Source organism: Strongylocentrotus purpuratus, unplaced genomic scaffold (assembly GCF_000002235.5).
Source record: "Strongylocentrotus purpuratus isolate Spur 01 unplaced genomic scaffold, Spur_5.0 spur5_scaffold_3, whole genome shotgun sequence".
Lineage (NCBI taxonomy): Eukaryota > Metazoa > Echinodermata > Echinoidea > Camarodonta > Strongylocentrotidae > Strongylocentrotus > Strongylocentrotus purpuratus.
The window spans coordinates 19,844,088-19,916,176 of record NW_022145609.1 but is presented as its reverse complement, the minus strand read 5'-3'; positions in this window follow the sequence as shown (position 1 = coordinate 19,916,176).

Here is a 72,089-nt window from a genome sequence, read left to right as displayed (position 1 = left end):
TTGAAATTCGAAAAACATAAATTCATGTAGAAGGGTAACTTTACAGATAATAAGAATACAATAAAATTAAGAAGGAAATAAGTTCAGAAAGCAAATTTATGTCGAATGAGGGGTCAATAAAAAAAAGCATTTAGCCTTGTTGAACGTTAACCCCTAAAAAGTACATATTTATTAACACGTTAAGAAGAAAAACAATGCAGGTGGAAACCAGTAAAAGGGAAAAAGAAAACATGATACAGAAGAAAAATAATGTACACATATTTACGTTATAGATCAATTTTAAATAATCGAATTTAATAAAAACAGTCGAAAGAAACGTATAAAACTTTACGGAAGGTTGGTTCTTTAGATGATTTGGAATAGTGCTCCATAGATGAGATATGAACTTTGTAAGGCGCCAATCCCTTTGAAAATCAACGCCCATGTTGCATAGCTATTATTCAGTCATACTTATAAAAAAAAATAGACAACATCAATTTCAATGAGATGAAGATTATATGACTACAATAGGTATATCTAATGATCTATTACGAAATTATTACAAATAAAACTAATGTTTATGCTTTGTAGTATCCCAAAATATACTCTCTCTTTCCCTCATATTTAACTAAATATTTATGTATTTTTAAAGCAATATGAAACGTATATGTGGTTGCCTTTGGGTGATGTTTTTTCTGGTCCTCAATACGGAGAATAGTTTAGTTTGAACAACCTCATAACCTTGCTATTGTCGCCAAACAATAATATTTACATGATTTATACAAAAGCAGTATCACATTTTGTATCATGTAATGTGTATATTATTCATATATACAAATAGCATACATGTACTTACGTATTATATAGCATATTATTGAATCTTGAATCTTGAAAGCATAGCATAGTACGATGTTCTGTTTAGTAAAAGCTAGGCAAATTAATCATTTTGTTTGTACATCGTCGACGCAATGAAGAAACCAGTTAATTTCCTTAAAAAGTCGTTATTCGGTGATATTTTCTTTGTTCAGATATAAGAGTGATTACGTGTAAAGAATGCATCGGAACACTTACGTAAAAAGCAGAAGGGAAACAATTGTACACAGATAGATACAAAGCATCGTCATCAAAGAAGAAATAGATAGCCGTAGAATGTTTCTTGAATTTAGTACTACTTTCCCGTTTCGCCTTTATCTGAATATAGAACAGAATACAAAATACTCTTTACTGTCTAGAGTAGCCTAATCACTTACAGGCAGTGCTTTATATTTGTTAAGGCTCCTCACACTTTAGAGTGTGTTTATATAATATATTGCCTGTCATATCTACATTTCCCTCGAAAGATTTAGCTTATTTACTGTACATTAGACTTTAAATAAGTTTTCTACCCGTACTGAATTGTTAATCTTCAGTTTCTATGAATCCAAATTGTTTTTTGTTATTATGCAAACATCATGTTTAACAGTTGGAGAGTGAAACTAAAGAAATCATACGAAAGGTCATACGAGAAAGCAATTATATTACGGGAACAATTCTTGCAATACGGTAAACTTCACTGCTGGCTTATAAGTATTTAAAAAAAACACACGTGAATTCGAGAATCTTTCTAAGTGTGAAATGAAATGTCCTGTAGAATTATTTTTATATGTGTGTGACTATTACCGATGCAACAATACGTCGGATATGAAAGTTTAAACAATGGATACAGAATTCTAAAGAAAATGAGCCCGATAAGAAAAATAATTGTTTTGGCACTTGGATGTTAAACAAAATCTATTTTACAGAAAATGCAGCCCGCTAATTGTCTCTTAAAATCATGCGCTGTAATGGCAAAGAAAAAGTGAAGAAGTATGTCTACATTTATGAAGTTCATGGCCTCGAATAGAACAAATGTTATAACCTGTTTATGAATGGGATCCCCCTTATTTATGTGTTAAATTTTGATGCTATTCAGATATCGCATGCACCCATAGTAGGTCCATGATGCAACTCGTACTAACCCTAACTAAAGAACTTTACAATAAACGAACCCTCGTACGATCAAACAATTTGCGATTGTGTAAAGAGTACAAGAGAACAAGATTACATCAGCAGTAGCAGGACGCTTTGTCACGCAATAAAAAGTGTCCATAATCAGCTTTTGGGTTATTATGGAGTGCAGGCTTGGGTAACTTCTCGAGAGGCACATTGGGGGTCGCTAAAAACAGACAGAGAATTTCTAAAGGGGATATTTTCAACTGATCTAACCTTAGCACCAATGTTTGCATTAACATGAAAAGCTGCAATTTTAGATGCCTAATGAAGCGATTATATCTCAGAGTAATCTCCACGGGCCATGGAATCCGTCGGAGGGAGCCATCAGGGGCCCGTTTCACAAAGCCTTTTTACAATGACAAATAACAAAAATCAGTGACATATCTGCTGATAACCAATCAGAAGGGAGGATTTCAGTAGCTTATAACAACAACTGTAATTTGGCACTGATGACAAGTTTTGTGAAACACCCCCAAGGATCAACAAAGGCCAGACACGTTGTAGAATGGACAAGGTCATCGGGGTTAGGATCAAGGTCAGGGAGCACAAAGCCGATATGTTCTAGTTCACAGCCACAATAGCCATCCCAGGGAACATGGTTAACGCGTGCAGGGTGATTGACTGGATCTGGGACTAGTGCTGAAACGCTGTTGGGTTGGCAGACGAGAGCGGGCATCTATCGATACTGTGCGATACGCTCAACAAATTCGGCGCCTTGAACCGGAACCGAAAGGTGGAAAACTCCACGGCCAGGTCATGAATGACAGGACGTGGTGGTATTGATAAACATGGTTCTTCTTCTGATCTAACGTGCACCTTCTTCTCGAAGAAAAATACATTGTCCGACTAAAAGAGAAGATCGTGACAGAAGTCGAGATGAAACATGAATGTAATGGGGGTAAAAAGTTTTACAAATTGAATTGAGTTTTGTTTAAAGCCTTTTTTTAAACAAATAATGTCGCACAAACACAACCTTCATTCGCTTACAAAACGACATATGCCTCTCGATATGTTATAACTTGCATTCAGCATGAAAAACGTATGTGGACAGTATCATACAGAATACATTTATATTACATCATTAGCATGGTTACATGTAGTTTCAGGGGTAGTAGGAGTAGAAACAAGCGCAGAAGCAGTAGTAGAAGAAGTGTCCGTAGTAGTAGTAGTAAAAGTAGTAGAAGTGGTAATAGTAGTAGTATAAATAAAGAGTAATTGTAGTAGTAATATAAACAGCAGTAGTAAAAATGGTAGTATGTGTAGTAGAAGTAGTAGTAGTAGTAGTAGTAGTAGTAGTAGTAGTAGTACTAGTAGTAGTATTAGTATAGTAGTAGTAGTGGTAGTAGTAGTATATTAAGTAGCAGTCGTATTACATTGTGTTAGCAAAACAAAAATGATATTTAGTACTTTAAATTTTGTTAATGTGGGTATTTTAGATACTGAAAATACTTATTTTATAAATAACTCGATGTATTTAAATAAAACAACAACAAAAAAAACCACCCCTCCAAAAAAATGAACAACAAATACCCCTTAAAAGAAAGTACAAAAGCAAAAGAAACCCCAGAACCTACTACTATTTAGGAGCGATGACTTAGTGGTAGAGGAGTTGTTGTCTCGTAACCGAGAGGTCCTGGGTTCGAGACCAAGTCAATGCGCTGTGCATTTGTTTAAGGTATTGATCCTTATTACTAAGTTCCTCGGAGAGGACATAAAGCCGTCGGTCCCCTGTTTGCTTACTTTCAAGCAAACACATGCTTTCTTAGCAGTCAGGTATTAAAAACAAACAAGCCAACCCAAATTAACCAACCTTTCTAACTTTGTCTAAGTCCTTGAATTCCAAATTACCAAAGTAGGCCTATACCTCAAATTGTCAGCAAAGCTATATACGAGCTAGATTCTTGACCCAGAACATGTGTTTAAAATATAAAGAGCAATGCTCTCCACACCCAACCAATTATGAGCTTCAGTGAATAAGGTCGTTTTAAATGGAAATGTGTAGCTATTTAACCCTCCGAGTACTAAAACCACCCGAAAACATTTCATTTACGTGTAGGAATATATATATCGTGGGCTTGTCACGTCATAAGGGGGAATATTCCCGACGGGCTACTAGTAGACACTTCTTTAACCTATTTACTAACAACCAACGTGCTAAACCCATCTTCGACACAACAATGGTTGTCTGTTTTTCGGCAGGCGCGGCGACTCTCGATAAACTATTTAAGATGACGATGGTGTGCTATCTTAGCTTAGATGATCACTTTTCAATGCGACTCCATAGACATGTTTGACTTCTTCAGACAAGCAAAAATAAGACCCTTTGATCGTTCCTCCCTCCTCAAAAATAGAGTCACCGAAATTGAGTTCATCTTTCTGGAATAAGAGGCAAATCGTGATTTACACTCTGAATCTAGACCATCAGTAACTGGACATTCAAAAATCCCGACAGCACATGAGATCGACATTGACACAGATGGATATCTCAGCGGATTATAAACAGTAACAACAAAAAATCTGGGTATCAAAAGTATCAAACATGAGGGTTTAATCATATGTCCTTCCAACTTAAAGGCAGTTTCATGCCAAGCTTGGAGAGAGTTTTCCCAAATTCAGATCACAATTTTTACTAAATATTGAGTAAAATAAATATTTAGAAACATAAAAACGCCGAAGTTTGGCCTATAATAATTGCACAAATGTTGGTAGGACACCCATCATTATTATTTTATTCAAAGTTGTATCTCACAAACAGTGTATATTAGATTTGATATCTCCCCTTTTAAAGATAGAGTAACATTTTCATGTCCTATAGTTTTTTCATGAGATTATAATATTTTTTTGTTCTTGTAATTGAGTCACGGCCACTTGACCGAATCCGAAATGGGTCTGATTCCGAATGAAATCATAAATATAATTTATAGATACTTTATCTGATTCGAAAGACAAGTTATAGATTAAGAATATAGATGAGACGTATAATTAATATATTTTGAAAATAATACAAGATGAAATTCATTTTGATAAAATTGAGGGGGAGCTGTTTTCCTGAAGAAACACATGTTGCACATGTCCTTAGCCATATGAATACACCGAAGAGCATTTGTTTTTTGTTTAAATCTTAGGTGAATAACCACTTCAAGTTTACATGTCATCCTGCTGCATCATTTGTCTGCGGATCATGTGGATTTGGCCAATTTTACAAACAACCACAAACAGAGGCTCCTGGTAAGAAGGGCAGAAAAGAGAACATTTATGGAAGATGTTATGAGTAAGAGTGAGCTCATGGCTGGAGTACCTGCGCACCAGACGTACTTGCTGAAGGTTGTAGCTTATGCCTCCATCCATCAGATCTCACGAATCAAGAGAATAATTACCATCATTTTGTTTTTCGTTTGTTTCATTCGTTCCCCCTCTTTTCAACCTCTCCCGAGGCCAACATTAAGCATGTTACTCAATCATCGCTTGATAAGAAATCAATCATGTAATGCTCGAAACGCAGCTTTGATTTCTTAAAGAATATTTGTAAGCCAACATGAAGCAAATAAGTCATTAAAATTGTATCTGAATCTTATTCCAATCATGCCGGAACACATCGGTTCCTTTCCCCTCTCGTCTTTTTGTACGTATTTGTATAATAACCATCTGCTAAGAGAGTGAGTTAAGTTTGTTTTCCCCTAAGATAGGCTTTCGATAAATCTCCAGTTTCGTACTTGGTTAATAAGACGGAATACAACACAATAGATGGGGTAGAAGAAAACTGATTCCTCTAAACGATGGATAATTGCGTCCTATGAATTGTTAATGACGTATACAGTGTACGAAGGTCTTCTTTTGTAAAGAAAATGTTCATTGCTTTTTGTTCATGATGACAATCTGACGTTATCTGAACTCGATTTGTTTGAAAATTTACGCCCAAACATCTCCTGTTCAAGCTGAATCAAGCTTATACAGTTGAAATGACAACATATTTTACTCTCTCAACCTTTAATTCAGCTAAATTGATTCCAAGATTATGAGATCCAAGACACTGAATCTCGACCTGAATCCCAAAATAACGACAGGCAGCTGGTTTCGATTGTGAAATGGTCAGTTCAACCTCCTTGAGATGAAAAGATGAAATATTATTATGGTTTCATGTTTAACCGCCTCAGGGACGATGCCATTCACTTATACAACCATTTGATTTCTTTAGAATTGAACGTTTCGAAAAACTATAGCTCTATCTTAAATATTTTAAAACAAAGAATTGCCAACCACGACAAAGAAATAAACTTCTTGTATTATGGTTCTAGATGGCTTAAGACTGAGCTTGAATTCCAACGCCCCCTCCCCCCCCCCCCCCAAAAAAAAACATTCGACCTCTCCCCTTATTGTTATATTATCTATTTTGATTATAAATGAATTTTAGTGAGGTAGATTTATAAACTGAATGCAAGGAGCACATATCAAAATCACATGGTTGGCAGGCCATCTTCTTGTTCTAGATACCATAATAAACTCGGCCCTGCAGGCGCAGGTCTAGAATAATATTTGTGGGGTCCTTGGGGTCCGTGAGGCCTTTGATGGCTTGGGGTTCTTGCATTAATTTTCTAAACGTACCTCGCTTAAATTCATTTAAAATCAATATCTTGTGTCTGTCTGTAAGGGGGGGGGGTGGCTCGAACCTCTCCCTCTAAAACCACCACCGCGGCCCTGGTATTAAACCAAGTAAACGAAACATAAAAGGGCACTGTGACTCTTTTGTAAATCGGCAGAATTTGTTAAAGTCAACAACCCTGATGACAACCAATAGACTATGATAGTCCCAATATTTCGAGTATATATCAAACACCTGCACTCTTACATATTTTCTCCCAAAGATAGAGTAGGCCAAGTCTGTTGATGAAAATTTGCCAATTCGAAAGTTCATGGAACCTTTCCATTCAAACAATTTTTGAATGAGGCGAGTTTTGTTCATGATATTGCTGCAAAAGAAAAGAAGGTTGACATTAACTGCCCTAAATCACCGGCAAGCTTGAGAATATTAAATGAATTATCAAATTTATTTATGAATGATTCATTCATCAACTTAATGTTAGAGCAGATCGTGAAAAAATCAAATGCTCTTCGGTTATTAAAGAAACCCCCTTTTGGGTGATGATTTTCCAACAGGCAACAAAGTACGGTGCCTTTAAAGCGGAAATTGGTGAGGAAAAATTGAGAACAGAACGTGGCGTGTAGGAGGGTGTAGAGAGTCAGTGCATTCACACCTCCGGGTTCCTGTTATACATGTGCAACTGTTATTTTACAGCACATCCTCTTCAAGCCGTCACAGGATATTGGAATGAACATAAGTCGGGCAACACCGTTTACACAATAAATTCGGCCTCTGATGAGATAAGTCAATATTTTATTTCCATGTGGTACGTTGAAAATCTATCAGGGATGTCTTCGGGGACCGTTGCAGTTGAAGGAGAAAAAAAAGGCAGGAGACCTTCGCAGTGCCCCCTTGACTGAAGACTGGAGAAAGCGCGGCAAAGGACAAGGGGAATGTCAAGACGTGCAATAATGATACATCAGTCAGTGCATATGTGATGCTCTTCATGTCACGCGTATATTTTAAATGTAGGCCAATTCACTTAACATGCTCATGAACCTCCTCACTATGTGTGAATGGACGGTGCGTTCAGGGACCTAAGTAAAGTACAAGAAGCCACACTCAAGGATTTAATTCGAAGACCATCAAAGAAGAAAACCTGGATAGAATTAGAACTATGTACTATATACATGTCGAACTCTTATTAAAATGTTGATCCGACCTAAGCATTTTCTTCAAAGAAGTTTCAATTTTACCTGATCAAGTGATTGGAGTTTTTGATAACTTCTAATGTAATAATTTGATCTTTGCTGTTGACGTAACAAATAGAACTTATGATCACATTCATTACTGTTTCGAACATTGTTTCAGCTTTGTCTTTACTTTTCTTTTTCTTTATCTTTTCTCTGTGTTTTTTCTTCTCTTTTTTGGAGTTGCTAACATTGCTTAATTTTCGTTCAGGTTTATTCTTGTATATTCATTTTTCTACTCAATTAAGTCCTCTCTTTGAAAAAAAAATAAAAAGCAAGGATTTCAAATTACTTGAGTTCACGCGAAATTGGCAAGTGAGAATCATGGAAAATACCTTTAACACCTTAATATACCTTAATATTACGATATCCGCTGACGTATCAAATATCAGTCTGGCACGAAATGATTATCGCTATGAACTTTTACTGGTACACTCAATTGAGAACGACAACAGACGGTTGATGCTAAGATGTTTAACCCACTGCTTATGGCCCGGTCCCACTGGCCGACGGACACAAAACGTATGCATAAAGGACACAGCGGACGAGCAAAATTTCGAGGGTGGTTCCATCCGTTTTCATCCGCTCCAGAAATGGACAAAATTTGCGAAAATTTGCGAAAACAGAACGGAAAATAACGGACGTGGGTAGTATGTAGCGGGGATGTTAAACGGATGTTCATCGGAAGCCTAGCGGATAAAAGCGGATGGAAGTGGATGACAGCTTTGAATACTTTATATACGAGATGTATACGCTTACATCCTTTCTATTTCCGTGCTACTAACGATGTATAGACGTTCCATGTACCTTATCTTTCCTCCCTCTTTCCGTTTTCAACTGCAGCGGATGTGAGTTGCGAGGATGCCCAGAGGATACAGAGAGGATGCAGCGGACGCTTAACGGATGATAACGGACATAGAACGTTTGTTGCTCGTATTTGTCGCGGATTTACATCGTACACGGCGGAAGTTCATCCGTTCTAAAAGTTTTGTGCAGCTCAAAACTTTTTGCGCGGATGAAATCACAGTGGACGGATGCCCGATGGATAGAGCGTATGAAACACGTATGCAATGAGTACACAACGGATGCATAGCGTTTTCCAACGGATGGCAAGATTTTTTTTACGTTTTACATCCTCTTTGCATCCGTAAGTGCAGTGGGACCGGGCCTTTACTGGAACCTGGTGGTCCCTGTGTTAAGTCTATGGGAATTAGATAATTCAGTAGCCAACGGGTTAAATAGAGTCAAAATTGAAATTATCTGCAAGTTGTATTTGTCCTGTTGTCCAGGTTTAGGACATTTTTTTATTACTAACCCGATGAAGTAATCAAGGGCAGAAAAGAGGGTGGATTACACATTCTAGCAAAATGAGTCTTGAATGTAAAGAAAATTAAAAAGTGATGTAGAGAAAATGTAAAACATGGTTAAACATATATTGAACAATCTGACACGCCCCTCTATAAAGTTCATCAAGTCCAAAACGGTGTTGATGTTTTACAAACATTGTCTCTCTTGATCGAATTATGATTCACCTAACACATGATCACAAGTTTCATCTCTAAACTCAATTTTTGTTATCTGGGAATCAGTGGGGAACTGGGTTATCTTTAATAAACCGACATAAAGTGTTAATTTAGCGGTTGACTGCCAGTAACAACATTTTGATGTGGGATTCCGGCTTACATTACAGGGGATGATCACCAACATATGGGGGGCACATCTTGCACCCCTATGTACATTCCCCTAAATGAGAGGAGATGGATATTAATGCCAGGACTACAGTTAACACCCTGTCATTACCTCCAAGTTGTACATTTTCTGCATTAAACGTGCACCTTCATAAATGAACATGAAACGCTTAAAGCAATAATGTTATTATAACAAAATGTATTTAAAAAATAAAAATAAAACTTAATGTGACTCTAATCAAGATCAGGGACCCGTTTCACAAAGCCCCTTTTCAATGACAAATGACGAAAATCAGTGACAAATCTGCTGATAACCATGCAGAAGCAAGTATTTCACTAGCTTATAACAAAAATTGTCATTTTTCACTGATGACAAGTTTTGTGCAATGGGTCCAGGCCTAATGAGGCCTACACTGATTCTGGTTTATCTGTTCTTTGTCATGTCACAACATACATCCATAACACAACGGAATGAAAGTTGTAGTAAATTAACAATGTAATACCAAACAAAATGACGTTGACCAGACAGAGTAAGTGAGACAGGAGGCGGTACAATGCAGCAAACATTGTTCAAATGTTATCATTGACAAGATAACAATGCATAGTCTATATATATATAAATCAGTCTGGCTATGATGAATGGCATTATATGGCTAGAGAACTCCCGAAAGCAATATTCCATAATGGTACCCGATAGTAAATCATCGTTCCAGAAGCTAACTTTATTATTAAGCCCCTCCCCACTCATTGACAAGAGGTCTGTGGGATTAACACGTCAGTGTGTTCACCTTTAAGGGTACTTGTCATCTTTGATATTCAGCCAAAACTCACAGCACATGCCGTTTGCATAATTTTTTGACATTTTCTGGCGGCACCATGCAGGCACGCAAACTGTTTTTGTATGTACGATTATTTTTCACATGGTTAATTTCTCTCTTTTTCTGTGTTCTTCCGACTCTCTATATGTCTGTCTGCCTGTATATCTGTCTGCATGTCTGTATGTCCATGGATATCTCCATGGTATGTCTGTCTGTTTGTGTGTATGTATGTATTTGTCTCTCTCTCTCTCTCTCCTTCCCTTCCTGGGTATAAATCTATCTATTTCTCTATTCCTTCATTTATAAATTTCTCCTCAGTGAAGAACAAATAATTTCGTAGTCTTATTATGTCCAATAGTTCATGTACGCACAATTTGTAAATCGCTTTTCAATGATTTGCAGATTTTTCCCCCTCCCCCCATAAAAAAAATAAATTAAAAAACAGATATGCATGCTTTTGTGTATATCTGACATAATCTTACAATGACAATGTATCTATTGTAAAGTCAAGTCAATTGTCTTTCATACAGCAAACTGAATACAAGATACAAAAAGAAGTTCATGTTTTGATATAAACACTCCTCATCATACCATAAGTTAAAGGGACTTGGTAACATTGTTTAGATGAGAGATAGTGGTGCTAAGGTACTGACTTCAATGCTAGATGTACAATTAAAGATAATCTGAAAATTTGAGTGAAAACGGACTGTTATTCATGGTACAAATTGGGAAAAACTGATCTGATCGATTCCTTAATTCTCCCAACTATATTATTACAATTTCATTACATTTTAGGTGAATGGAAAGCAATAAAATGGCTCTATATTCCATTCCAGACATTTAAATGTTGACAGATTTTTATAGCCTGTTTTTTTCATGGACAAAACGGTTGGGAAAATTCAAAAATGGTTGGGAAAATTTACTGTTAATCACTGTTAGAGGGTGTCATACATCGACGCCTTCGAAGAAACCATAGATATCTTCGTGGTTTGAGAATTTTTCAGGATTTTTGGCATGTCAGAGGGTTAGTACAGTAAAAGGAATATAGTAAGTAACATTTTATACACAAATTAAGCAAATTTTTTCATCAACCTTCAACAATGTTACCAAGTCACTTTAAGTTTGATTCAATTCAATTTTTTGTATAATGACCTGGAATGAACTAAAATCTTATTTTACATAGTTATCAAGAATTCAATATACTTACAAAATAATCCCTTTTAAAATAGAGTTTGACCGTGACATGTTAATCCTGCATTATCAATATGTGATAATTCATGGGGAACATATCTCTGAACTTTTTTATTTTGAACTGAAATGCTAACAGAAAGTATATCATGTCTAAAATTATACAATGAAAGAGTGTTCAAACAGTATATTTTTATTGGCAACGATAGCTCTGGTTTTAATAATAAGTTCACTTAAGTTTGCCCTTTCATTTAGGTGATAAACCCAATTGTTTGTCAAACGATCCCCGCGAACTGCCAAATGGATTAATTGCCCATTCTCACATTAGATAAACGACACAGGATGGGGGAGGGGGCTGCCAGTCATTTGAAAAATGTCATGTGGGTGGGGGTTGTGGTAGAAATAATGCCCTGTTGATGTAATCCTGAGAATGATGAGCTACAATATGTCAGCATGAATTGTTTTCAATGTAGCGCATGTACACTCGCCGTCACCATCAGAGCTAAACGAAAACGGGGACAAATTTGCGAGTCATTGCGATCGATCATTCCGTTTTTCCCGCCATCATCAGCAATCACGAACGCAATTCGAAAATGGCGAACATGGTTGACAAAACAATTATGTTAAAACAAATCGGTGGAAACAGCTGTTGCCCAACCTAGTCATATATCCAGCAGGACTGATGTGAAAGCACTTTCCTGAGATCTGAAATACCAGTTGTAGTGGAGTATCACTATTATTTCGATCGGCCTCAACCCTTCAGTTACCACACACCCAGTATGTAATTGATCGTGCATAATCGTGATCACTGTTTATCCCAATTTTGGTAATGACAATGCTAATTTATGTTAAGGTTAATGTTCAATAGCCGATTAAAAAGATGAGCATCAAAGGAATGTTTGGACATTCTCTGCGATATTTCAAGACGTAAATGCCGGAGATTCTTCAGGAATATTTTAGGTTTATTGCATAGATTCGCTTAACAGTGACCTTCATATTTAATGTTTATATATAGAGCTTGTCAAAAAACTTTTGAGAGGACAGGGTTATTTAGGGGTGACGCCATTGTAATTCCCTATGAACTGCCTTGTGAGTCACACGTCATAAAAGGGATATTTTAACTTGAAGGAGTATATGCCCATTCAAAGTGATTCTAGGACGACTTTTCCCTGGAATTCCGTCCCGGACTGCTACCCCCATACAACTACTCTACTAGGAAATTATATCCCAGATAAAAACCTCATGGACATTTTTTGGGTATGTATGCACGGACTTGCACGGACAAAATACCCCCTAAGGAAAACTACCATCGAACCGAGGACATTCACACCGGACAACAACTGGATAATTAGTGCATAAGACAATGGACCCTTATATATACATAATCATATATATGTATGTTTTACGCCCTCCTTCTTTTGCCGGTTGTGGATTGGGGGAGTAAAGGGGGAGGGGGGAGGGGGAGGGGGGGGGGGGCTACTTTGTAATTACCATAATGTGTCAGCTTTCTATAAGTACTTTCATATCGTTGGGCGAACTTTTCTCTTTTATTTAACTCATTTCCTGGTAATGTTCGACATGACTTCACAGGCTAACTTCCGTTCTGCATGTTTTGAACATATTTAATTTGATAATGCCTTTCTGGCAGATATTGGATAAAATAAAACCTTCGATGTCTTTAGGGATATAAAACTCTAATTCACAGACAAATCTAATATTGCCTGATAATGTACTAACATTTGTCCTAGAATAATAAACCAACACATTTTTTTATAAGATCCCACAATCATATATCTGCGCCAATAATGCTATCTTTCGCAAAACATATTTTTTTATATAGACCTTTTATGACAGTTAAGCATTCTAAAGTTTAAAAAAAAACTCCATGTAAATAATTACTGTCCTCTTTGGCACAATTCATACATTTTACCAAGGATATGCTAAATAATCTGTGTTTTCTAGGGATACCTGAATTTACTTATATATTTATATTCAAAATCCTACAACATAATTATACATGTAGAAATCAGGTGGTGATTTTGTAGGAGATAAAGGAGAATTTTTCTCCGCTATAGTTTGGAAAGTGTCTATAAATTGTGTGTATTAAAATATCAGCCCCCCCCCCCCCCCGAAGCATTCGTCTTCTCATTGAGCATGTTGAAGATGTATTCCTTTAGTTTGGTTTTAAAACGAAATTTGATTTATCTTGCTTCACTTTGATTTTCTGGAAGACATTTTTACTCTAACACTTGGTTAAATTTTAACTAGCAGTTGAGCTTATCATATTAAAGGTAAAGACCAGTTATGGTCATGCGATTGCATTGTGAAAGAAACGTTGTGGAATTGATCAGAAAAGGTTGATCATCTAGCATCTAGCATCTGCAAGGTTCTGGAATCATCAAAATGATAAGAAATTTGGCCCATTCTTCGTAAAGTTACAAGCATTATACACAGAAAGATGTATATGGGACTACCCTATATCTCTCACAGACGATGAGAGAAACAAATTTACCAAATATATGAATTAGTAGGCGGTTTCCCGGCAAATTTTTTATCATCATGTATTAGTCCAAACATATTCTTTCACATGATTGGTAATGAGAGCTTCCATTTCATTTTTTGAAATTGGGGCATTTCCAATACTGGTCTTTACCTTTAATCCGGTGTAAGAAATGTGTTTATCTGATAGTGAGGTTTAGTCTACCATTTAAATAGGGTTGAACGCCATTATATGGAGTATCATGTTTTGTACTTGTATAGTCATTATTATTATTATTATTATCAATATCATTGTTTTTATTTATATCATTTTTAGTATTGCTATTATTATTATCATCGTCATCATTATATGTGTTATTAATACAATGTTCATTATTGTTAGTATAATTATTATTGTTATTGTCATCATTGTCAGTTTGATCATTATCATTATCATTTTCATCATTATCATTATTTTAATCATTATTTTCATTTTTATTATAATTATTATTATTAACATTAATAATTTAGAATTACTACTATTTGACATCTCTAATTATACGGCTCGTTCATTTGAGGTCGATATATATAGAGAGAGACACAGAGAGAAATGCAAAAAATAATTGTTTACATTTCTTTACAATCGGAATGGATGTAAGGTGGGTGATTAGTGTGTGTGTTTTCTTTTCTTTCTTATTTAATTTTTTTTCTTTTTTGTTAATTTTTTAATTTATTTATTAATTAATTTATTTACTTATTTATTTAATTATTTATTTTATTTTATTTTATTTTTTATTTTTTGGGGGGAGGGGGTAATTGGAGGAGTCATAGCCCTCCCCCATCCCCTAACTCACTAGTGAAATTATTCGTCGTATACATGTTTGCTATGTTTTAATCGTTTTAGTTTTGGGTGGCTTATGTACACTGTTTCACTCTTGGAGATATCTCCTCCAAGTCTTCTTATTTTTAGTCTCCAGCGCTGTCTCTCTCTCTCTCTCTCTCTCTTTCTTTCTCTCTCTCTCTCTCTCTCTCTGTTGCTCACAAGTGAAACTATTTCAGGACCAACAAATGCGAGAAGCGAACCCTCACGTTCTCAGCGGTCATAGCCCCCGAACCAGGAGCTCTGGAGCTCTCATTAAACAAATTTTGTCAAATCGAACTTGACTTCAGTCTTCTTCTTCTTCGAACATCTCGGGGCACGTAAGCATGTTCCTCGCCTGAGGCAATGTTGACTTAAGGCCCAAATAATGACGGAGAAAACAGATCATGAAGATGGCAAGGTCGCCTTTCACACCTGATGCCAAAGCCACAGTTTTTTTTCCATGTTTCGCGATACGATCCCGAGCTCATCAATCACGCATCTAGAATATGAGGGGTAGGTGGGTATGGGGGTCTTTTCGTGGCGGTAACTAATGTTCAGTTGTTACACCAGTGGCGTAGTGAATGCCCAGACATTGATGGGTACATTGGCGCCATTTTGGAGGGGAGGGGAGGGGCAGTGTCTCACGCGGTGGACGAGATGCGATGAACGAGGCCACTGGGTATGGATATCTCCTTTCCTTTTCTCCCCCTCACCCTCTCTCTTTCTCTCACTCTCTCTTTCTCTTTCTTTCTTTCTCTGTCTCTCTTTCTCTTTCTCTAGGGTAGGAGGATGTGAGAGCCCCCTCGTGGCCCTCATGCCCCCTGTGCCCCCCTGAATACGCCGCTTGGTTACATGAGCAAAACCAGGGTGCTGATGTACCATAAGGTATAACCCTTTGAACGAAACCATTATGAACGTCTTCTCATTGCATACTTTTGTTTTAATGTTTCTGCTTTTTTGGTGTGTTATAACGGTTTAAATAAAATCGTGTTTATTATATCTGTATCCTGGTTTTGTCAGTGTGAATGTACGATCACATACTTTCCAGCTAAAAAATTCTCCTATATGTATGGTGCTACATGCATAACCGCAAAGTAATAGCAAAGGACACAATACACAAAAGTAGAAGAAGGGGGAAAAAACCGAAAAACAAGCCCCCCCCCCCCTGCAAAAAAAAGAAACAATGACAAAACATGGCTACTTCAATTTTAGCCATATTTTTCAATTTCCCATATATGGACACCAACTCACCCGACCAAGAAAGATCGTGTGTAAATTGATCCGCCATTTCTTTTTTTAATAGAAGTAATCTCTTGTGTTCCAGAAGCGCAGTACTTCGCGAATAATGTTGCAGTCTGACGCATAATATGACAGATAAATAAAAATTGCATTTGCGCCAAATTTCTACATCGAACTTTTTGCGAGTCTGCGCGATGTTATGCCTGCTATGAAATTGTCACATTACCAGATCATTAATGTGCCTTTCCCGCCCAAACTTAGCTGTCACGAAGTCACTGCACTATGCGATAGCTGAAGCGAAACTTTTTTTTATCAGGCCTCCTACTTTATAGCAATATTTCTCGTTTTAATTTCCATCACCTAAATCGTTTAGCACACTTACCCAGTAACCTATTTATTTAGGAGGGGGCTTCCACAAGTAGTCTTGCACTAATTGAATACGCCATATTTTTCTTGAACTTAATTTCAAATAAATGTATATAAAATTGTCTCTCTCAAATATAACTACCTAGACAATTGCATAAAGTAAAGAATGTAATCACATTCGCATTCCACTTAGAATTGTGACTAATTCGATCAGTTAAAATGTGAATAAACGTTTGATATTCTATCCGGGGTCTGGCAGAGAAGACTATGAGAGAAGAAGGGGAATTCCAATGTCAAAGGTCGTGCGAGGTTACAACATGGTTATCGCTCCAGTCATCTTGGTTCAGTCATCTTCGTTCATTAGTCCAGCTAGCAGATGTATTTAGTAGGTGGATACAGCATATGTGTTCGTGTTCTTATTTTTTGTATGTGGCGTCGCGCTTTCTATCGCACCCCTAATAGTCCAACGTGCATAGGTATGATCTAGTCCCTGATTTTGGACGAGCGAGAGTGTGGACGAGTCCTTTGAAAACTGAATGGGCATAGCAGTCTCGGTGATATATAAAGCTTCTTGGTAAAAGGGTCAATACACCTTTAAGTTTTTTTTTCTTCAAAACTTGATTAAGGATTAGCAACCTAGATAATAACTTCTTAAGAACGTCGAAAAATGTGCATTGTAAAATTGGCGGTGAGATACACCGTTTCCCAAGATTTTACATAAACCAGACTCTTACATGAATGATGAAAACAAAATAAAAAATGATTAATATGAAAATAGACACTTGATTAAAAAAATAGATAGTTGAAAAGATTAGTAATTATGTAACAAGGTAAAGGTAAAGGAGTACATAAATAAATAAGTAAATGAGTTAATAAGTAAATTAATAAATAAATGAATGAATAAATAAATAAATAATTAAGAAGCTAAATGGATGAATATGTTAACAAAGACCGAAATATTTATGGGAGGATAGTAAAAAATTATGAATTCGTAAGTCGATATGCTGGAAAAACTCTCGTGTACAATATAGTTGCAAAATGCCCAATTCTTTTACTAAAACAGTAGATCTTCTTTGGTGTGGTATCTTTTAGTTATCATTTCCATTTATAATTTTATCTTGTTGTTACTCATTTGAATAAAAAAAAGGGGAAAGAACGGGGTAGATAGTGTAGTTGCAGGTATACAAAGTTTTATCAGTGAATAATCTGCAAGGACTTCGTTAAGTTGTTAAAAATGTTTTTGCCATGAAATTACCAAATTTAGTTACGGAGAAAATCTATTTGGAGCTGCTAAATGAATAGAACGTGTTTGTAAATTATTATAGAAGATAAGAGTGCTATTTTAATTAAGGTATTAAAAGGATTTAAGTTTGAAAGTGATTTTAACAAAGTTATGGTTAAAATTGTATCATAATGTAAAAGTTATATTATTTTTATGTGCATTATGAAAGCACAAATTAGGCGTTGAGTTTTGGGGTGTGCGCGATGTTAGTTATAATAATAGTGATAATGATGATGATGATGGTGGTGATGATGATGGTGATGATGATGATGATGATGATGAAGATGAAAATAGTAATAATAATGATAATAATAATTATAAAATTGATAATAATAATGATAATGATAATAACTTAAATAATATTAATAGCAATATATAACATAAAAACAATCATAACAAACCAAAAATATTAATGATAATGATAATAACAAAAAAACAAGAATGCCCTATTTCATTTCATTTGATGGATATCTTGAAATAGGTATACAAAATTGTGTCCTAATTTCTTTCAAATCCCGGTCTTCGATCCCGCTGATGCTCTCAAAACAGGACTGGGACAATCGCTCTTGCTGGTAGATCCTACCAGGCATGATCCTACAAAGTCACAGCCAAGTCGATGACACCATGTGCTATCTTCATCATCTCATCCCTGATCAGAGTTGACTATCCTTAATGTTTTGTTTGTGCAAGGGACGAAGAAGGGGGAACACCAGGCCGACACAAAAAAAAATCTTGCAGCGGTATGGCTTTACGTTTAGACGCCGTCGCCCCGGGCGTGGGGAAAGTCAAGGAATCCGAGAGCGTGCAGAGGGGGGAACGCCAGGGAGGAACGGAAGATAAATTATTATACGTGGGCAAGTCATCATGATCATGATCATGAACTTGGTAATAGTTGAAAGTACATCGGGGTGACTCAAGTCTACAACATACATGTACATTTAACAACCCCTCTCTCCCCTCCTCTCTGTCTGGCTGTCTCTGTGTCTCTCTCTGTCTCTGTCTCCCTCTCCCCTCTCTCTCTCTCTCTTTCTGTCTTTCTGTCTCTATCTCTCTCTCTCACTCTTTCTCCCCGTCTCTCTCTCTCTCTCTCTCTATCTATTTCCTTATCTCCCTCTCTTTCTGTCTCTATATATCACTGTCTCTTCCCCCATCTCTCTCTCTATCATTCTGTCTCTCTCTCTCTCTCTCTCTCTCTCTCTCTCTCATTCTCTCTCTCATGCGTCTTCCATGCTCATGTTACAATGATATGTCTTTAATCACAATCATTAAACGCTGATGTGTTAACCGACGGCTAGAGAACTAGTCCTCCGTGCATTGGCCTACATTAGAGCAAATATATACGCGGAGAGAAGGAGAAATTAAGTCGATTAGAAATATACTGTAGTTAAAAAAAAAAAAAAAAAAAAAAAAAAAAAAACACGTCATCACTCTAAAATGTTTCCATATTAACAGTTAATAAGGTCTGTGAAGAAGGTACTGTACTCTGAAAAGTTTAGAGTCGGAAAAACACATTAATATCTTAGAGCCCTGGGCATTTCCAATGTCTAAATAATACATTTACTCTGAAGAACCTGCACAAACTAAGTGAAAGACGTATTAAACAACTTTTAAACCTTCGTCTAAATGTGATGGTTGTTTTTACGAAGCATTGCTTTTGCCGAAAAAAAGGGATTCTGTAAAAATATGCGGAGAAATGTTCCAAGAGCGTCTTTTATCTGCCACATTAATATAACATGATACCAAATCAAATTCACTATGATTCATCAAAAGTAATGTAAACGGCAAGTAAAATACTTTTTGTCCTTTAAAAGGCTAATTTCATATCAGACAGAATTCTACAAAGTCATGAAATTCATAATTTTTTTTAATTTTGGGGGGTCTGGTATACAATAATGATTCTCGAGAGTCAGAATTTTTTCAGAATAAGAAGAAAACCAAAAATTGAATGCGAAAGATATCGAATAAGCATGCTACGGAAAGCTTCATAATTGAGATATTTAAACTTAATAATTGGCGAACAGATTAGAGTAGAATTTGGGCATTTGATATTATTTGAAATAAGGGTTTACACATACACATCAGTCCGCATTGAGAACTGGGTCACGAAAATAAGTCTGCCTATGGCGGTAAGATCTAAAAAAATCGAACGCAAGACAGATTTTTAAATCTTGAGATTAAAGAATTAGAACACTAATTCTGCAGACTTTGTATTGTTGAGGTGAGGGAATCAAGTAGATTAATTAGGTTCTAGGCATAATGATTATTGAAGACGTGGAAATGGTTGCTACGTGTTCTTAGTTTTTTGGCTAAATTTGTAATGATGGTTGGAATTTGGAAAACACTCCAAAAAATCAGAAGTTAATAAGAGCATTAAAAAAGGGAATTCGCACGTATACCTTCCCTGTTTCATGTCAGCAGAATGCACAAATTGCTTTTAGGAGAAATAAAAACGAATGTAGGAATTCAGACTGATTCAAGGTGTAAAAATTACAGAGGTAAAAATGTCAGAGGTAAAAATATCAGAGGTAAACATATCAGAGGTAAAAAGGTAACAATGTCAGATGGAAAAATGTCAGAGATCAAAATGTCAGAGGTAAAAATGTCAGAGGTAAACATATCAGAGGTAAAAAGGTAAAAATGTCAGAGGGAAAATGTCAGAGGTTAAAATGTCATAGGAAAGAATGTTAAAAAGTAAAAAGGTCAAAATTTTGGGCCGAAAGGTAAATACAAGTTAAGAAAATAAGAACAAAAAGCAGCGCTGAAAAAATAACTGCAGAGAATCCTTCGTTATTATTTTTCGATGAGCCTAATGTACAACCATTACCAATATTTAACCTGTAACATGCTTTCGTTTTGATATTTTTACCTCTGACATTTTAATAAAAATACATGTATAATATTTAATTGTTATATAGCGCTTTATACTAATGTCTCTAAGCGCTTTACAAATATACCATAACCCCGGTCATTGGATTCAGTGCTTGCCCGCACACACTGTGTGCACAATCTCCACTCCCTGAGGAGTATTCCAGCCAGGCGTTACTTGACGCTCAAAAACTGTTTGACCAACAATGACGGTCGCATCCTACCAGGTACCCATTTAACACCTGGGTGGAGAGTAGCAAGTGCAGGTTAATATCTTGCCAAAGGATATTAGTGCCGTGTCGGGATTCGAACCATCGACCTTCGCATTTCCAATCAAGCGCCTTAAACCACTCGACCACGACACTCCCAATCCCACAACCACTCCCACATTTTAACCTCTGACATTCTTTCCATTGACATTTTTACCTCTGACATTATTACCTCTGAAATTTTTACCTCTGACATTTTTATCTCTGACATTTTTATCTCTGACATTTTTATCTCTGACATTTTTACCTCTGACATTTTTATCTCTGACATTATACCTCTATTTTTCCTCTGACATTTTTACCTCAGACATTTCCACCTCAGACATTTTAACCGCTGAAATTTTACCTTTGACACTATTACCTCTGACATTTTTACCTCTGACATTATTACCTCTTACAGTTTAACCTCTGAATTTTTACCTCTGACATTTTCAACTGGCACCGAAGTGACAACATGGTTATGACTCGCTGAAACCAATTTTGAGACAATTATGAGTCTTTGTTTTAATTATATATGGTATAAGATTTCTGGTACATGATGAGGTATTGTATTGTTGTTGATTGATTGAATTTATATATTTATTTATTCATTTCTTAATTTTGCTTTATTCATTTATACATATTTATTTACTTTTCAAATGTATGTAGCCTATGCATGTTTGTATTTATTTGTGTTTCATTTGTTAATTTTATTTATTTTGCATGTAGGCCTATTCATTTATTCATTTATTTGTTTCTTTAATTTGTATTTGTCTGTGAGAAACGTACATTGTGGACCCGATCAAAAAAACCTGGATCCGAAGTGACGATGAAGAAGTAAAAGAAGAAGGAGATGATGAAAAAGAAGAGGAGAAAAAATGAGACGAAGAAGAAGAAAGAGAGACAGAGACATAGACAGAGACAAAGACAGAGAGATTGAGAGGTAGATAAAGCAGGAAGGATTGAAATAAGTGAATAAGTGATGCCATAATCTCGTGATGTTAATTACTTCATCGAAAAAAACTGCTTATAGTAATCATGATCTCGTGGTCCCGTCTTCTACGGAACTTAAATTTAGGACAATATTACACACAGTGGTCTAAATTACTTGACCAGCAAGATGATAACGTTTTCCTATTTTGACGGACTAAGGGGCTGGACATAAGGGGGATCTTGTGTTTGATGCATCCAACTATTTTAGGTTTAGTAAAAACAATGATTGATCGAAAATATGCTCATCGATTTTATTTTTTGTAAATTTGCAGTCAATGGGTAAAAAACTTTTGAAGGACTTTTAAAGGCTTTTTACAGACACTGTCTTTAAACGGAAATAATGTGCGAATTTGCAAGGCTATACTAACCAGTGAAAAATAAATAAAAAAGTAAATAACATTTTTGTATAACAAATAGAATTTGTGAAATGACTGAATAAAAAAAATGAAAAACAAAAACAAACAAAAACACGCAACAAAAACAACAACAACGTCAATAACACAACGATTAAACAGGAAAACAATTGTTTCGATTCGCCGACAGCATGTAATAATTCTAAATTTGCCGCAAGCATTTTAAAAAATAATGTTCGCCCCCTCTTGCGACGACCCTATCATACAGAAGAACTGAAAACATGTACATTATGCTCATCCAGTGTTCTCGGCGCATTAGGGGGACTGTGTTGTTTCTTGTAAAATTTGAAGCTCCCCTTCCCCCTCCTCTTTTTCTCCCAACCCCTTTTCCCCGCCTGCTCCTACTCCTCTTTCTTTCTGCTTTCCCCTCTCCACTCTAGCTTAAAGTTATACCCAAATTGTCCGATGCTAATTAATAGTTTGGGTATTATTAGTTCAATCTCTACAACCAGGTAATAATACCGCAAATCGCCACAAACCCCTGTCATTCCACACCCCCCCCCCCCTCCCTCTCCCAACTCGCCCATTCACGAGGCTGCACAAAACAGGCCCTTGTGTAATGAAATCAACTGAAAACCAGACAATGCTTGACCTAAATACGACAAATGAATTGGGGGAAATGAATGGAAATATATGACTGACCACACACAAACTTGACCGCTATACAGACCCCTGTTGAATAGGTTTCTGGTTTTAGAACTGTAATTCAATTCCGTGTTTGTTGTTCAACTATATGGAGTTTTCAACTCCGATTAACAATAAACCTATGCCGTACCGAATGATAACAGTTGTCATCGCTAATTTGGAAATCCCGGCATTTTTAAAGTTTTGTTTCGTTGTTTTGTTTTTTTTGCTAAAGGTATAACAGCGATACATGGCTCATAGTAACGATAAAAAAAGAGAGGTAGAGAAAAAAGAGGAAAGTGAGCGAGATAGATAAGGGGAGCGAGCAAGAGAGATAGAGAGAAAGAGAAAGAGAGAGAGAGAGAGAGAGAGATAGAGCGAGAGAGAGACGGAGGGATAGAGAGAGAGAGAGAGAGAGAGATAGAGAGAGAGATAGAGAGAGAAAGAGACAGATAGACAGAAAGAAATATCCGGGGAATATTTATATTCATCTGTATATAATTAAGAAGAAGGTTATATTGAAATATAATCTCCCACAGACTATTTTCCTAACTTTCATCAATTGACATTCATATGAACCTCTCAACAATTAGGACACGTCAAGAATTAATTATTGAGGCAAATGAAATTGTTCCATTATCTCAAAAACCCAATATGAATAATTGATTTGGCAAACATCGCACTGAAAAATCATCATCGATGGGAGAAAGAATGACTACTTTGAAACAATTATGTAAACGTCTTTCGATAAAGCTACAATATACTCTAGTATCATTTCATTCATTATGAAATACACGCTCAATGTCCTCTTAATTACGCATCATCCATCAAAAACAATAATCAAATCCGTGGTCTCCAATATGTAATGAATACAGATTCTCTTTTTTATAATTAGTAGGGTAAAACAACGGTTGACAAACAAGACGATGTTTCGTTACGTTTCTGCTCTTTTCCTTATTTGCATACGAGTCCGCGCTGCTTTAATTTGAATTCGGTTGATGAATTATTACAGCGACGAATATTTTGCTAGGAGGCACACAGAAACAAGACGCTGAGTTCATTACCGTAATAATTACTCGTCTTCTCTGGTTTGTCAAATTCATTTCTTCGACTTCCAAAATAGACAACATCCTTTTGACGATTAATCATTGAAGATTTTGCAAATGGTAAAATCTATCGAGGATGATTAACGCATTGCAAAATAAGATCGGGATTGATTCTTGTAATACAATCATTTTGCATTCCAATGGACCTTTATTAATCAATTATTCTTTATGACTAATGATGACAGGTTCTCCAAATGTATTTATGAAAATATTAACTATTGTAATGTAATTACGGATTGATTTGTCAATATGCTTTTTCCTGAATATGCATAAATCGTGTAATCAAAGACATCACGCCGAATTAAAATTGCAGAGGAAATCCGTACGATAAACACATTTCGCTTTTTGACAAAAATCATTTACTAAAATAGGTAATAAACCTGATCTAATCAAATGAAATAACAATACATTCTCATTTCATCATTTACCAAATGACTACAAAAATATCATGTAAGAATGCAAAAATATGTTGTTACTTTGCTTTTTATTTATCAAAAGTTAAAAAATAAACCAATTAAATACAGATTTGAAATAAGGAGTATGTAGGAAATGTGCCTATTACTGCCTTTATAAAAACAGTCAAGAGTAAATAATACGAAAGATTGAACACCATCCTTGGCGCACAGTCGAAAAACCCACAACCGCCAAACATCTACGTAACCATACCACGAGATGGCGTCCTATCATTTCGACACCACAATTCGCAACCTTGAAGAAAAAAAGCGATTGTCTTTTTTATTGCAGGATGAAGACGATGCGACAGGCTCAACCATTTTATTTTTCCCCTACTATTTTTTTTTTTTGGTCTGATAAAATGGATACATCCATGTAAACAAAACACAACTAATGTTAGTATGAAATGGACATTTGTTAAATAATTGATACTTGTTCCCTGAAAAACGAACCGAGGGGATAATGATTCATGCCCTCAAAAAATCAATGAGGCCAAATATAAAGTATGCAATCGCACAAATATTTTAGTCTTACGTTTCATTTGTATGATATACAAACGAACTAGATTACACGTGGATGTTGGTGTTATTGCTTTGGCATAGTACATGGTAATTCATTATTGTTAGTTTTTAATTCCGATTGAATCGATAACAAGAAACAGTGGTTAACCAACTTGCTGGTAGCATAAAAAGTCTGGTTTAAGGTTAAAACTAGTTGTAGCTTTAATAGTCGACTTCCCTCAATAAAAAAGACTTCCCTGATGAACATGACCATTAAAACGAGCACCAGGATAAAACTTTCTTCAAAGTGCTAAACTCGTGTTACTTTTTTAATCTTCTCTTCAATAGAGTCTTGTAATACTGTTGTCCTATTTTGATTGTCTCTTGATTCGATAGACACTCCGTAACAGCAGGCACACATCGTATTAGTCCCTGCTCATTAAATGTAAACGGACTCTTGCAAAGTATCACATGAAACAATCAAGATCGGGTAACTTGTACCGCTGCCGTACGGACCGATGACGAATGTTGAAGATTTGTAAGGTATGGGTAAAGGAAGGCGAGTCAAAAAGTGCATTCAGACGAGAGGTCACAAGGAGATCAGTTTAGTTTCTTGGGTATTGTTTATCAGATTTTTTAACCCGAATGTCCAGGGGCAATTGTTTGGTCTCGCTCCATCAAATAAAATTTGAGACCTGCGTACGAGTGAGTGGTGACGACGAAGAAGGGAGATGAAGAGAGCGGGGAGAGGGGGAGGGGGTAAACAAGAGAGATACGAAGTGGGCGAAATGGAAGTGGAAGAGAGAGGTGGAGGGGGTAAAGCGGAAAACGAGTAGCGAATTCAGCTATCGAATTAGAATCGGTGGCCCTCTCTCTCTCTCCCCTACTCTCTACCCCCCTCCAACCCTCTCTTGTTCTATCTCTCCTCTGAAAGAAATATAAGCTAAGAGTTCCATGCTCTTTATTTATTCCTTCTGGCATATTTAGAGCTCTCATTGAGCGATATGTGGGTCAAAGCGGCTTCGGGGCGTTTTTCATGAAACTGGCTACGTTCTTTGGGCTAAGAATATATACCACAGTAAACAAATGGTTTAAGCTTATTTTCATTTTTTCCCTTCTCTCTTTCATTTTCTCCTCCTTCAACGTCAACTATTTTCTCCCACTCCCCATCGCCCACCTCTCATTCTCTTCATTCAAGAGTTCAATCGTTTAAAAAATGTTAAACGCTCTATCCTCTACCTTCATTCACATAGTCTTTCATTCCGTAGTTCGGTCTCTCACTCTCTCTCTTTCTCTCTCTCTCTCTCTATTATAAAGTATGTGGGTGTGTGCATATACGTTAGTAAATTTCTTTTTATATCACTCTCTCTCTCTCCCCCTCTCTCTTTCTCTTTCTCCCTGTGTGTGTCTCTCTCTAGTCCTCTAACCCCCTTACAACCCAAATATCATCTCCCAATTACTTCATATCTTTCAAATTTATCTCCGCAGCACCTCTTCTGAATAGCTCATCTACGAGTGTTTATCTCCTGCATAAATCGCGCCTAACAACCCCCTCTCTTTCACGTATCTCCATTTAATAATCTTCGGTGGATGGGCCAAATTCCTGAGGACTTTCAAAGACCCGAAATATGGCAAGCAATAAATATTTTTTTCCCGTCTTCCCCTGAAGTAACTATTACTTCTCTTCTCTGCCCCACTCCCTTTTCCCCTCTCCCTTTCTTCTTGTTCAGGCTCCATGCCCTCTTCTTGGGCGCTTACCCTAGTTTTAGGACGACGATTTCGACAATTAAATTACTTCGACATACGCAGACGACCGAATCTAGGCCATGTGTGTTTAAGAGATGGCGCGAAGCTAAATGGAGATATTCATAAATGGGGTTAACTCAGATGTCATCCTGTCCACTTTACCGGCAAGGGATCTTTTTTTTTTTTTTTTTTTTTTCTACTCCCCTCCTTTTCAGAAGCCACGATTGTAGAGCCCTTTTCCCCATAGGCTACCAATAGTTTGTTGTGCGTAACACGTCCCCCTATTCTTAGGTTTCCTGCAATGTATATCAACATACAAAGGAGAAACAGGCACTTGTAAGGTCGATTATTCTTTGACCGCTTGCTAAAAAGTGCAGTTTGGACTATCAAAAAAAAAGAGGGAGGAAAGCCCAGCGGGTGGAGAACTTTTCCCCCTTTCTTCTGCTTCTTCTTCCCTCTATGAATGTATATGAGGTCAATTCCATGCATTGAATGAAAACTCTGAATGGCCGAAGAAGTGCGCTATGAAGTATTATTATCATACCACTCGTGCCATTGTAACACAATGCCAAGTTTGGTGGAACACGTGACCCCTGACCTTTGTAAGTGTAGATCTGCAGAGGCAAAACCCTAAAGGGTTACACAAAGTTACTACACAATGTGTGTTGACAGATAAAGAGCCCCTTTCTGTGTGGTCACAAATAGTTTTCAAATGGGTCATATTGCCCCTACCACGAGACCACAAAACCAATAATTTTCTTAGAAGTTTTATAAAGTTCCTGAAAAATGTTTGTTTCTGACTTTTTTATTTCTAAAATATTTGTATATGTATGTCTAATCCATTATTAAAAATGGGTTAGTTTTTTTAATCATCTCCCGTATAAAAGTAAGAGCAGCTTATATGAGGGTCGACCGATTTTCAAAGAAGGAACCCAAATTCCCTAAACTACAAAAAGCATCTTTATAAATATGAAACATCATTATTTTAGCCATATATGTCACATCATGATTTCAATAAAGACAATTGTTATTTCTTACTTATTCTTATTTATGAATTTCATACTTTTATGCAATCGAGTCTACATACATACAAAAAATGGGACTTCGTTTGATGAAATCTTCAACCTTTGAGCATTTTTGTTTCCCAATAAAAAGACACATTACTGAACGGGCAAACTTAATGGGACTCCCGCGAGAAAATGAAGTTGTCACGATGGAAAATACAGAGGAGAACCCACCGAAACTCTGGCGTAGACCTTCAGAGCGTACCCGATTGGATTGGTTAGGGGCAAATTTCGACGAAGACCAGCCATTGGCGGTGTGCACGCGTCTAAACTCTCATGAAAGTCTGCTTTCTCGTCAGAAATACCCTCCTCCTTTCAAATATTTAAGGTGCCAGTATGTATCTTCAAATAATATTTACGTGGAAAGCAGGGTGAGATTGGCTTTCGAAGTTTAGAAGGGTAAGGATAAACTTTGACATTTTTTATTGGATTACATATTTCGTTCACTAGTGCAAATGTTATGTTCTGCATAGCCCTGCTTATGTTTCCTCATTTGCGAGTATAAAAGCACTGTCATTCCATTACATGGACGCGTAGCATGTTTGGTTACAGGTTACAGAATTACATGTGTATATGTACGTCAGTACGTGTATGTTGAGATATATATATATTCCAATATGTTTATATACATAATGCATGTATATATCTACTTATAAATAAATAGTTGAGTAAACTTGTTCACACTTTGATGATAGATTTATTCGAGGTCGAATTATAAGTAATTTTATAATAAGCTATGTACCTTTTGATGCACTGGGTCCCTTCGGTTCGATTATAACCCCTTTCCATCAATAAAATTTATTTTTTATACATTTTATTCTTAGCCTCGTGATTGCATTTTCCCAAGGGACCGTTTAACTTATTTTCATTTATTTCAGTATGTCAATATGGCTTTGACTGCTACGAAATGAAAAGGAAGTACTTTAAACGATACAGCAGTTTTCAGCTCCATGACAAAATGGGTTTATTTTGTTTGAGTAATTATTATTATTACTCTAAAAAAAAAAAATCCTTTACACAATATCTTTATCGAATCATCAGATAACGTATCTAAATCAGTGTACATTATTGTTCTTGTTCAGTCGTCACTTCTGTATGTTTACATTTATTTAAATGTTTCTGATCGTTTGCCTTATTCTTTGATGTACCTTAATACTTTCAGGTTTTCATTTTGTCTTTGTATTTTATTTGAATTTCAGTTGTCACATTTTATGTAAACCATTTTTCAACAAATCCAAAAATAACTGCAATAAAAAAAAGGTTGCTTAGTTCAGATGCTTTATTATGATTGATATCATTATCATTAATATTGTATGCTATGATTTGTATTGTTTGTTATTATTGTTATTGTCATCATTAATAGTAGTAATAGTAGTAGTGGTAGTAGTAGTAGTAGTAGTAGTAGTAGTAGTAGTAGTAGTAGTAGTAGTAGTAGTAGTAGTAGTAATAATAACAGTAGTAGTAGTAGCAGTAGTAGTAGTAGTAGTAGTAGTAGTAGTAGAAGTAGTGTTGGTAGTAACAAAAAAATAGGATAAAGTCTCAACTTACATTAGATGATTATGATTTTAAAAAATATAAAACGTAACAATTCGTCCTTGTTTTCACGAAGTGACGGTAGTGAGGAAATTCGTCACGCAAAGTGAATGCAATTTTTTTTCACTACCGTCACTTCGTGAAAACAGCGACGAATTATCATAGCGTAAGGTTAAAAAAGTAAACTACGAATATGATGATTTTACAAATACCTATTGTAAAGTATAAGGGCATAGGACTACTATACATTAAGAATAAAGCCAGTTGTTCTCTTATTGACAAGAAGTATCTTCTTTTTGGTATTTTGCTTATAGGAAAATTCATTGTAATTTTATTATTCTCAATTCATCAATTTCCTGTTCTCATATTATCTTTCAATGGGAGAAACTCAAATGACAATAGCCTCTGGACCTACAACATTTTTTAACAGTGCGTATTTGAATCTTCGTAGCAGTAGTAGTAGTAGTAGTAGTAGTGGTGGTGAAATTGATTGTTATAACAATTGCAAATGGTGGCCCAAGAGCTTAATTACAATACAAGTTTTACAAGCTCAGACAAGTAAAAAACATTTCAACAAGACTTAGATAAATGGATCACAATTTATTACATATTCCATACTTGCAAAAAAATTAAAGTTTAATACAAATAGTGTAAAATCGTTATTATTATTATTTGTTTAAATTATTGTTGAGTGAGGAATATTCAATTTTCAAAAAAGAAATTGAGGCTGATTAATTTCCTAAGTAAATACTGAAGATGTGTTTGATTTCGAACCATAATATTCTGCAAATTATAGGCCTTTTCACAATGCTACCCGATAACGTAATTTAAAACAGTCACAAATAAAGTATGATCAATGAATTGTAAACAATATTTTGACAGAGTTTGGAAGGAAATATACGTATCAATACGCCAGCTATTTAACACAAGTTTCTCATTGCATTTGACTTGCTATACAGCAACTGTTTCAACATCTGTACAAGAAATACAAATAGCAGGAATAACAATGCAATAATAACAAATTCATCAAATATTAGCGAACCGTCTTTCACGAAGCGTACACACACGCACGATGACCCCTTGACACGAATGATAACTCTCTGTTTCCGGTTTCGAGTAGATCGCGAAACGACCAATTTGGAAATCGTAATACTGCGCATTTTATGGGCCCCCGCCCACTCACTTTAAATTCAATTGATATCACAGATAATTCCTAATATATAAGAGAAGAACACACACTGTGATGCGCCCTTTCCTTTCTATTTTAATCGTTTTGTGACATTTTTAGATTTTTTTTTTCTTTTTAAAAGTCTACAATTCAAGACAATTTAGGATATGATGAATAACAAGATGATGGATATATGTTCATACATTTATATATTTATTTATGTAATGAGTAATCAGATATAAAGGAAGTTGACATAACCTTTTGTTTTTCCTTTAAATTGGTATGTTTAAATATATATACCGTTGCCCATAAAGTTGGATGTTTTTTTTCTTTACCTCTAAATATTAAACAATTGCGGCCATATGGTTTATTCTTAATGATATAGTGTATATCTTTCCTAAAAAAATTCGATCAATCTCTATGACTCTTAAAATTGATCGTTATAGGTCTGACAATATTTAAACTTTATCTATGTAGAATAAATCATATTTTCGTTATCATTTAATGAAACGAGCTAAGAAAAAAATATTTCAACTTTATGGGCAACAAAATATATTATCTAAAATTGGAAAAGTGGTTTTACCTTTATCTGCATCCAAGTCCCTTTATTGACCGTTCTTTGTATGGCATTAAGAGCCAAAACAACTGTGGATCACTAGCACTATTGTATTGAGATAATGAGGAGAAATTGTTAAAGGTTTTCCGAGTACCCCCTTGATTTATTATCGCAATCTTTGTTAGTTATTTTTAAGTTTAGAAGTGGAAACATTCCTCCAGAGACATCCTTTTCAACGTTATTCGAATTGGTGTACTCGATTAGTCTTCACGGTTTAGCATAACCAGTGTATTATTAATGACATGCATGTACATACTATAATATAAGCTAAATCATGGCATTAACATATAGTGCAGAAACTATATCAATTCGTTACGCTGAGGATGAGAACCTTTAAAATTGTCGCTTTTAAGGCTTGGGGGAGATGAGAGACTCTCATACCTAGATACAATATTAATGTTGCCATGATTAGCATGATTTTACAGCTATAACTCTCTAAGTCACATGACCTAGATTCTGGTAGCATTGGGGATGTTTCTAATTACATCCCCGAAAGCATCATGCTTATGACACACCAGAGCATAAGCTACGAGGGGGAAAGGCATAAGGATAACAGTAAACCCATGAATCGTCCATAAACAGAATTTGCCCCGTTTTCGGTATAGGGCCATATGACGTGCCGGCTTCCGCGAAGGGCATTAGCATCGCTCCGCTATGGATGTTTGGATTTTTCCGAGGGGGGATGGGGGTCTGTTTGACGTGTACATTTTCTCGTCAAAATGATCACTTTAAAGGATTATTTTGGTATATTTCGGCGTAGAGGATATCTTAGGGACACAAACATGTGTTCGCTGTTCTACCGGCTCCTGCAGAAAATAGTTACAAGGTCGTACGAGTGTCGTGGTAATCCCAAAAAAGGTTCATCGGATTAATCAACTAGGTTTCTTCCGCTAAATAGGACGAAAGACGCTAGCTCTCCTGGTAAATTTAGATATCCTTAACAAATAATGTGACAAGGGGTTATTAAGGTAAAGCTATGAATTATATGATTGATGTTTATTAAGGTTCAGCTCATTTATTGTTATTCAAGGTAAGTTGGAAAACATGTCAAAACATCAACAAAGAATCTCATTGCCCCCAAAATCTTACATTTAAATTTAAAGATATAAAGGAGTTTACTATTGCTTATGTATGAAATATCTTCAATAATTTTATATTATGATCAATGACTCATGTGCAATGTATTACCTGGGTATGTTGTTTATCACATGAAACCGGGTTAATGTCATTATAATTATTCTATATTTCATCAGAATGAAATTCATCCTATGTGATCCTTTGAAATGCAGCCATGCCTCTTATTCACCCCGTCCAAACCTGTCCATTAATTTCAAGTGTTTACCCTAAATATTTAAAAATGACTGCCCCCAAAATGGGGGTATCATACACACCACAGACTACGTATTAGAATCATGTGGTTCGGGCTTCATGCACTAGGACGTGATTTGAGAAACCAGGTTTTTGGAGTAAAAAAGGAATTATCGATCATGGCTGACAGGTCATCCATTACTCTACTTTATGAAAGGAGAAATATGAACAGGGTCAGGGGTGCCTTCAGAGAGGGATAATGTAAGTACGGTGTTATCACAATACTACATAATTTATAATCCCGCTTTCAATGGGTCTATTGTACGTTGGAGACAGTTAGCTTTTCATTATCACCAGCAAGTGAATGGAAAGGATAATCGCCACCCGGGACATAATCAAGAGCTACTTCGGTGATAGGATTGCGCTGGGGTGAAGATGACAAGGTTAAAAGATACAAATAAAAAAACACTGGATGGTGAGGGTTTCATAATGTTAATCGTGATCATAATGACGGGAAAGTATCTAGGTTGAAGAAGCGGATTAAGTATTAATTGCAGAATCCACATTGAATGAAAGGTGGTCTTGGAGTATCGATGAAAGTGTGTTTGTGCTTCCAGGTCTTGTTTATACCTGGACGCTGTACACTTTGCATGAGACGAGTTGCCACTTTATGGCGCCCGAATATGCGTTACACCTGCGCGCGGGATTCTGGAACTGGTTTGTGTGCTATGCGCCGAACGAGTGTGTGCGTGTGTGTGGGCCCACCACCTACCAAAGTGACTGACGACATCTGACTTGTAGAATCCCCCTGAAATCCATACAAAATTACCAAGTAAGTCTCGGTAAGTGGTCTGAAATCCAAGAACCGTTTTTAAAAAGCCGCTGTTTTCCTTACTACGAAAGGTGGTCTGCCTCCTCATGGAAAAAGAGGGGGAAGAAAGCCTGGTTGTGATATTTAGAGCGGCGGATGGAACAGAGGGTTTCATGGAGGGACGGTAGCTTTGCCAAAATAGGTAGTAAACAAACACAGTCATTTGAGTTCAAAGTGGGTCGCGCTGAAAGAAAATAATCGGTAGCACAGCACCGCGAGATGTCTGGTTCATCCCGCAGTGACTGGCCGATATCTATGCTCGTTTTTGTTGTGATATACCAACCAGCTCCCCCAAATATAAATACAGTTAGCGTTTGCTCGCCCCCGCCCGCGTCGATCCTTTACCCCATGCCTTAGCGGGTTGGGCAGGAGTGGGAAGCGCGTTCGACTCTAAGATCTATAGACATAAGCCCGTTTCTAGGACACGTTTACATTTTCACCATTCTTGGTGGCTGCTAGTAGTCGAAATTAGCAGATCATCAAAAGGCGACTTGTTTGGGCATCTCGGCGTTTGGGCAAACAGATGAACACATAGAGACGAGAGCGGGAACAAGAAAGGAGATAAAAAGAAAGTCTACAATTTACAACAACTTCTTTGAAAAGTTGTGTCTCGTCAAGTTTGCTTTAAAGCGCTTACTTTGTATACATTTTGTATAAACTTGAGTCTTCTACAGCTGTTCGATGTAGGACAGGGACGTGACACCACAATGCCAACTCGAGACGGGGGAGCCAAGCCATAGAGATCAGTCTACTTTTTATTTAACTTACGGCTATCACTCTTTGCTCTTGCACAAATATGAGCAAAAAAATATTCAAACAAGTTCTAAGCAAAGCTTGCACAATGAAACGGGCATCGAAATAAGAAAAACGGTTGATGTTAGATTCGGCGGCTCGCATTCACAGTCGAATTCTGCTTGTGTAAACTGGAGAGTAACATGTATATGAAAATAGATACCACCTGCGTGCTGTATGTTAGCAGACTTGTGTAAATATTAATTTTTAGTTCTGCTTCGCAATGATGAGATTAGTCCGATTGAAACGAGCACGAATGGCAAACCCGACGTTTGGAGAAGCAAGGTCTTTGGGGAAATAACTTTCAAGCAACAATGTATTATTATAGATCTGCCGTCCGTCTGTGCAGCAGAATGCATGCAAGGGAGGGGGAGGGGGCTGTTGCCAAAATTAAAAGGGAAGAAGAAAATTCTTTATGATTGAGGATTTTCTCTTGAGATAAAAGTAAAGAAAGAACACTGACAAAGAAGAGAAACGGATGAACAAGGAGGGGTAGGCAACCCCCTTTTTGCATCTTAAAGTAATATTAAAGCCACATCATTAGAGAGATTGGAGAATTGTATTAGAAACAAATATCATATTTGGGGCCCCGTTGCATTACAATTTACAATTGATGGTAACTTTGTCATCAATATTGACTACCGTGGCAAAATGACTCAGCGGAAGTTTCAATAGAAGTGACCATTAATTGATGGCAAAGTTACCATCAATGATAAGTTTATGCAATGGGGCCCTGGGCTCTATTCATGATATTTGACCTTTGATATAATATTGACATACAAGTTATTTGAAAATGTATTTGTGTAACCCGTTTCGAAGAGAAAAAATGCTTTAAAAAACACTTAAGTCAAATATTAAAAAACGATTAAAAAACAAATACTTTTCATACTCAATGGCAAAGTGAAAATGTCAATTTGTCAATCAAATTCAATCTCTTGGAAATCCATTAAGTTCTCAATTTTATGGAAATACATCTTAAGAGAAATTAAATATCTGCACGAAGATGGTAAAGAACGGGTTAGAATATACCAAAAACTAATTTTAGAATGTTTTTTTTTCTCCGAGTACACTATTTTTGTATACACTTGTTATAATTAGCTCATTTTTGTTAACATATTGGAATTTAGGGGCGAACAAAAATATTGCAGAATTTGCTTTCTCTTAAATGTTATTAACATTTCCATCGAAGGTTGTTATAACCATCAATGATTTAGCTGTAAGTAACCCTTAAATCAGTACAAGTAGTTTTGAGAATATAATATCTGGTATTGATTTCTTTTATCTACTTTTCCTCTTACGATTGGCACATTTGTGCATATCACGGTTTCTACTTCTCACACAGTTTATAATTTATTCAGCAACAGACAGTGTGGTAACTTTGTATTTTCCGGCCTTGTGACATCATTATGTTTAACACTTTAATTTAATCTACTAAAAAAATAACTCGAGATAAATTATCGGCAAATTTTTCCGTTGTGTATTTTGATGAATATTGAAGAAAACAATTCCAGTCAGGGCTGAATGTTTGCAGTTTTATTTACATTAATCGTCGTAACGCATACATAAAATGTTGTAAGTATAATGTGGTTTATTAAATAAGGGGATATTACACTGTATTTTAATAACAAGCTAGTGCAAATAATATCTTGTTTTCCTTTATTACAGTGAAATAACAATGCATTGCTTACATACAAGTCTATCCGTGTAGATTTTAAAATGAATAGTTCGAGCTGTGCCAGTTTTTTTATTTGTAAAAGGGTGTTCTATAGCTACAGGCATGATTCATCACGTATACGGTATATTATCCGGTCATAAGAGTTAATATGTTTGTTTATTATTTTGTATTGATATAACTTTACACTATGATTAAACACCTTGAAAGAATATACATTTGAAAAAGGCAATGATTGTTAATTTAATTTAGAGAAGAAGATGCATTGGATAATGGTCGTTTATGTTTTTTTTTTCTCTCTCTCTCTCTGTTTCTTTTTATAGTTTATAGTCAGAAAATCCTTTTGATTATTCAAGAGCTTGGACATGGTCTTCGTTTAAAAGGACGGAAATTTATAGTAATATATTTAATTATCTATTCATAAATCTATGTGCTCATTAAAACGACAGGTATTTCTTTGAATATTGTTTATTTTAGTGTTACAAACATTACTCTTCGGAGGGGACATGTTTACACGATAAAAACATTCAGACAGTATACGAACTTCATCGTTTTGATGGCCAACATTTACAACATGAAATTTGTAAAGTGTAATACGAACTCACTGATCTATAACATGTGTTCGTAATGTTATTTTTTTTCATTGTACATGAAGGCCAAGGATCTATTCTAAATTCAAACGGATTCTTACGTGATATTTTTTGACCCCTTTATACATTTTTTTTCTGGGATCAGGCTTTAACTCTAAATTCTCATTTTACCTTTGTTTGTTTACTTGTAGCCAAATACTGTTGCTGTTTTTTGATCATTTTCTGTACCAATGTGCTTGTTGTCCACTGATAAATCAAAGGTGAAAGCGTCATCTGACATGGCTCCCAACTATTTTGTTGCCAACCTCACTCGCTCCTTGGGTCGGGAAGGCTGTCTCTAGCATGTATCACCACGACCACCTGTACACAGCGCTATTGGTTACATACCTCTAGGGGGGTAGCGGTGTACCTATATACTCTCCTCTCAACCCAACATCCCTGTATCATACCCACCACCACTATCGAGTTCGGTCCCCTCCAAACATTACGGTCATGTCAGTATGTTTCCAGCCCCGGGCCCGCTTTCGCTGGATCAATCTCGCCCCCATGTTGGGGGAGAGGGAGGGAAAAAAAAATCGTTAGTGGAGATTTAGTATCATCATTGACTTTCGGTAGGCAAGCAATGTCTTGCCATCTCCAGGTCTGCTGTTACTCCCTCGTTTTCTCCTCCATCCTAAGGTGGAGTCTAGAAAACATCGGGAGTGTGGGTACCCAATCATGGTAGCTTTCAATTAAGAGTGTTACGTGAACCAGGGGTGCCAACACGTGTACAACTCAAATTTACCTCTGTAATGCCATTAAGGGAAATATTAGACTCTAAGGATCCGTGTGTTGTGATACCTTATTACTTAACAAATCTGAAGATCGGTTTCACGGGCAAAACATACCATTGGGTGACCCCTATGTGCGCCAGACGGTTCACGTCCTAGAGAGTAAAATGTAATCCCATTAAAACAAATATTTGATTACGAGTGTGGTTAACCATTTTAAGAACAGCCTTTTTGGTTATTGATAACACACCCTAACCATGTACCAGAGTGGTTAACTTGTAACAAGTAAACATGAGAGGGGGACCTTTGACAGGCCCAGACATCGGTCATAAAAGTGAATGGTCTTCTCTTTTGCCTAAACAGATGGCTATCTTCATACTGTGAATCAAATTTTATAGCACACATGTCAGAAATTGATTTAATTAATTGAATTTCATGGTATCGATTTCCTTCGTTTGTATTTGCAAATTTAAATAATCCTTTGAACATTACGAACCGTAACATGGGAGAACATGACCACACGCACTTCCTAAAGAGACACAAGGTTTGGTGACCTGCGTAATTATGTCTGTAACCAATACATCAGTTTAAGATGTTGGTTAAGTGAACAAGAACCCCATAAATGCCCCCCCCCCCCTCTTCCTCGTCCTTGCCCCTGTTCACTTATATTGCATATTGGATATTATTACAAAATATTGTTTGCGGTTGTACTTGGCAAACCACTTTTAAGAATGTTTCGAATGCGTCATTAAAGACGATTATTCTGAAAGGGGCATTTGATGAGTGAGTGAACGGGTGTGAGGGAGGGTGTGCGAGATGTCACTTTTATGGTATTTTGGGTATTTGGAACCGTATCCTTTTTTATGAATTTAAATTATTATTAAGTTAAATAACTCTAAATCTACCGGTAGACTTTTCATGCCACGTTGTGTATATACGGGGTTGGGGAGTCAACGGCAGTTTTTGAATCATGTCATACATGTACGTCATGTAAGGTGTCCTGGGGGATGTTTCACAAAGCCTTTCTTCAATGAAAATGACACAAATCAGTGACAAATCTGACAAAGCGTTTCAGTAGCTTGTAGCAAAAGCTGTAATTTATTACTGATGACAAGTTTTGTGAAACGGGGCCCTGATATGATCGGGTTAAAAATAAAAATGACTTCTCTTTTTACTAATGTCTACTATGAGTTAAATGTTGGAGACCTTAGTATCATATATAATTGGGTTAATCTGATTGTTAATCTATAGACTCTATAAATATTATAATCTTATTAATATCAATTTTCCGTACTATTAGAATCTTATCAATATCGATTTTCCGTATTATCAGAATCTTATCAATATCGATTTTCCGTACTATTAGAATCTTATCAATATCGATTTCCCGTACGATCCACCATTATATCTATTCATTGTTTAGCAGTTGCAATATGGATTTCATTTGTTTTATTATTTGTATATTATTGGTGGATATATAATTATATGATGGCACATATCTATTTGTTTTATTTGTAAATAAAGAACCCTGCTGAAGAGGAGGGGAAGATTTTTTTTTTAAGTACATTTCTTTAAATTTTGTAGGCATCTTCGTGACTGTGGTACATTTCTTTGTAACATCAATATGTATTTTCCTCATTAATCTGTCCACAAGGTTCCTTAAATGATAAATGATGTGAGCGTCTATTGTAATCATAGCTTTCATGCGTTTGAAGAAATTTTGGAAAGAAAATGCGACCTACCGGGAGTGGAATAAAGTTAACTATTTTGGTAAGTCAAGTCCCCGAAACGCTGTCAGAAATGAAAAGATACATTTTAATATATAACAATTCAGTCGTAGGTATACAGAATGGAAATCGATGTACCTTACTGGTAATGTTGTTGTTGTACGGTAAGCGACCTCACGTTGTATGTTAAATCTATTAGATCATAAAAGATGTTAGACATTGAATACTTAACCCTTAACATTATTTTTTACATTGAATGTTAAACCGATTAGAATGTGAAGTACTATACGCTATATATCGATAGTGATAGTGTATACGTGCGTGCCCATAGTATTGTTGTCGTAATATAGCACAGCATTAGCACAAAGAGATATCCCATCACTATAATCTTTAAATAAATTGTTAGATGTATTTGCAATTGCAAAAGGGATTCCCTTTTCATGTTTATCAACAAACCTCTGAATGCTCAAGGAAAGCATTGAAATCTCTTGCCATTGGCAACCGCCTTCTCCCCAAGCTCCCATGCATCTATTAATATCATACCTCCTTCCGTAATGATATCAAAGGAGAGTCTGGTTCAGCAGCAGGTAGCATAATAGAAACTCCCTCGACCGACTTGTCGGCCTGAAAAAGCGATTACCACCTCGCAATAGGTGTCATAATTGTGACATTTTAACCCAGATTTTTTCCCCGTCTTCCTCTTCTGCCTGCCGACGCGCAGAAATAGTCCGTAATGTCTTTAGCACACTGCCTTGGCGTCTTGAAGAAGCAGTACTTACTATAGCACAGGTATAATGTGCTGTTGGCATAGGGCTCCGAGGCACAAAGACGCCGTGAATGAATAGAATATCGGATACAATGTAGCATTACTCATTCTCAGACTTCATCATGCGTGATTATCATAATGTTGTCGGGTGATTATGCCCCGTTTGCACACGAGGAGTCATTTAGACTGCGTTATTTTCTGCGCTAATTAATCGTATGAAGCCAAAACATAGGGCCTATATATATATTTAAAGGGCATACGCCAGTCATATTCGCTCCATATAAAAAAAAAAAAGCATTCTGTTGTGTTTGTACAATATCGCTCTGACAAGGAGCATCAAAGGTCCCGTCAGTCTCTGACGCAGTGTTACGTCAGGCAGATAGCGGTTTATGTGCCACGGGCATTAGAATACCGATGCACCCATGCTATGTTGACGTCGACCCTCTCTCTCTCTCCTTCTTGTAATGTTGCAGGGTTGCATTTAGTCATTCGCTATACCTAATTTCATTCCTCTGACGCACTCCTACGCCAAGCTAAGGACGCCCTGTGTTCCACTATGTTGAGTTTTACCCAAGTTGTTACCAAGTCTTCTAATGTTGCAGGGCTCCACTATATCGTGGATTCGGAAAACCAAAATGATCCCTCCATATTTTCTGCAAAGTTATGGGCATGCATTTTGACAGGCCAGGGAAAACGCCGATATCATATTATTATCGTGTTGAGTGATATATGGAAAAGTGCAAATGAGAAAATGTAGGGAAACTGTATCCTGTCTTGTAACACCCTTGATAACATCGGTGTCAAAAAATTCAAACTGAACGAAAAATAGGTAGGGGTAAACAAGGTTGAAAAATGTAATCAAAATATCTACTGGATATCCATGATATTAATTAGGATAATGATAACATTTAACTAATGTACTTCATATTATGAAATCTTTGTGTCATATATATATACGACACATAACTACCTCTGATTGTAACATTTGAAACATCATTCAAAAGTATACTTCAGAAATTAACGTGGGCAAAAGATACCTGTTTTCTTGTGTCACCGTCTCCCGTTATCATGAGGAGCCTGCCACGTCTGTCACCTGTGTATGCAAACAAACAAAAACTCTGCCTAGTCGTGCATGGCATGGAGCTACCCTCATCCACACCATGGACGTTGCGTAAAAGTCATCCAGATTGTATTTTCACCGGCCCTTTCCTCTGATGAAACCTCTTTAGATGACATATTGGGCGAAGAGTATCATGACTCAGACGGAGCTGAGAGGGGGTCGCAAAGGGGCCTCTATCAAAATGATGTCTGATTCACCTGCCTTCTTCAAAGACCGTTTTTTGGGGCGGGGGTTGATAAACGATGGCTCTCGTCAAAGACGGAAGACTTCAATGATGAGCTATTGGTAGAGGTGCAAGAGAGCTTTCCAAGACACAAGTTATTATGTAACAAAGTTCACCAACTTTCTACGGTTTAGGTTCCGAGTAAGTGATTGGCAGCGTAGCCTTTTCTCATTGTTCCTCGTTTTCCTGTTTTGGTTCTGACTCAACTACTCAAGACGATTAAGATGCTTGGCACAAGAAAGCTTTGACACGTCAAGAAGATGTCCCGAAGGACTGAAAGAACGATGTGATGTCTAGATCCCGGATCGAAAAGTCACGTTGGAGGAAAGGATTCCTATTATGAAGACATCGAGTACGTAAGTAGCCGGAAATGACGGGAAACAGCCGAATTTGCTTCCCGGCAGTTTTAAAGATCGGGTGCATATGGAAAGGGCACGGGGAAAGCCCCGTGACACAATGAGACCTAGGAAGTCGTTTACCATATTTTGTACTTCTTGCGTTAACCGATGGTCCCCATCTAAATATACAGGGCAATTCGGTTACTGTTTTCTCCACTGGGTAGGCCGACGTCCGGGGGTTGCCGACGTCCGAGCCGGTGAGACGCCTGATGTCGCAGGGTCTCTTGGTACCACTTGAAGATTAGGCTTGAAGACACCCACGTCCGCCCAGTCTAGTGACGGCGGAACGAGGTCGCTCATGTTTGCCACTCGACGCACGTGGATGATATCACTCCAATGGGCCGACAGATTGCAAGAAGTTACTCTGGCCTGGCTATACCATCTAGGTAAGATGTCACGGTGCATAGTTACGCTTTCATGTTGCATCGGATATGTTGGAGAAAAGGGTAAAATTAGCGACCAGAGGCTGGAAGACAAAGTTCTGCACCTGCACCGTGTTTTTGTTAAACAGTCTTTGATGCTGGTCTTGAAAAAACATAGTAATGTGGGGGAGAGGATGTTGAAGACAAGCCTTCGAAGGCTGGCTGGCTGTCTGAGTGGCCGCGCTCGAGTTCTTCTGAATAGGGATCGAAAAATGGCGCTGATTTGCAAGTGGAAAAATCAGTTTCGGTACTAAGCCCTGGTTGGCACCCTTGCCTCACGATCAACTTAGGATAAAAGAAAAAGAAGATGTGGGGAACACTCTTTTAATAAACACGTGTCCTTCAAGAACATTAGCAAATGTGTATTGTGGCTGATAAAGATCAGATTGGCAACTGTTGTCCAAGTTCAGGGCCAGTTAAGTTGAGATGAATCGTACTTTGTTTGCTCTTTCATCAGCATTTTTTTATATTGTAGCCTTTAACATGAATAGAAACGGGAAAAAAGGGAAATGGTAAGTGCTCCGCCTTAACAATTTGCACTTGACGGTGTCTTTTCCGCACATCGACCTTGGAATAGACGTAGCATAAACACGCATCAATGTTTTGACATCTAAAACAAAACCAGACAGAAAAAATTTATCTTATTAACTCTTATTTTACAAACGTATTTCGAATCGCAATCGGGCACATGACACCCTAAGATGAGGCATAGAGAAACAAAGTTCAATCAAGTTAATGTATTCACTGAGGTTCTTTCAAAGACTTGACTATCCGGCTGTTTAACATTCTATTTCATATGAGAACAACAATTTTAAAGAAAAATGACAATATCACGTACAGATAATATATGATCTACACTTTGGATAAATTATATACCACCTCATATTCTTATCAAACATGGTCACGCATCATAACGAAAAGGTTGGAGTTTTGGTAAGTTCTTTGATTTCGAAGAAGGGCCATCGAAAGAAAATGAATGATTCATAATATTTTGTTTCAAGTTCAACTCTAACTCTAACCCTAGCCTTATATCTCTGACAAAGTAAGGCCCGAAGCAGAGGTCGGATTAACGTGAAATCTCGTTTCTAAATTTTACTATTCATGATTCTCGATCTGTAAAGAAAATCCTTATAATAATTAGTGTTTACACTTGTAGATGAGGAGGTCACCAAGGATCACAATCAACATAGTCATTAACCATGCCCATTGTCCATCAAAGATGTTACCTTTACTCAAATGAAGCTCCATCTCTGTATCATAGTATCAACAATGTAAAGGCCAAAAAGTCGTGAAGGAGCTGTAGCCACTGACTATCCTATATAGACTCTCTGCCTGGACGCAATGTATAGTATATGGGTATCTTTACTAATTGATATGTGTTGTGACCCCGAATAAGGGGGTGGTGTTCTACTTCCACCTTGATCAAATATTCATGGCATCATTGTCCATGCATGGATGAAACCCCAAACACGGGTTCCGCAACACCTCTACCCATCTTTTACGATAAGGATCTCAATAATTCAATGCCGTTTCTACGGTATCGCTTTTATAAGGGTCACGTTTTATCACGGGGCAGCCAAGAGTAAGAACAAAGCACATACGAAGATGAGGTGGCACATGAATATATAAAGGTTAATATGGTAATAGTGTATTTCGGCAATTTGCAGAGACAGGCTCTTGCCGGAATAGACGGTGAAGCAGGAAGATGTGAGACTGAAAATCACGTACTTGAACAAAATACATTAGTGAGAAAGAGGTAAAAATCAGTTACTCATCAATGATTTTTTGCCCTTCATCTTGAGTTGATCATTTTCTCCTGAAAACGCCAATTATTTCCATAGTCACGTATGTAATACAAGGTCTTTTCTTAAAAATGAAGTGAGTATTTCCTCCTGACAATGCTGAATATTTCATAATCATTCTAAAGACAGGAAAGGAAAGTGTATGAGGTTCAGTTCCTATGAAAGGAAAATTTGTTATAGAAGAAACACAAACGTACTTGATAATCTACATGGTTGATTCTCAAGGTTTAACATTCAACATTCATTACGTCACTAATAGACATACTGTGCATCACGGAAGAACATCTTAATATAATTTAAATCCATCCAATAAGTTGCAATAGAAAATAGAGTTCTTAACCGTACACACACATGATATAGTGATGTTGCCATAAATGTCGTGATAATGTTCACTTGAAGAGTTCGCGTTTTTTCCGTTTACAAAAGCAATTGTAATTTCTTGTGATACTTAACAGTATTTCGATACTCTTTAAAAAAAATATATTAAATACATAACGAATCTGATGTTCAAAGAAAAAGATTACTTCGTTCTGGCGATGGCATATTAAGTCAGTGTTGCGTCGCTTGTTCAGGCTTTATTTCGTCAAAGGTATAGGGTTAGGGTTGCAATTGGTTTTAGGTGTATAGGTGTATGGTTAGGGTTAGGGTCAGGGACAGGGTTAGTGTTAGGGTTAGGTTTCGGTTTAGACTTAGGGTAAGGGTTAGGCTTAGTTTTAGGCTTAGGACAGTGTTAGGTCCAACGTTGAAGTTAAGAATCAAGTTAGTTTAGGAGATTGACATGGAGCAATTTGTGTCGTCGTACAATAACGAAAGAACTTCGAGCTCAAAATACCGGATTCAAACAATAGAGGGCTCTGTCGCCGTGGCTCTTCCCTTGTCAAAGGCACGATGTGTGAAAACATGAAAATTTGAATCTATTCAGTAACATTTTGGTATGTTTGGTACACGATCACATACATTCTCGAAAAATCAAACAGAGGCAACTTTCAATAGCCTTGCTTATAACTGCTTTAGTCGTTCACACTATGACCATTTCCTGTTGTCTCTTCGTCCATGGCGTGTGATAATAAGACCTATTTTGACCAGTGGTATACATAAAGATACCCTATGTGTGGCAAAGAATGAGTAAACTGTCTCGTATCAAACAAGGAAATTCAATTCGTTTTCATCCAAATACTCTTTAGTCCAAAAACGAAAAGTAAAATGTATGACAATGTTAAATTAGACGTGATAATAGACTAAAGAAAAGTTGCCAAAGTAATAATTAAACGCCCAAAGTACACTTTAATACAATTAACAAATCAATCCTCTGCGGGGAGGCATATTGCAAAATACACACCCACACGCACGCACGCACACATACACATACACTTGCTGAGACACCCTTCAAATGGTTGTACTCTGGTGACAATTGCTCCACCGTCAATAGCCTATATTAATTTAAAATTTAACTGCCACCTGAGACAAAACAGCTATACTTACCCCGGGCTTATCGCTAAACCTAACCAAATACCCGATCGCCACCCTAAAACCTTACCCTAACCCTAACCCTTACCCTAACCCTCACGCTATATCTTTGGCGAAATAGCCCATGGTAAATTGTCGCCGGAGCGTATTTTGGAGCACCCCTAAAATACTTGTCTAATCATAGAGGGGCAAGGACCATGTAACTCAAACTAAAATTCTAGAGAATCGCCCACGTGTAAAATTATTATAAAACGCCGATCATTATATCAAGTTCAAATTCAGGTCAATGTCATCCTTAAAATAGAAAAATTGCAGACAGTATTGTTACCAAAATATATTATTTTCCTCGTTTTACTTAATAACTTGATTAATACTTTGGCATTATAGTGCATTAGTTTACCTTTTTCAGTTATGCTTGAACATGAATTCAATATATTATATCCCATTTACTAGTGTTTAAGTCTTCACCTGTATTATTGTAATACGGCTACAAGACATATTTCTATTCGGAAAAAAACGCAGTACCCATTTCTTCGATTACCTCTAATAAATGACACCCTTACAGTGTAACAATACCATGATGTGGGGTATCAGATAACCCTTTAGGACCCCCATCCCCTCCATCAAATACTCGAGCTCCCCAATCGCCAGGTCATAAACCGGAAGAAGATAGATAGGTAGCCAAAAAGCGGTTACGTCGCTGCGATAGTCATTTCGTCTGACAGGCAATACACATTTGTGACCCACTTACATACATCAAGCTTGAGACGAGGGCCCGTGTTGTGAGTGTGTTTGGGTTTGTCATTATCAACCAGGCTCGCTCATGAGAATAGAGGAGACAAGGATCAGTTTACATAGTGTATCAACAAAAAACAAAAATGTATCATATTCATATTTGTAATGGATTGCGTGACGCTGTCTGCGTGGTGGTATACGAAATGTAAACAGGTGTCAGTCTCGATCTGCACACTCATGTCCTTACAGAATATAAAACACACATATTTGTTTATATTTATGAATTTATTTATATATTCCTTGTAGTAGGTCTATCATGATTACAACATATCTGCTTATTTATCTATGCCTATTTATCTATGCACATAATTTATGATTATATGGGTATGATTATATCAAAACATATTTGGCAAAATGACCGTGTTGCAAAGCATAGGACAAGTATTAGTGGCATCTAGACAAACATTATTTATATATAGAATGATGATCTTGACCTCGAATGTGCTTCATGATTATTTTATTTTAAAATAAAATTTTAAAATTGCACTGTGGATATATAGAAGGCACAAGAATGGTATGCAAGGATTAGAAATTGCACATGATGTGTTTAAAGTGGATATCTTTCAGATTGGACAACACTACTGTCAGCAGACCTAAATCACTCTAGAAGAAAAGATCTGTGAAGATGTATCAGATCCTGGTCATCACTAATCTTAATGCTTTTCAAATTTTGAAAATAATTAAAATGTAAATATATAAATATATAAATATATTTAAAGTGGACTTTCTTCAATATAAGAGATATTTTTCTTATTTAGGTGCTACAAAGGAGCAATCATTGATTAAATGAGAGCAGACATAGCTCATATAGACAATCTATACCCCAACCCTAACAGTTGTGGCAATACTTACAGTCTTTGTGTCACAAATTTGAAATTTGAGTTTTATGTTAGAGTAAGGGTGACATTGCAGAAGAAAAATATGCATTGTTAATTATATTGATGACTCACATTCAATTGCACCATCATATTCAACCAGATTTTGCTTTCATTTATCTGAAATGATTACTGAAAATATTATCATAATTTATAAATGAAAACAATTCATATATATTTCTTTAAAATTAATTTTACAAATGAAAAGGAAGAATAAAAACAACAAATAAAACGATTCTTTGGTCAGATCCTTAAATCCACCCATTCACCTAAATATGGTATCAAGTTTATACAATCATTAACAATTTGGTCATCAAAATTTTTAATATGGAGTAGCCCTGTGAAAAGAAGCATAGAGAAAAAAAATAATGTTAATCCAATATCCACCCACATTTGTTCGTTAAACCACTATACAATCGAGGTCTCGAGATAATTTCTACACACCCTGTACTATTGTTGAAAGCGGCGCTCTCTTTTCTATTAGGCTACATATTTTATGGGCAATCTAGGGTATTAGAGCTGCTATCCTAAGACATTGGCCCAGAAAAGCACGGAATATGCGGAAATTTTGATAACGAAACAATTGCATTAAACATAAAATGCCCCGAGACACACGCACATGAACAAGCAAGGGATACATTCAGCCGCGCTGCCACAGATATCGAGAAAATGAGAGTCAAGTTATGTTTCTAGAGATCTCTCTCCGAAGAGAAAGACAGACAGAGGGAGAGGGAGAGAGAGCCTCATCATCGTCAGCGTAGATAAATCATTCGCGATATGGCAACGATGAACTTGTGATAAATATGGAACTGGGTCAGACCCTATGATGTCATAATAGGAATAGTCGCCCCGTAAGTAGGGCACGGATACAATTAGGACAGGTAAATAGCTCCTTAGTTCATAACGCATGCTACCGACGTACGAAAGGTCCTCCGCACTAAATGCATTGCACTATTGCCCCATGACATACTAGATGATACTATTGCTGAGAAGCGCAAGATGAATACTACATGCAGCAGACAGACAAACAGACGGGTGTCATTTCCACCTTCCCTTCTTCTTCTTCTTCTTCTCTTTCTTGATCAATTCGCATCCTTTCATCTTTTCGTGTTTCTAATGACATTTTCTGGACAATAATCCCGATTATTATGCACTATTATCTCTGACACCGATCTCGCTTCTCCTACCCATTACTTCGCAACCTCTGTCTGTATCTCATCTCGCTCTCTCGTTCTCTCTCTCCCTTTCTCTCTCTCTCTTTCTCTCTCTCTGTCTGTCTGTCTGCTTGTCTCTATCTATGTGTCTTCTCTCTTTCTCTCTCTCTCTCTTTCTCTCTCTCTCTCTCTTCCCCCTTTTCTCTCTCACTCTCTTTCTATCTTTCTCCCTCCCCCTCCCCCTTCTCTCTCTCTCTCTCTCTCTCTTTCTCTCTCCTTCTCTCTATTCTCCCCTCTATACATCTTTGTCTATGTCTCCAACCTCTTTCTATATTACTCTCCGTCTCTTCCCTCTCTATCTCCCCTTTTCTCCTTTCCTCAATTCTCACTAATAGGGGGAAATGTGATTGGTATAAGTGCGATTTGAGTAATAAACGCGATCGCTCAGCAATGTCGACATTTAAACTTGACTCTATCGATTTGCACTTGACCTAGTAAGATGTAAAGATAAAGAGGGGGCGCGTAATCAAAATGATTGCGTTCTTTTGTCATGCCCAGTAGTCACCGGTTCAGCATTTCTACCTCATATATTCATTTCATTCTAACCTATTCTTTTCCTTCTTCAGATTAGCCCTCCCTCTGCCTCTCCGGTCCAAAGGAAACGGGTAGGCTGGCAAGAACACACATAGACCTGGGAGCCGGGGGTGCTGGGGATAGCACCCCCTGTTTTTTTTGTCGAGGGGTCAGCTAATATTGTTTTGAATTACTCAATCTTCGTGTACAGTACCTAATTGTTTTGATTGTTTGTTTGTTTGTTTTATTTTTTCTTATTTTACTTTTCGTTGTTTGTCAGAATATGATGGTGTACTCTTTTACCGGGGTTATGTATTGAAATGGCACCCAAACATGTGATGACCATTTCTCATTCGTTTCGTTCATGATGTATTTATCTATTTATTTAGACGTTTATATATTTACACAGTTCCATCAAAACAACTTTCCATACTTCTGAGAAAATTGGGGAGTGAAAAAGCACTCTTCAGCGCACCCCCCCCCCCCTCACACCCACCCACACTGGTGTAAAAGTCGTTTCCAGGTGCCCGCGAAACACATGACCTTGCTTCATAGCCGTCAATATTTCACGCTGAATAAGAAAGGTTCCCGCCTGGAAGCCCCTATGTGAAAAGATCAGTAGCACTTGCAATGCTTCCTTTATCATCCGGCCCAATAAACGCGATGTTATCAAATCACTTGATCGGTTTCATTTAATATATTCAATCTTTATCTCAGAAATGGAAGTGTTAACACAATAGGGGCGAAATATCTCTTTTCATAAAGAGATTGACACGAACAGTTCATGGCACAGTATTCGTTTTAATCTTTTAGAATCTTTTGATGATTATTCACAGCCTGGGATTGTAGCTTATCAATGGTATCGGTTTTATATTTGATTGACATACTGGTAAGTCAACTGGTTGATAATCAAATTAATAATGTGAATTGCGTTAAAATGTATATTGCGCTTCACAAGAATCGTTTTATTATCATTGTTATTACTATTATTATTAATGTTATTATTATCATAATTACTATCATTATCATCATCATCATCATCATCATCATTTTTGTTATTATTATAATTATTATTAGCTTATTATTATTATAGTTGTTATCATTATTATAATTATTATTAGCTTATTATTATTATAGTTGTTATCATTATTATAATTATTATTAATTCATTATTATTGTTGTTATCATTATTGTAATTATTATTAATTTATTATTATTGTTGTTATCATTATTATAATTATTTTCTAATTTATTATTATCAATGTTGTTGTCATTATTATCATCAAAATAATTACAATAATGACTACTTGTATTATTATTCAACATTATTGTTATTATTATTAATATGGGTTCATGACTAATATTCATTTTAGGAAGGGCAATGATGGGTGGATTGTAGGTAACTGACGTCACTCGGCCCCCCTAAAAAGGTAAATGAATAAATAAATGAATACAATATATAACAAAACGATATAGTATACTATGAGCTGAGTACTCTGTCTGGGTGTATACTGCCAGGGGGTTGACCCAGTTTTGGGGGTTACTTCTACCTATATATATCATTACATTCATAAAGCTGAAGAATCTAATCATGACAAATGGTTTGAGAGCGCGGTATTGAAGAACATTTGTACAAACAGAACATGAGTGTAAATTGATATTACTTTTTATGTGAAATAGAGAAGGAAATAGAATATTCGTGTTGCGTTTGTGTTCCTTTTCCATATGATCTAAAATAGGGCATTGCGGATATAGTATTGACACGTAGACTGACGAAAATGAATATTAGTTAAGCTCTGTGATATGGAACGATCGAAAACTGGGCTAATCAATTAATAAGCGCACTTTCTTCATTATTTAATTTGTTGTAGTGAGAAAGTGATTGTATCGTTCAATAGATGTTCATTAGAACTCCTCCCAGGGACCTATCAATTTCTTTCTATCCTTCTCCTCACCCCATATCACCTGAATACCGTAATTATTCGCTCTAATATGTGTTTGCCGCTCTAATAATGATATTTAGGAGACTTCCATGTGCCTTTATTTTCATTTTTTTTAATATGTATCACTTCTGATAATGTGATAGCAATTTTGAAATTATAGATTGAGAGTGAGTATTCGCATATCCATCCAGTATTGTCTGTCTGGCGATGCTACTGTATACATTTCTTTACAGGTCGCATACTATACCCACTAGAATTATAATCTACCTAATTGGGTAGAGACACAATGATCGTAACGATATTGATGTGGTCTAAATAATAATTATCTTGTATATTAGAAAGTTATGAACTTTGTAAAAAAAAAATTAAAAAAAATTCTAATATCACTAAACAATTGATGAATCTGGGGAGGCTAATTGATTATTTAGCAATACGATATATAATGTGTTTTTATGAATATAATAGGATGGATAACAGTTGAATGAAATTTAAAACAAATAGTTGTTCTCACACGCGTCGCTCTAACGTTTTTAATGAGGAAAGGAGAGGGAGAGAGAGAGAGAGAGCGTGTGTGTGTGTATGTGTGTGTTTGTGCGGAGAGAGATATAGAGAGGGAGGGATAGTGTATGTGTGTATGTGAGCGTGTGTGTGTGTGTGTGTGTGTGCGCGCGCATGTGTATGTGTGAGAGAGAGAGAGAGAGAGAAAGAGAGAAATAGAGATAAAGAAAGGGAGAGGGAGTGATGGAGAGAGAGAGCATTGCAAATGAAGAGTAACCCCCCCCCCCCACACACACACACACACCCACACACAAACAAAAAATGTGATTAAGATACTCATATCTATAGAATATGGTCGTGTGTTTTTTTCAGTCGTCAAAAAGAACATTCAGGACAAGATTGCCTGTACAATGCCAGGGAATTTCATTCATTCATCATTTCAAAATAAATATTACTGAAGTGTGCATACCGACCAGCATCTCTTCTCTGAAACGAAAGTTTGTAGCACCTAAATTGGAAAAGAAAATATCATACATAAAATCTTCCCCCAGCATCCATGAACGGTACTCTGCCAATACTATAAATGGATTGCCCACAGGTAGGTAGTCTTGGATTGCAATTATATTAGATTCCTAGACAGCAAAAAAACACTATGTATGGGAGGAGGGAGAATGGGACTGCATTTGTTCTGGTCGAATAATTGGAGCATAGGGGAAATGATTGAATGAACAAGGAGGAGAATTTTATACAATAATCTATAGTCTGCGGTGGTCTTTTGCCATCTAGAGAAAAGGGGTAAGGGAAGCGATGGGGTGGTTTTGTACTTTGCAAAAGCAATCATTAAAGTTGGACCTTGATTTCTATTTATCCATCATGTTCATTGGCAGCAGAAGGTTTTTGATCATTCGTCACTCGGGCTAGTTTGCTTGCATAGAGCGATGCCTTGAATATGATAGTTTTTCGTATTGTTTTAGTGGATTAGAGCGAGTTTCGGATCGATTTGGTGGACCGTAATCATAGCCAACTACTGATGGAGATGTCCGAATTCGAGCGGAGATTCGTTGAGATAAGAAAAGAAAAAGCTTGTCGTCTGCTTTGGGAGCCCCCGGCTGACGATGAAATATTCGAATTTGAACGGTTGCTGATGTAATATAGTGTAATCCATGACATCACGACTTCGTCAGTTGCAACGATTTTAATACGATGAAATAAAACGTTTTGGTACATATTGACGAGAAAAAAACAAAACTTTGTCATAATAAAGAATGGATACTGCGAAAGAAAAGTCACATTTTCTTAAAGAGTTCCTAAAAAATATGGAAAAATTGTTTTTCCTCGTCAGATTATTGAATTGAATAAAGTAAAAACATACTCCCCCTGTCTTGCTTATCAGAAAGTATTTAGCCGTGCTCCCCCCCCCCCCCTAACCGATCAGAGAATCCTGGATCCTGACAACTATACCATAAATTTGAAAAGAAATCCTCCAAATTATTCTAACTTATTAGGCTTGTGCGCTACAGAGTAAACATAATACGTATCAAAAAGCAAACCTGCAATTAAAATATTTGAGGGAACTGAATCCGTGTGAAAGCTACCATCATTCACACTTATATTATTTATTTTAGATATGTTATAGGTAAAGGCCTATATATTTTTCATTAACCTCGAGCCCCACCAAAAAAAAATACCTGCGTCATTATGTCGGGCGAGGCAAAGTGGTTAAAAGGTGATATCAATTAACCCGAGATGAAATGCCTCGTATATAGGTAATGTACGAAGCGTGTCGTATTAACGGCAGGTGGAAATTACCTTCTCCTTGTAGCCACCATACTGTGGCGATTTCAGGTTATGAAAGTGGAGTCCAATCGAGGATTAATTACAGGTGTGATGAATATGTAGGAGCAAAATCATTTTAGAATTATTAAAGCTTTTTTAAAAATAATTGTCATTGAATGTATTTAGCGTTTGTTTTGACAGAAGAGTAGAGTACACTTGTGTTAAGGGTCACGGGTCAAGTAGTTTTGACGAAATATATTTTCATGATTGTAATACCCTTCAGAATTTGGGCATGAATAGAAAATAGACCCCATTGTAAAGAGAGGTCAAGATATACAACTTAATTATACCTTTTAATTTCTTTCAACTGCAGGATAGCACAGGAAAATAATTAAGATTCCCACACCCACCCACTCACCCACACCCTCCTTCCTAAAAATGGACTGCGACATTATACATACGTTTACTTGTCTATTAATAGCGTTCTATCATTGATATCAACTCATCGACAAACGGTGTCCATGAAATTCTGAGAGTCAAATGCGGAACAATTGAATTCACGTATACATGATTCTTTGAGCTCGCTGAGTATCCTAATCATTGAGGAGTTAAAAGGGTATAATTTTAGATTACATGTACATTAGAGTCGTGTAAAGTGGAATAGACGGCATTGAACAAACTGACTTACGTTTGAAAAAATTCAAAAAGTAGATATCTAGCTCTACAACGAAATAATCCTGTCTATCGATAAAATTTCGAGAATAATGTAGAAATGTGGGGTGTTTTTTAATAACCATATCAATGTGATGTTTGTAACTGATTATGTTCGTGTCTTTATGTCAAAGTGATAATGATAAAAAGTATACAAAAAACCTAACAAATTGCAATTAATCATAGGGCTGTGAAAATATTCACGGCCATATAATTTTCCGGCTTCGGCAGTGGTTGACATTGAACCCATCGTTGCTAAAATCGAATAAAACTGCAGCTGTATGTTTGTATTAAGACACATTATCTGCTCATGTGGATGGATATCAGCGCTAATTACTCATCAAAACATGTAATTATGACATGGAAAGACAGCTAACCGATAGCGATGTCATAAAAAGGAAATTGCAATTCGTAATTTATATGCTTTATTCATAACATTAGGATGCTCATGTGAAGGTGTTCTTTTAATTATTTCCGATCTTTTATTTTCCGAAGAAGAAACGAGTATGGGAAAGCCCAAAGTATTTTGTCTCATATACGCCACTATCTCTCTCTCAGATTGTATTATATCTTGCAATTATATTAGGTTACAAGTCATGCGAAAGCTTGCAGTAGAGGAAATGTAAAGTAAAAATTCTTCTAATATCAATTTATTTTGACTTTGGTAATTCCGTAAAAATGTGAAACGTATAAAAGCGCCAAATGAACGCTTAGCTTGAATATGTCCATCAATAAAAAGGGGCATGTACATTTCAGAGACCTATTTGCGAATCATTAAAAGAAACTATACGAATGACACAATGCTGACATTTCAATAAATATTTTTCTATTCAGTGAAGTTGTGTATAAAGGAAGATCGTATTCATGAGTCACAGCTAATGGCTACTACACGGAAAGTCCATTGAGCAAAGCAAGGACACTATTGTAATTTGAATCATTTTTTTCTAGAAAACACAAACAAAAAACACAACAAGGACAGACAAACTCATAGTTCAGGGAAAATAACATTAAATGTATTATCGAAAAATAAATCACCGACTAAAATTCGAGATTGACAAATATATCTTCAAAAGATAAACTTATATCAAAATTAATCACTAAGTTAATAACAAATAAACGAACATGAAGAAAATAGATCTTTCAAAATTATTTCCTTTACCTTAGCATGTTTTAATTTTTTTCTGCAAATATGATAGCGTTATTCGATAGAAACCTAATATTTGTTTTATGTAAAAAGTCGTTTTAATCTAAAGAAAACAGTTTAAATGTTCTTATATGAAAATATCCACCAAATCAAGTGTTTAGACTTTAATCATAATTCAGTCTAAAATCGAATGTGAAAATAAAAGTGTGAGGAGGAATTATATTTTTAGATAGAACGACGAGGAACAAACAGAATTTACACATTTCCTCTTCGTCTTCTCTTTCTCCACAACCTTACGAACCTCAAGCTTTTGCTGTCAAGAATATTCATTTTTTCGTTTCTTTACAAGAAAACAAATATGGAAGTTAATTGAATGAAAAATATTTCTATGACGCATCAAACATCAAATTCTTCTCTTTTTTTAAATAATGTGATCATAAATATCGCTTAAAATTCTGAGCAGCTCCGTGGCCTTTCCACGCGGGAACAATATGATCCAACGAGTCAACAGAGTGGTGTGAAATGCTTTGCTTTCGAAGTTAAAAAAAGAGAAACTTTACGCGGGGATTGACTAAATGTTTGAAAGAGAGCAGGATACCCGTGCCACAGTCATCATCACGTTTAAATGTCAATGATAGCGAAACCTTATAGTAGGAATGTCACCAGGGTGGATTCGAATTTTTTTTTTGGAGGGAAAATAATGGCATAATTTCAAACAAAATCAATGGGGGAAAATAAGACTTAATTTCCTGCGGGTCCGTATCACCGGTGTATATGCTTTCCATGTCAGCTCCATGACAAGAGTTGCGATATTTGATCAATCAGCAAAAGTTGTTGACATAAAGACAAACGTAGCATCCATTTCTTCATCTTGCTCTCTATACAAAGCTTTGCAAATGACATGTTTTCTACCCCGGCCCGTAAGTGTAACGAGTAGAGGTGGAGCAAGGGGTCATCATTATTCCGTCTTAACACTTTGCTTGTTTTCTTGTATGTATGTCGGTATATACGCCGCAACGTTTTTCTTGGGTTTTCATGGTCTGAAAATGTATTTTTGACCCCCCCCCCCCCACACCCCTTCCTCACCCTCCTTCACATGAAAAAGCTGCTTACGGCTATGCTATATTACGTCCGAATATGTATTTCCAAAAAATTTAACAAATAATAACATAATTCCATGTTTCCATAATCGGACCAAAAATTTCCAACAAGATATGATGAATTACAATATCTCTTTGGAAATATGAATAATTAATTTTGCTGCATAATGTGAAATTCTTTAGGCGATATAAATAAATTCCCAAAATGTTGATGCGCCTGAAAATGGGGAGGGAGTACGTAAACAACACTTTACGTTGGATACACCACACTGTACTGTCTTCTATAAATGATAACAAATCAATAAAAAAAACAGCTTTACGCGATATATGAAAACACGTCTATCAATTGGAGTGTTAACATTTATTGAGTCTCTTGAAATCCTATCCTCACAAACATGCAACATTTTAAATAGAAACTTTAGGGGGAACCCCTTTATTTCGTAGTACATTTTTCGCAATAACATGTTCACTGTTTATATATATATAAAAAAAACATTATCAATTTTGGGTTTGACGTACATGTATATAAAGCCATGTGCCGCAAATAAACAGTTGAATAACATGATATCGAATAACCGATACTGATGGTGTATCGATATAAAGAGACGATAGTCAGAATGAAACGACGAAATTAATTTTAGACACATATTCAACGCCTTAAGGTTCAACATTTTAATAAGGGTAAGCAAAAGACGTCAGTCAGGAAATCGATTTTCAATGGTTCAAGGTTAAAAACGATTGGGAGAAAGAGAGGAAAACGGATGGAAAACATTGGGGAAATTGGCTGTAAACCAACCCTAAATGTATACCGAAGGAAGTGAAAATATGAGATGGAACTTACCTCGCATTTGAGCCTCCAAATTTGATTTTGAAGGTCAGCGGGCGCAAATTATTATCCGGAATCGCTCTATTTTTCACACCTCCTGCCCCACATGCCCACCGCGTGCACTGGCGGGGTCGTGAAATCCACAAAATTTGATTATAAATCGGGAAGAAGAGATGGAGTGAGGAGGAGATAGAAAAATAAAGATATTCCAACCAAAGAAAAGGGTGTGTAAATGGAGATGAGGCAAAATATGACATTTTGTGGTGCACGATGAGTAAGCGGAAGAGTTATAAGAATAAGAAGATTGAGTACGCAACAAAAGAAAAATAAGTACCATATATTAAAGAAAAACAGAAAACAGAAAATAAAATCAACTTCCAAAGCATTTAAATATGAAAAGGTTGTATTGGAACTTATTGACCATTTTAATAGTTTTAGATATATAAAAATACAGTGTATTGCGAATTTTTTAGTTTCTTCATCTTATGACTTACTTTCTTTCCATTATAAAACCAAATGAGTACCCATGTATAAAATTATGTCACTTCTAGTGCTAAAGTGTCATAGTGCATGGACGACTTTATACTAGGTGACGAAGTTAAATTAAAGTCGACAGAAAAGTGGGTTAGAGTTCAAGTAGGCATGTTAAAATCACCTGTAATAGTGAATTACTTTACAATTAATACCTTTCAAATATCTAAAGCCCTACATGACGAGAAATACTTAACAATAGGTGGAAGGGGGACATTATTTTACCATGACAACCGTTCCTCTAACATGAAATGTAAACAAACGGAGAGACATCATCTTTGTCAAACCATCACTTAATCTAATAGGCCATAAATAAATATTTCCCTTGCTCTGAAGTTTTTAAGATAACGATTCATATTTCTGACATTTTCTCCTGCTTTTGAGTACATTGAGAGCATTGAATTCAATCTCTTTTTTCTTTCTGTAACGTCATTAGACTGTAATTTGATTAGTCTTTGCATTTCACGTGGCAAACTTTGTTCAATTTTGAACGATCAATGACAAATTGTCCAAAAGAGGAACGAAGACCTATGCCAGATACGATGAAAATAATATGGCACCAGACTCAAAAGTGATGAAGACGATATGTACGCAAATATATACTTTGCCATTTTGCGAGTTGATTTGAGGGCAATAAGACATGGGTGGACAAAAGGCTAAGTGATGCATTTTAGGTCGTTTTCTTCTAATGAATTTAACGCGAACTGTCAATGGAGGGAGGAGCTGCAATAATTTTCGCTTAAAATGGAAAAATGACATCTGATGCTGCTCCTGAATTCTTTGCTCAAATATTCCGCCTCACAATTATTGAATTTATGCAGGGTCTCAGCTTAGTTATTAGAAAAATTAACAGTTTTTTAAGAAACAAATTTTTTGAAGTTTCAACCTTGAGGATTTTTCAAAGGCTGTTTAATTTCTGACATTCTAAGATGCCCCGAGAGCATTTCATGGACGGGGGATTAGAAAACTGACATGTATTTTACATCTTAGAACAGTTTTGATGCAATCAGGGGTTAACATGGACTTGGATTTCTGACTAGTAAAAATAGAAGAATCATCTAATTGTAGAGCATTATTTTGATTATGATTTATATAACGCGAGATAGCCTATGCCTCCGCTTTCTAGCTTTTGGAAGAATGCGGACTTTAGCTGTCACCACACCCTGCGAATGAGTATCTTCTTGATAACATGTTCTATTAAGGTGAAGATAAATTAATAAATTATAGGATGGCAACTCATTCTATCAAGTCGACGAAAAAGAAAAGGTAATTATCCGGCAACCCCAGATGATTCCTGACAAGAGTAACTATATTGACAAACGTTTTACAATGCCTGTATCGAAAAGGTGAAATCAGAGATTTAACTTGTCGTGTCGCCTTCAAAAGATCCCTGAAAACATACCTCTTCCCCTATATGACGTAGTTGTGATGTACTTATTTTAATAGCGTAATGTTTTTTTGTATTGCCCTTATTTATTCGATATTGTGATAATTATAATTATTATAATCATATTTTCACCACAGGCACAAATCAAATATAAATCATCAACAACTGTTATAAAAGCTAAAGACCAGTTATGGTCATGCGATTGCATTGTGAAAGAAACGTTGTGGAATCGATCAGAAAAGGTTGATCATCTAGCATCTAGCATCTGCAAGGTTCTGGAATCATCAAAATGATAAGAAATTTGTCCCATTCTTCGTAAAGTTACAAGCACTATACACAGATGTATATGGGACTACCCTATATCTCTCATAGACCATGAGAGAAACAAATTTACCAAATATATGAATTAGTAGGCGGTTTCCCGGCAATTTTTTTATCATCATGTATTAGTCATAACATATTCTTTCACATGATTGGTAATGAGAGCTTCCATTTCATTTTTTGAAATTGGGGCGTTTCCAATACTGGTCTTTACCTTTAACAACTACCGGTCCAGTATTCAACATTATTATCTTCATGATATCCAAATCGTTATCATTTGAAATATAAATGAACCTCGCAGAAACACAAACAGCGATATGTTGATATGGTAATGATTAAATCCCCTAATAAGATTTATTCCGACTGTGACCGTTTTGCTCTGATAAGCATTTAGACCAATGGTCTTTGGAAATATCGGTGTGTTCTCAGCCTAGCTGCGTTACTAATTGTGGGATACAATAAGTAATACCCAACCCAGTGAATGCTGAATTGGATAGTCTGATTGATCGGTTGTGCAAGGCATCAACAGTGATACAAATGTATCATAAGAAAGAGGGTAAATCAGAAATGACTCTCTATGATAACAATACCAAACAAACACGTGTAATAGTGCATGTATTTCTCTTAAAATATGCTTATGGTGTCGCTATAATTCATAAAAACATTTTGATATACTTTTTTTTGTGTTAAGGTCATAGTATTCAAGTATTCTGCAATCAGAAGAGACGAGAAAAAAAATGAAATTCACTTAATGAGCTTTAATTGAAGGACTAGAAAGACACACAGTTCCATGTATTACAATCTGTTAAACATGTTATTCCTATCTTTCTTTAAATAATAATTGTATCTTCATAATTATACATGTATACGTGTTTAGTTTAGTTGTATATTCATACATGTTTGTAAATGGAGTCTCTAAGTGAGATATAGGGTTTAAACTTACTGTATGAAGCACACTTCGAAAATCACAACTGAATAAAGAGAAAAACATGAAATATAAACATAATAATGTGCACAAAATATATATGCATATTCATATATATATATATATATATACCTATACATGCATTCACATGCACATAAATCAGTTATTATCGATGTCATCTGGGACAATATCTCCCAGGAATTCCATTTTCTCATTCTTGCTTTTTCTCTCTCTCTTTCTGTCTGGCGTTGCAGCATTCCTCTTAATTAAATGAGCATTTTGTCAAGTATCTCTCAGTCGTTGTTTCCTTTTTCTCCGTATATAATCTCCATTGGTCACGGCATAGCAATAATCATGTAAGTTTGCGTGGGGCGAACAAACCCCATGACGTCCTCGATCGTCCACCTTCCCTGAACGTGTAGGGACAGAAACTGTTGCCGATCGACCTACACCAAGCAGGCAGCCTACATGTATGTCACTCCAAGAAGAGATACCACACTCGATAGAACTATGCCAGTCATCCAGCCAGACCCATCTCAGGCAGACGACGATGATAAAATAATGGGGTGATCGGCGTGAAACGATCGTGCCAAGATCTTCTTAATGTCAAGGTCGTCCCCATGACTATAGCGTCTACCCAGGACATTGCCCTCAGTCTCAGAAAACCTCATAAGTCAGAAAAGCTCTGAAGATTCACCCAGCAACAAGATGGATCTCTCATAATTAATAAAAATCCTGGTGGTGGTGATGATGCTGTTGGTGGTGGTATACTCCTGGAAAAAATGTGGTCAAGCAATGATAGTTCGGAAGCCAGACGCTGGAACATTAGCTGATCAAGCTGATGGGGTGACATTGTTCGTCGAGGATCATATTTCACCCGCTGTGTTTGTGTGTTCCTTCTGGTAGTGGCTAACTTATTGCAAATAGCACATGGCAGCATACTATCAGGTATTCGTTTTAAAAATGACTTATGATGATTAATTCTGCAACCTTCACGTCGCATTGTATATATACTGTATATTTATGTATATAAAGCGAAATGAATTGAGAGAATAATGGTGGCGTAGCTTAAATCAAAGTTCCCCATTTTTTTTAAATAAGAATAATACTTCTTGTAGTAAGGGGTTTATCATTAACCCATTCCATTACTACCAGACTGTGATCGTTTCAATCGAAGAATGTTGATTTCTACAGAATAAGTTCTGTCCGGTTCCTTGCTTCAAAAGAACACAAATGAATACATAACAATTTAACAAAAAACATTACAAAAGCAGAAAAGTATGGGGGCAGAGTTGGACGTCACTCAAGATAACTACATGTACGTTACAGGTACAATTGCCCAAGTGCAATATCTGTGACTGAAATAATAATAATTATGATCCTACGAAGGTAATATAAATTCTTAGTGCACCTCGTCAACATGATATGTGGGAAATGGAAGGGTCATAAACTGACTATATATTTAGAACTCTTTTTTATGCTGTGTCTAGTAGGATGTCTTAAATCAAAACCTACCGAAGTCGGTAATAGCCCAGCCGAGTATGGGTTGTGAACATGCATTGTACCGAGCCGAACGCCTGATTATATGGTGTACATCCATTGTGTACTACAGTCAGTTTTTACAATAAATGCAGTTGGTAATTTCACATTTTAAACCATAGCTTTCCACTTATACTTAGTTTTGCCAATTTGACATGACATTTTCTTTGCCTTTTAATCTTAAAATACCCATCAATATCGACTTAACATAACATAAATTAATTGTTGGTTATATACATTCTGAGATTTATAGATTTATATTTGTTTTCTTTTGATTTTGGTCATCATTTCATTTCATGTCATCTTTGGATTGAGTTGTACAACTTTTAGCGGCCACAAATATAAAGACAAAATGGATTGCATAAATCCATTGAGATATTTCAGGAAAACAATTACTGGTTTCTAAAAACAAACGAACTGTTGGCACAGACCGAACTATCCTTCAGAGAAAATGATTGGCCAAAAATAAAAATATCAAAATGTGCATATTTAAAAGTCAACGTCCATATACTATAGAAAGTATAATATGCAGAAGAAAATAAAAGAATCTAGCCCATACGGTATTTTGTTATTAGGGGGTGGTATTTTATCCAGTTCTGAATACTGTGAAAGGAATAATTTGTATGATATTGATATTAAGCCTCAGATACTTGAATTAAAGATGCAGCCTGCAACGATCTATAAAGTACGTGCGGCTGTTGGTGTCTTCCACTTTTTGGTGAGATGTGAAATGGATGTGGAGAGCTCATTTAAGATCATCGGAGAGATGCAGTCACGGAAAAGAAAGGAGTGAGAGTCGACTTGTTAACGCTTAACATATGGGTAAGTGCCTGCTTACACTTCGCTAGAATGTGTCCATGCCGTGAGCGTCGTAACCAGCTGCAATAACACGGCACCTCAAAAACTAGTTTAATTAGAATCATCTCCCCCTTTTCCTCCATCCCCAATCTTCTTCTTTTTCTCTATCTTCTTACTCTCCTATTATGTTCTTGCCGCCGCATCAATCTTCTCTCTCTCTCTCTCTCTCTCTTTCTCTCTCTTTCTCTCTCTTTCTCTCGTCATAAGACTGAGAATATGTTGCTGGCTGCATTATGCGAGAAAACCCTGACTGAGCCATTATACATGTACCATAATCGCAATATAGATTTCGTCAGCTTTGGAGGAGCCATATCGTTTCAAACAGAAGGGGCAAGAAAAAAAAAAGGAAAAGAAAAGACAAGTAAGATTCGGTGAAGAGGTCATGGGATCGATACCGTTTGTGTGGATTGGCGGGAAGCGAACGGCGCGCGCACGCGTGCGCTTGGGCATCACATTTGCAGCACACGCGTGCATGAAAATATACTCAATAGATACACTTTTAATTCGCAAAATGTTCGCTATTATCCCTCCCTCGCCTTCTCACTTTTGTCTTGTGTCTCACTAGCGCAGACTCGCCATTTTGATGGTAGATCTTGCATCGACTTGAAAATGGCCCACACGTGCCAATATTTGAGCAATTTTCCCCTTGCTCACGCCACACGCCCAGGCTGTGGGGGAATTAATTCATATTTTGATTTAACAAAGTAGATAGGACATTAGTTGACATACTGCCGTACATGGTGACCATTTGTTCTCGTCGGTTTTTTAACACCTATTTTTTCCCTTCCCATCTTGCAAGCATGATACAATGTATTCATAATACAAGGAAATAGTCTGTCGCTTGGGAACATCATACCTTGAACCTGCTAACGAAATATGAGATGTCGACATATTTTTTAAAGAAAAAAAAATCTATTATTAGTCGACTTGTAAAGCCCCCTATAAAATACAATTATCGAGACATAACGTTGACCAGAATTGAATACAACTACCTTTATTATACGAATACAAGAGAAGCGAACACTGAATAATAAGTTCGCTACACATTCGTGGTCTTCTGTTTGGAGTTGATTCACTCGGCTTCCATACAACGTATTCGGACCATTTAAAAGCATTTTATAACTTCATTAAGTGTAAGACAAGGTTTGGATTTAACAGAAGACATTCTCTGATTGATAGGCCTGTAGGAGGTTGTCAGGAGGAGTTACACGTCGTACAGGAAAAGCAAAGGTAACGTGCACTGTCATGTCTTCTCATATTGCTTTGTGTATCCTACCCTGGGTTTTAGTTTACACTTCAAAGAGTCAAACGAAATATTAAAGTTGCATTTATACCCGACGACGAAACAATTGCATTGGCCATTGGGAGTTGGCATTTGGGAGGGGGGTTGAGAGATGATGGAAAGGTAGGATGCACTTACCCTATGGGAACCCTGTGAAGGGGGTTGATGGTTCGCCTTGGTGGAGGCCTCAAGTCCAGGAGCAGTTATGGAGGTTTAAACCCCCTACAGCGAAGAGCAAAGAGATCACTTGTTGCTACACGGCGTCGGCACGTCCTCGTTTCCACGGTACCTCACCGGTGCTCCTCGGGGCAGTGTCGGCGCTTTGTAGATCTCGATCGCGTGTACTTGGACTTGATCGAGGGGCGGGCAGGGAAGGCAGGTAGAAGCGAATCGAAACCCTCACGGGGAGGCGGCTGAGAAGGCGGGGTGCAGAGGCACCTTTGAATGGGCTGCACAATAGGCCGTCACTAATATGCGTGTCCCTATCGGGTCAATGGGCGGCTATTGCGAAAGCTCAGGGGCCTCGTTGGGGGAGTTGGTTGGCGTCTCATTTGACAACCCTCAGGAATAAGAAAAACCAGGAAACTTGTCGACAAATTACTCCTAATTAGCCCCGCTTCTGGTTATACCCCTTAACGTAAAATACTGATGAAAATTTGTGGGTGGTGGTGGTGGTGGTTGGGGAAGGGGGATGAGCTACAAGCCTCTTACAGATTTAAACATGTAGCATTTTAAAAGTTACTGCAGAATGAAATAACGAAAATACCTTGCTAAACGAATCCTAAAATATATGAATAAGCTGGTACTAAGGTAATGGAGGGAGCTGAGCCAACTATTCTCTAAAATGAGGATCAATATCCTGATAAGTTTCGTTGGCTGTATTCCTTCCATTCTAATTCCACCACAGAATAGCTGGAGGGGGAGAAATTATGGTGGTCTACCGTTATTTTAGATGAAATTATCCGACCACGAATTATACGTGCAACAGAGGTAAAATACACCCCCTTTATCACGAATTTAGAGCAAGCTTCTTTCTAAATACTGGGTTCATGATCAGAAAAGCAAACTTTCCGCTCCTGATCGGTGGAAATTTCAGAAGCCGGCGTGGTAAGCGCCTAGGGCTTGCAAAAAGTGTTGTGTGGAGATCGTGGCTCGAAGAACGTGTATTCGACAGGCATTGCTCGTGTTACACTAAAGAGGAAAATCAAGGTATGACATTGAGAAGTAGGAGCGATTAGCAGTTCGTGAGTGTGAATATAGATTGCCGGATTGTTACAATCTATTATGGTTTCAATATAAACACATTGGAAAAAGGTTGAAAAATATCATTTTCCTAGAATCCAACGTTAAATATGCTGTTATAATCGGATACCACTTAAATACGACATTTATATACAAAACGCTCACTTTAGTATGTATCATAACACGACACCAATACACGGTGTTCTAACTAAGCCCTCCCTTGAACACCCTATTCTAACCCCTTTTGTGTGGGAGCTAAGTTTGGATAAACAATCAATTATTCATTTCACAAACTTGTCATTTCATTAAATGGGTGAAAAGCTCCATTGCAAAGGCAGGCCCCCGGTTATGGCCCCGAGATACCAATATGGTTTCCCACTGAAAAAGCAAACTAATTGATTGAGCTCCACAAGTTGTATCATAATACATCAATAGCGTTTGTTGCAACGCTTACAAAACATACAGTTTGACCTAACCGTTTGACTGCAATAGGAAAAAGAAGTTTCGCAATGCTCTAAATTGTTCCATGATATCGTTATCATTGGTATAACCATTTTTAAATGATTTTTTTTTTAAAGGTAGGGTAGGCTTACAAGCTAGTGGTAAAGTTTTTAAGAAATCTCAGTCTCAAATGTCATTACTTTATATATATACCAAGGGACGTAAACTAGCTAATCCTTGCAGCTACAAAATATGGAACATTTGGGAGATCCAATTAATGTAATGGAAATGAGTCATGATCAAAGTCTTAAAAGGATATTTGCAATACATCGGGAATTGATCCGTTTAATAAAAATAACAAAATTGATACTCATAATAATAATACATGTAGTAAAAATTGATAGCCACGTTAATATTGATCACGATGACCATCATGATCATGAACACAATTTCTACATATCATTTAAATATCATAATCATAATACAGATATAATGAACAAACGCACAATACAGTCAACAACATCGATAGTGGTATAGTAGCAATAGTAGTAGTATTCATGTTGATGACAATGATAATAAAACGATAATAATAGTAATAGTAACAATAAAATACTAATTATAATCAAATAATAAATATAAAGATAATGACTATAATAAAAATGGTAAAAAATAATAGCAATACTTGATTAAAATATTTTCCATAGTTGACCATGAAAGAGGGTGTTTCTTGATGAAGAAAATTAAGTCAATAAATAATGAATAACAAAAATTGTACTTTTCTTCTTCGATGTAATGTATTGGTCACATCAATTGGTCACTTCCCCTTATATCCCTTTATCTTACCCTTCCTATCAACTTCTGCCCCTTCTCTCTCTCTCTCTCTCTCTCTCTCTTTTATTCTCTGTCTCCCCCTCTTTTCGTTAAAAATATGCCCCCCTGTTGAATCATCAGACGCAGCACAAACATCGGGTGTACCTTTACTCCAGGGATTTTCCTACACTGCAAAAATAATTTTGATGACCAACCTATACTGCTCGTCTTCCCCTGCCTGCCACTGTCTGTTTAGAAGGTGTTTGCAAAGCATACGTCATCTCGAAAAAGGTCATGTTTCACATGGTAAGGTTGCAAGGCGGGAGAGGGGGAAGGAGGGGAAAGGGGCTTTGATGAAAAATAATAAACCACAAGTGTTTTGGGCGATACTCTAATAATTAAAAATACAAACATCGAATGAAGAATCTATCTTTAATTTCTTTTAGCTTGATGAACAGTTCGGTCACTATATTGTTCATATAAAAAACTGTACAAAACTATATGTGATCACAAAGTTTAGCCAAACAATAAACTAGCTTGGGAGGGTCACATCTGAATTATTTGTTATGTTTAGGGCCATTTCAAAAACCTCCATTCACTTCTTGATGATGTTTACCTACCATGCAAATTTAGTATGATAAAGTGTCAACTTAACCAAATCTAAATTTCATTATATACAATATTTACATTACATGTGTACATGTACTTTGAATCTTGGCTTCTTTTGTTATTCATATTAGGTATGAACACAAATTTAACAATAAATGTTACGACGATTTAAATTCATAAGAACAGCCTTTGTATACGTATGATTGTGCCTTTGAATGTTTTTACATACTCTAATACGGCGCCATACTAAATGCTATCCGTATACTATATAATGCATGCAGGAAAACTCCCTACAAGGTATTAAAAGGACATTTTTTGTTCATGTTAACTGTTATCACTTTTGATTTAAAAAAAAACAGTTATCAAATTTCAAAACCCTCCTTTACAATTGTATTAGGTACAGAATATTACATACTGTGATACGACACATTTCTTATCTAAATTGTTGATGCAATACGTAAAGTTCAGCTTGTTTTAAAGGAGGAATGCATATCTTTCGGATGATTTATGGACAATTCCATCATAAAATCGCATTATTTCATAAAAGGGTATTACTGCAAAAGGTGATATTGCATAAAAGACGATAATAATTGCATGAAATTTATCAGGATTTATAAGCAGCATTACCTACTAAGATCACATCGATTTGTTGTTTGTCAGTACATTACCAATACTGGATAATATATTCACCACTTACATGTTCCTGGTGTCTTTCCCTAATCTTTATCTCTGATAAAGAAGAACATGGAACTTTTTAAAGACTTTAATAAGATTCACTTTTGCAGTATAGACACGTTGAATATCCTTTAATACATTGCTGTCCGGGCAGGTAAAATTAAATAAGACATTGAGTAGAGTAGCTTTACATTTTGTTGTTTGTTTGTTTGCTTCATTTTCTTCAATTTGCCGTGCACTCTACTTTTGAAATACCACATCAAAGTATTACAGCTTTCAAGAAAAGCAATTGATCAACAGATTTGATATTGACATCCAAAATCATCCTTTTTTTTAAATTCAATTTATCTTTCATAATAGATTAACATATAACCGTTGTGAACTCGAAAGAGTGTTGAGCCGTAATCATCCAGATTCGGATTCATAAGCTGAAATTGAATTAATTTACAGAAAATTATGTTTATATATGATTTGATATTATTGATCCATGAAAGTCAATAGGCATTAGCTGTTTTTCTCTACTCATTAGAATTGTATGTTCACATCTATTTTTGCTCATACAATCCTATAATCTATTCAGTTAATATTTACTTCAAGGATTCCTTGTGTTCCGTTTGTTTAGAAATAATAATTTACATATAAGTTGCATATCAGAAGTTCTCAAAATATTACAGTTTTGGTTTTGTTTTGTGACTTTTTTTTATAAACGGGATGTGAAAAAAAGTTTGCAAACCATATGAGCTCCAAATATGTTATGAGCCATCAGTTTATATTTACATTTTATCTTTAAAAAAAATAAAAGTCTTTTAATAAAATGCCCCTTCAGTCATATTTGCAACAATAATTATTTATTTTATTATGCACGCGAAAATATATATTCAAGGCAATCTGGAAATGCCTATAAGACCCCTACACTGTTTTTTTTTAAAGATTTAAGTATTTTACTAAAAGGTTTATAATATGGGCTGTTTTGTTATACTTTTTGAACTATCAATGCATATACAGTGTGTTTATAAAGACAGAAACAATAAATAATACAGACATATAAAGTTTATATTACGAATATATATTTATCATTAATTTAATAATTATCATCCCGAATTATAAAGGGTTTCTCAATCACACAATGGCAAATCGTATCCAATAGTACACGGTCACCTTTCTATTCTGTCAAGTACAATAAACACTACTACAAAAGTCCGTGTATGGATTAACCTTATATACCTTGTGTATAAAATATATGGGAAAGCCGGTGGCCTTTGGTTGTGTATCATGATGTATGGCGGTACATGTACAACGATTATTGGTGGCGGCCTGGACACACACACACACTGCAGGTGTGAAAAAGCTCAATGTAATACATAGTATTGAAGTTTATTTATCGTACGAAACAAGCCCCTGTTTATTATAAATCATTTTATATCGGCAGCTCAAATCTGTCTTAAAATAAATATCATATCATATTGCTTGTACATATACCATAATATAATAATAATAATAATAAATTTAATTTATATAGCGCTAAATACAAATGTCTCTAAGCGCTTTACAAATATATTATTACCCCGGTCATTGGATTCAGTGCTTACCCGCACACAATGTGTGCACAATCTCCACTCCCTGGGGAGCATTCCAGCCAGGCGTTACATGACGCTCAAAAACTGTTTGACCAACAATGACGGTCGCATCCTACCGGGTACCCATTTAACACCTGGGTGGAGAGTAGCAAGTGCAGGTTAATATCTTGCCAAAGGATATTAGTGCCGTGTCGGGATTCGAACCCTCGACCTTCGCATCTCCAAGTCAAGCGCCTTAAACCACTCGACCACTCGGTCAAGCGCCTTAAACCTTAAACCACTCGACCACGACACTCCCTTTAAGAACCTCTTTGATAATTCGTTTGGGTTATTTTACTGAGGGGTGGTATATGAACCAAGGATTTAAATTTGATATCGCTAAGAGCATGAAGAGTATCAATGAAATTTGGTTGGTATTATTTAAAGAAACACGTTTCAGGTATTTTGATCTTTCTGTTTTCCTCGTGGGATATTTAAAACTGAGATATTCTATGTAATATTTGAATCGGGTTGTATTGGTTTATTTGAGAGAGAAAAAAAAAGAAAATATACCAATCTCGTGTCATTTGATATGTTAACCTTCGGAGCTAAGATAAATAAATAAGTTGGTATCCTCTGATTAAATGTATACATTACTACTTTCGATCGATGTCAAATATGAGCAAGGGAAGATATGCAGAGGGACCCAAGCCAATACAAAATCGGGGGTGTATTCAAAAGCAGATTCATTTACGTTATATTTGAACTACTTTTCCCTTTTTGTGACCTAAATTAGTTCAAAGTACGTTGTATGTTTACCTAATTTACCAGGAGGAAAAACACCTTGAATTGATCATATGGATTAAATATCTTAATTGAAACGTAATTGCCGTTCCGTGAAAAACTAAATATTTTTGAAAAAACGTTTGAAGGTTTCACTTTTTGTGTAGTTCAAGGTTCAGAGTTGTCTAACTTTAAAATAATCATCTTTTTATTCTCGAAGACTCCAATTTTTAATGAATCAATATGTTTACCGTCTCTATGTTCCAAGAACCCAAAGTTTTTAAGCATTCATACGCTTTTTCAAGTTAACGATTATGAAATTATCATATTGAGAATATAGAATCAATTGTAGAACGAATGAAAATGAGAATATATTATTCTGTGTTACATGAGCATCTGAATGATACCGAATGTAAGAATATTATCAATAAAAATCATATCATCAAAAATGGAAGGCATCGGGGAGAAAATAATCATAAAAATGACATCCAACTGGTTATACACATGGAACATTTATATATTTCAATAAGACATGTAAGTATGGTCTGAATAATTATGATAATCATAAAAGTAAACTGTTGCCCATGAAGTGAGAATCATTTTTTGTTACCTCATTTTACGAAGTGATTGCCAGGATATCATTTATTCTTGATATGTAAAATGTATTTCTTCTCAGCACTTACTTAATCAATTTAAAGAGTCATAGACATTGATCAATAAAGTTCTGAGAAGATAAAAACTTTATCTATCAAGGTTAAGCAATATTGTCACAATAATTTCAAGAAAAGAGGTAAGAAAAAATATTTCAAACTTAATATTTATAAGCAATAGTGTATATGAAATGCTTAAAATATATGCAGTATCAATACAAAGTAAATAATATGATTCGGAATAGAAAATAACCTGATAAGTATAAGCGAGAATATCACTCCTCATGCAGAAAATGTTTTACACTTTTTGTTTATCAACATTGTAAAAAATATAAGAGACTTACCGATAGGCTTATCCATTTGTGTCACATGCCTCGTGTTATGGTGATCGTGATCGCAAAGTACGACGTCGTCGACGAACAAGGGTACTCCTTCCTGGTCATCGACTTCAGCCAAAATTCCTCTGAACCACTCCCCGTGTGGTCAGATCACATCAGCTGATCGGTCCAGTTATTGAAGTAAACACTTCCGCTTATTCACACCACCATACCATTTCATTCACATTCCGTTTGGAGCCGGAATGGCATTAATTTCATACAGAGTTAATTCCTTTCTGGCTCTGATAAATAGTTTTTCTTTTCACAATTTTTTTTTTGGCAATTATTATTCAGTTTGCCCGAAATGATTTAAGTATCATATTATTTCAATCATTTATGTTTCAAGCAACAAAATCTGGTAAGTTCCAGAGGCAAATATTCCGGTATAAAAGAATAATTTATATCTTATATTACAAGAGAAAATGTGATTAATCAAATAAATTGTTATTAACTAAACACTGTTTGAACCTTTAATTCATATTTTCTTAATCACTAATGATTACTTCATGATCAATCACGAACTGTTTTCCTTCATTTACCGTACGTTCTGAAACCGCATACATTTATATTTTCAACCATCCTTCTTCCCTCGCTTTCCTGCTCTCTATCTCTCTCTCTCTTTGCCATTCACAATATTTCGGTCAATCTATAAATCACCAAATTATGTTAACCTCTTTGCGTCATCCTTCCTATCTATCTCTCTCTATCTATTTCAGGCTGTGTGCTGTGTATTCCATCATCACATGTATCCCTCTCTTTAGATCATACACATACACATACACACACACACACACGCACGCACACACACACACACACACTCACTCTCTATCTCTCTCTCTCTCTCTCTTTCGCTCTCTGTCATAATTTTGTGTAGCTTTGCTTTTTTCCTCAATATTGTACTTCGTCACCCGATATTTACCAATCTCTGTGTGTCTATCTCCCCCCTTCTCTCTCTCTCTCTCTCTCTCTCTCTCTATCTCTCTCTCTCTCTCTTTCTCACTCCCTCTCTTTCACCCTCACCTTGATTTCACCCTCTTTCCCTCCCCCCTCATGCCTTTCCACCCATAGTCTCCTGGCGTCACATCTTCCCAGGTGCACTCCTCCTCCTCCACACACTCACTCGCTTCGTCTCTCCTGCTCTGACTCGACTCGACACGCCATCATAATCTCATTCTCCACTCCAAGACTTTTATCCTATTTTGTTTCCTTTCTATCGCCGTTGCTCTTATCACCTCGCCTCGATTGCAAAGAAAAACGTTTTGATTGGGAGGACAATTAGACGGAAAGACCCGGAGGACAAGATGAAAGTGGGGGTAGTAAGAGAGAGGAGTAGGTTGAGGAGTAAGAGGAAGAGGGCATGAGATGCAATATAGTACAATCTAGCGTGGGATAGCTTAATAACGCGACTTGACAGCTTCGCTCTGTTCTCTTTGCGGCTAGCCTCACATCGTTGAGAAGATGTCGGTTTTTAGAAATTTATCTCAATCTAAAGGTTTCCTTGTCAATTCAACCCTTCCAACCGAAAGTCGACCCCTCGTCTCATCGTTTATGTATCGGCGGGCAGAGAAAATTGTCCCTAAACGCGTCGAATGAAAACACTGCGGAACGGCGGATTCTAGAGGGGGTTTGAGGAAAAAATATACGTCTAGCGATTATGATGTGATAGCTCTGAAAATAAACACGGCTTACTT